General features: G+C 32.8%; 3 protein-coding genes and 1 long non-coding RNA gene across 5 annotated transcripts in view; 1 reads left to right on the top strand and 3 right to left on the bottom strand.

Moving 5' to 3' along the window:
* Positions 1–17,097, bottom strand: part of LOC103498275 (protein PHLOEM PROTEIN 2-LIKE A9-like) — a 20,609-nt gene extending 3,512 nt beyond the window's left edge. The window contains exons 1-3 of one of the 2 annotated variants that reach the window (XR_007816284.1): positions 16,930–17,097; positions 5,047–16,132; positions 1–4,068 (exon numbers count right to left, since the gene is read on the bottom strand). The exon at positions 1–4,068 is cut by the window's left edge and continues 1,999 nt beyond it. Coding sequence is in view for 1 of the 2 variants with exons in the window: in XM_008460831.2 (XP_008459053.1) it covers positions 13,439–13,889; positions 16,047–16,132; positions 16,930–17,010 (618 nt within the window). In the remaining variant the exon portion in view is untranslated. Of the gene's footprint in view, positions 4,069–5,046; positions 16,133–16,929 lie in introns of those variants that run through there. The other variant, XM_008460831.2, reaches the window with a different exon arrangement.
* Positions 17,098–40,948: 23,851 nt separating this feature from the next.
* LOC103498278 (protein PHLOEM PROTEIN 2-LIKE A9-like) lies at positions 40,949–42,723 on the top strand. Its single transcript, XM_008460832.3, has 3 exons — positions 40,949–41,284; positions 41,421–41,503; positions 42,139–42,723. Exons 1-3 carry the CDS (start codon positions 41,222–41,224, stop codon positions 42,524–42,526), a joined length of 534 nt encoding a protein of 177 aa, XP_008459054.1. The 5' UTR covers positions 40,949–41,221; the 3' UTR covers positions 42,527–42,723.
* A 5,047-nt stretch (positions 42,724–47,770) lies between these two features.
* Positions 47,771–49,111, bottom strand: LOC107991643 (uncharacterized). The gene is made up of 2 exons (XR_001763863.2): positions 48,444–49,111; positions 47,771–48,342 (listed from the first exon to the last, which is right to left on the bottom strand). It is a non-coding gene; the product is annotated as an uncharacterized LOC107991643 (long non-coding RNA).
* Positions 49,112–50,409: 1,298 nt separating this feature from the next.
* LOC103498279 (uncharacterized protein C12B10.15c) lies at positions 50,410–53,780 on the bottom strand. The gene is made up of 4 exons (XM_008460833.3): positions 53,362–53,780; positions 53,175–53,267; positions 51,200–51,378; positions 50,410–50,614 (listed from the first exon to the last, which is right to left on the bottom strand). The coding sequence occupies exons 1-4, from the start codon at positions 53,528–53,530 to the stop codon at positions 50,549–50,551; spliced, it is 507 nt and encodes a 168-aa protein (XP_008459055.1). The 5' UTR covers positions 53,531–53,780; the 3' UTR covers positions 50,410–50,548.
* Positions 53,781–64,643: the final 10,863 nt, after the last annotated feature.

A 64,643-nucleotide genomic window follows, 5' to 3' on the forward strand; every position in this document is an offset into this window, starting at 1 on the left:
AAACGGGCATCTCTATTAGAAACAATCGACACTTGCACTCATGTAGTCTCACTATTTCAGACATGTAAAACTATGCCCACTTACTAGCAGTATAGGTGGATTTACCCTGAATGAGTGTGCTGATTTGGTAAGCCTGTCAACCACAACCCAAATCACTGTAAAACCCCTCAGAGTTCTAGGCAGTCCTATAATGAAATCCATGGACACGTTTTCCCACTTTCATTCCGGTACGCTCAAGAGTTGTAATAAACCTGCTGGTTTCTACCTTGGTGCCTTAACCTGTTGACACACCAAGCATTTACTAACAAATTCTGTCACCTCTCTCTTCATATTACGCCACCAGTAAACTCGTTTCAGGTTCTAATACATCTTCGTACTACCCGGGTGCATGGAAAATGGGGAACTGTGAGTCTCCGATAATAATTCTGTTTTAACCGCACTATCTGATGGCACACAGAGGTGCCTCTCAAACAAAAGTCCACCATCAGATAATATGGAGAACTCAACAGCTTGCCCTGCCTCTGCTAGGCCACGCTTCTCAACCAAATAAGGATCGTTACTCTGAGCATCAATGATCTTCTGCCTCAAAGTCGGCTGCACCGTCAACTGGGCTAACTGCATAGTGACTGCCCCTACTGACACTACAATCTCAGCCCTCTCAAAATCTCGATGCAATGGGGCCTGTCGGGTAATAAGTGCTGTTGAATGTGATACCTTTCTACTAAGAGCATCAGCTACCACATTCGCCTTGCCTGGATGATATAATATCTCACAATCATAATCCTTCACTAATGAAAGTCATCTTCGCTGTCTCATATTCAATTCCTTCTGAGTAAAGAAATATTTCAAGCTCTTGTGATCCGTGAAGATGTGTATCTTTTCACCATACAAGTAATGCCTCTATATCTTCAGTGCAAAAACTATCGTTGCCAACATAAATCATGTGTAGGGTAATTCTGCTCATCACTCTTCAACTAACGAGAAGCATAAGCGACTACCTTACCTTGCTGCATCAAAACACAACCCAAACCTTTCCTAGAAGCATCACTGTAAATCACAAAACTCCCTGAACCATCAGGTACAGTAAGAACCGGTGCAGTAACTAACTTCTGTTTAAGGTTTTGGAAACTGTCCTCACATGCCTTACTCCAAACAGAAGGAGCTCCCTTCCTGGTCAACTGACAGGTAAGAGGAGTAGCTATACGAGAAAATTTCTCTACAAACCGTCGATAATAACCTGCTAAACCTAGAAAGCTACGAACCTCACTGACCATGGAAGGTCGGGGCCAACTGATGACTGCCTCTATCTTAGCTGGATCAACAGAAACTCCAGCCTTAGAAACCACATGGCCTAGAAAGGATACCTGCTTCAACCAAAACTCACATTTCGAGAACTTTGCATACAATTTATTATCTCAAAGGGTTTGTAGAACCATTCGTAAATGCTCCTCATGCTCGGCCTCTGTCTTAAAAAATATCAAAATATCATCAATAAACACAATCACAAAAGTGTCTAGGAACTCCCTAAACACTCTGTTCATCAAATCCATAAACATTGTCGGAGCATTCGTCAAACCAAAAGACATCACAATAAACTCATAGTGTCCATATCTGGAACGAAAGACTGTCTTCGGTACATCCCTATCCTTAATCCTCAACTGATGATATCCCGACCGAAGGTCTATCTTAGAGAACACTGTAGCTACCTGTAACTCGTCAAACAGATCGTCGATCCTAGGCAAGGGATATATGTTCTTAACGGTTACCTTATTCAACTCCCTATAGTCAATACATAGGCGCATCGATCCATCCTTCTTCTTAACAAATAAAACTGGTGCACCCCATGGTGACACACTCGGTCGAATGAAGCCTTTATCAAGCAACTCCTGTAACTACACTTTCAGCGCTTTCAATTCTGCTGGGGCCATTCTGTATGGAGCTCTGGATATAGGAACCATACCCGGCACCAGCTCTATGGCAAACTCAATCTCTCTGTGAGAAGGTAACCCTGGAAGTTCTTCAGGAAAGACATCCGGATAGTCCCTCACCACTAGTTCTGATGTCAGGGACACATCAACCTCTCTAGTATCCACCACACTCACTAAGATACTTCAAGTACTTTGACTAAGCAGTTTGCTGGCCCTCATAGCTAAGATTACCTAAGGTAACGACCTTGATCCTTCTCCATTAAATTTAAAACTGGCCATCGAGGGAGGGTTAAATGCTACCTCCTTACGGGAACAATCTATGTTAGCATGGTTAGCAGCTAGCCAATCCATACCCAGAATTACATCAAAGTCGAGCATGTCAAGGACTAACAACGTTACTTCAATCACATGACCTTCTATCTCAATCTGGCATGGTTTCACCTTTTCTTTCGACAACATACACTCCTCAGAAGGAGTAGATACTGATAAAACATGGTGTAGGGGCTCTACCTCTAAGCGGGCATGCAACACAAATGCATAAGAGATAAAGGAATGTGACGAACCCGAATCAAACAAAACTAAGGCATAATGCCTCAAAACTGGAAGCGTACCTATCACCACCGTGCCTGCTCTCTCAGCCTCAGTCTTATTGGTAGCAAAGACTTTACCCTGATGTGGAGCACCTGCTCTCTGATTCTGTGCATTCTCGGTAAGTCTCATCGGGCATCTGTCAACTGTATGCCCCTCTTGCCTACACTTGAAGCAAATCCTGGTCCCAAATAAACAACGACCCAGATGGTGCTTCCCTCAAGTGGTACACAATGGCTTCCCTCTGGCAGCTTCCCCTACCTCAAAAGGTTTCTGCTGGAAGCGGCGAAACTCACCACCTGATCTGAAGTTTCGCTGTGGCACTGAAATAGGCTACTACTCAGCCTTCCTTTTCTGTTCTGAGGTCGAACCTCTACCTGCAACCTTGGACGAGTTAGCCCTCTCCTGTAAACTGAGATCTACTGCCAGGCGCAGTGCATCTGCATGAGTGGCGGGTCGGAAGGCTCAAACCAAACCCTGGATGTCTAGCCTGAGGCCTCTAACAAACTTATCAGCTCTGGCCCCCTCGGTCGCTATCATCTCGGGAGCGAAGCGGGATAACATGTCAAAATCCGCATCATACTGCTCCACTGTCCTGTCGTTCTGCTCCAAGTTCAGGAACTCCTGCCGCTTGGCATCTCTCAAACTGGCAGAGAAGAATTTCGCATAAACTCTCATTGAACTGTTCCCATGTGATTTGACCCACGTCACCCCCTAGCATCCTCTCTGTCGTCTCCCACCAGGCAGTACCTCTGTCTGTCAACATGAAAATGACGCACTGAACTTTCTGATCCTCAGATCACTTCATATACCGAAATATGGTCTCCAAAGAAGATAACCACATCTGAGCCCTGGTGGGGTCCTCCAAAGACCCATCGAATGTCGTGGGGTTATACTTCCTGAAATCCCTCAAGTGCTTGGCCTCTGCCGACAACTGATCCGGCACGATCTGGGGTACAACTGGAGCTGGAGCTGGCGGGGTAGGCTGCTGCTGCTCTCGCATCTGTATAATCAAATCCCTGAACCTCTACTCCATAGCAGCGAGGTCCACATGAGTAATTGGCGCAGCCGTGTCAGTGGCTTGGGCTACAGGCTGCACTTCAGGTTGAACACGTCTTGCTCTCCTTCCTCGGCCTCCTCGGCTATGTGGAATAAATGTGGTTTTGGGGAAAGCTTTCATGAACGAATTCTTATTAATCTGTAACGACCCAACTTTCCGGACTAAGTTGAGGTCACTATGTAGTACTAAGACTTCGACAATAAAACACGCAAGCTCATAAAAGACCGGTTATGATTCATTAAAAACGTTTAAAATATCACAAAAGCAGTTTCGCGCCCTATTTTAAATCACATTCAGGAGTGTTCCAAAATATAGTGCTCAAATCATCAAACACAAACCGCAAACCAAATATTCTAACCATGACTCGATCTGACAATGAAAATAACGAGTAACAAAATACATCAGCAGAAGCATAAGAAAACCAGACGTGTCCATATGGCCTTCACGCATCCTTCTTGCCCCTCGTCGGTCTGCCCCTCGTTGTACCCTTACCTGAAAGGTTAAAGAGAAAAAGGTAAGTATAAGATATACTCAGTAAGGGACCCACTACTGGGCCCGTCAAGGGATAACAGTTAACTTCCCATTCAGGGGTACCCTACATAAATAGTCTACTGGTTCCGTAGAATGCACACATCAGTCTCATGATCCCGAAGGATACACATATCAGTCTAGTGATCCCGAAAGATACACATATCAGTCTAGTGATCCCGAAGGATGCACATATCAGTCTAGTGATCCCAAAGGATACACGTATCAGTAAGGTACACTACCCCAAAGATGAAGCTAACCATTACCCCACAGCCTATACTAAACCATCTACAACAGTCACACCCCGATAATGTTCAAATTGACAGTTCAGTCATAGGCTTAGCCAGTCAGACAATATAGGTTTAAACAACTATCTCCTTAGTTGCTATATGCATATCCAATTCACACATCATTGTGACATTTCTTTAAATCCAATCAACTAGTCAAATCCTCACTTTGTAAAGTCACCTGACGATACTTTGACTCAGTTCAAACCCTAGTGTATCCCCAGGTAATCTATGTTATGCATAATGTCCACATTATGCATGACAATCATATTCAGTTTACAGCACGGTTGAACGGCGTATACTCAATGTACACGAGAGGTTCTCGAACTACTAGTCCTTCCACGACATAACTCCATAACCAATATCCCGACAACAGACTTCCACTTACATAACATTAAGACCTTATAGTCCATCGACATACCATTCCAGTTCACAACGTAGCCCACCAACATAACTATAATACATAGAACATTCGGACATCGGTGTCTATTCGTAAACAACTCATTACATATGATAGCACATAAGCTACAACTAATGATCACGTTACCTTTAATCAGTCAAGAGCATATAAGTGATATGTATTAGTCAATCATGCATCAATTCATTCAATACAGTTACTAACGTATAATCCCATGTGGGTTACTACGTTTCCAACCTCGATCCGAGGTCCAGTAGTAAGAAGTCCCTTATCTGAGATGTAGCTAAAATCTTGTTCAAGTCCGCTTCCAAACGAATCCACCTAAACACGAACATACGGGTTTAACAATGACATCATCGAAATCCACATTACAAACGTTCCAAGTAACTTCTACCGACTTACCCAATAAAGGAGAGTTGGTTCCAACTACACTTGTCGTAACACTCCTGAACTCGAGCGTCACTTCGCTAGCACCTTCAGGAGATCAACAGTTAACCCAACCAATCAGTTCAACATTTTAATCCCACATTTAGGCTCTTACTTAATATTGAAAACATTAGAAAATTCCTCACGTTGTCCTTACCAAGACTCACCGACTCAGCACGAATGGACACGACTTAAGTGGCTCGGTGGATCAAGAGATTGGCTTGGAAAATCGACTTGGCTTGGGAGGCAGCTCTTGTAGCTCGGCTCTGCTCGGCTCAATTCTGTTATCGGCTCGTGGCTCGGCTCTCGGCTCGCGGTCTGGTTTGGCTCCCTTCTCGGCTCGTGGCTTGACTTGGCTAGCTCACGGCTCTTTTCGGCTCAGGTACGGATGACGACTCGACTAGCTCTGCTCAACTCAGCCGACTTTGAGCCGATTTGGTTTCCACACGGCAGCGAACACACGGTGGCGACGGCAGAGGAGATTTGCCCGATTACCTACGTCGATGCAAGATGCACGACGGTCGACACTCCACAATCGAGGCAGAGACGACCGATGGTTGGCCGTGCGCGTGGAACCAAGAAGAAGAATGGTTGGAGACGGCTGCCGCTGGATGTCTTCCCGTCGGTGATGTGCAGTTGACGGCGTACGAGGCAGAGACGGAGACGATGACGGGGCGGCTACCCCAGAGACGGAGACGGAGTCGGAGACGAGGACGGAGACGGGACGAGTGCGTGAAGAGAAATGGATGAAGGGGGAAAAATGGTGTCGTCGGCTGCGAGAGAAGGAACGAAAGAGAAAAAATAAGACAAGTGGGGGAGGGAAAATTAGGGTTTTGATTTTATTTAAAAAAATATATTATATATATATATATAAATTAACTAATAATAATAATAATAATATAATTAATAGTAATAATAATATAATTTATATTATATTATTATTATATTAATTTATACTGTATTATATTTAAAAAAAATCATACCCTTCAATTTCTTTTTCTTTTCTCTTCTAAACCAACCAAAATTAACACCGAAGAATTTTAAAACCCGAACATTAACCTAAAATGATAAAATTTACCTCGAAATTTTGGGGCGTTACATAATCCTTACAAAAGGATGTTGTGTTTTACGAGTAATCTTTCCTAAATAACGTGTTTTCTTGTGAGTGATTATAGGAAAAATGTACCTTTTGATTATTTGAAAGTGCCTGATTATCAATGTTTATTAGTTTGTTATGATTGTTATTGTGTTTATAAACTTGATATGTGTCTGATGTAGTCTATTATTGATTGGCTTGAGGGCATTTGTTCATTGATACTTATTCCGTAACATTGTTATTACTCTAGCGCGATGTAAGAAAAGTAATTAGGAAACTAACCTTTCAGTTAAAAATGATGGAATGACGTAAGAAGAGATATATTGTAAGACGTGAATGAAAATTCCAAGTAACTCGCATGATGCTTGTCGATTTGTGGATCCCAAAATCTTGGCAAGGGGAGAATCCCAAGTTTGAGAAAGACTGAATGCAATGAGAAGTTGGTGGGAATCCAAGGTAATTCGCATGATGCTGGTTAAGGGTGAATCCCAGGGTCAGGCAAAGGAAGAATCTCATATCTCAGTGTTGAACTTAAATTGTGAGAGGATCTAAGTGAGTGGTGTCGATGGCATTGTTGTACAGATGTTAAGGTGCTTATGGATGGATGCGATAAGATTTATACAATGCGGTTTGACCCTATTATTATTATTGATTCTACTTTACTCTCCAGAAAGAGTTTCTAAAACTTGTCCCTCGCTAAGCCTGTTTGACTTACGTTTTAAGTTTTTTCCCTTCCCAGAATGTAAGACATTAAAGCTAAGTAGAGGATTGATTCCGAGCGTTGTAGCTTGATCATGGAGAGAAGATAGAGTTACCTTGTAGTCTTACATGGCGTGCTGGCCATGACATCTCATCATACGTTTGAGGAGCCGATTTGTAAGTGCATCACTTCTTAATGCCCCAAACTCAGTTCGGTAGGAAGGCGAGTGTACGCTTAGGCTGGTGAGGCCAAGCCAGAGATCAAAAATGGCGAAGAACTGAGAAAGGAAAAGAAAGCCTAAAAGATTGTTTTTAGAGTTAGGGGTGCTGGGTGGCCAAGGTAAAGAAGGGAAGGAGGATCTTGCACCTCTGGGTGCCCCGCCTCAAGGAAGCAATTGAAGCGGCAAAGAAAGAAAAGGAGACCCTAGAAGATGTTTTTAAGATTGATTATAGATGAAAAGAGAGAAAATGACTTAGATCGGAGTCTTATACTTTTAAATACCATGGTAGGAAGAAGAAGGACAAGGGACAATATAAGACTATGTTTCGTTTTATGCAAAGTAAGGTAAGGGTTGAAATATGTAATATATGAACTTTGTAAGTGTTAAGTGAATAAAGAGGAGAAGTTCATTTATTTCGGCTGTTTTCTTGTTATCTATTTAAGTTATTACCTAAGAGTTAAAGTTAAGTTGTTCTAGGCGACATAGTAAAGTCAAAGGTTGTAAATTATTTTTCTGCTGTGTATGTCCTTTTGCTTATCACTTACAAGTATTAAAATAAGAGCTTGGCGACGAAGATAAGCTGAAGAGTTGTTTTTACCTGCAGAAAGTGGTGAAGGTCTCTAAGGCTCTATGGAAGAGCCTTGCGAAAGAGACAAGTGTAAGAGTTGTTCTGGTTAGTGGGCATCCAAACCATTATCTCACGGAGAGAAACGTAATGGATGTCTAGGTGACACGCCCTCATTAGGTTATGAGGAATGGTCTTTGGGACAAAGCGTCATAGGTGGTACCAGAGCATAAGTTTCATGGAACAAAAGTTGCCAAGGTTGGAATCAAGATGAAGTGGTCTGATGGCAAGTAAGTTGATTTTGCTTAGTCATAGAAAAGGGAGAGAGCTTTTGGTAGTCTGACCTAGGTAGTCAGACACTTGACTTGATGAGCAAGCTATTTACCAAGGGTAGTATTGCGTACAAATTGTTGCTATGACAGATGCTAAGTATACGAGAGCTGATCTTTACTTCGTGACTCCTCAATTATGCGAGAACTATCTCCGACTGCATGATTTGTTGAGAGATACACTATGCTAAGGTTATGGAAAAGACAGACTAAGTTACAGTCTGCTACCAAGCCCATAATGAATGTAGAAGCACATTCCATCGATCGAGATGTGAGAAGGGAAAAAGATGAGGCACAACTTGAGAAAGCCACACAGATAATGGGTAAGGTGGGTAATGCGAGACCCATAAGTTAGTCAAAATTGCTAACGTTTTCTTTGATCCTTTTATTCTTTTACTATAGGAATTCATCATTTTACAAAACTCGTATTCCTCCGAGTTATCAATAGGTAAGTGGTTTGGCTTTGAAAGGTTGAAGATTTGAGAGCTAGGTAACTGTGACGAGGAGTGGGTTCTCTTACAAGTTGTCTCCAAATTTTGAAGGTCTCGAAAATTCTATGAGGGTATGAACGAGACTTATATGATTTTTCTTGTGTTCTCAATTCTCTTTATACATACGATTTACAAATGAATAGAATGCCTTATTCATGTTGTGTGATCTTGAATAGGATGCCTCGTCTTTGTTGTGTGATCTAGGATGAGATGCTCTATTCATGCTGAGTGATCTTGAATAGGATGTCTCATCCTTGCTATATGATTTGGGATGAGATGATCTATTAATGTTGTGTGATCTTGAATAGGATGGCTCGTCCTTGCTGTATGATCTGGGATGAGATGCTCTATTCATGCTATGTAATCTTGAATAAAATGTCCTATTCATGTTGTGTGATCTTGAATAGGATGCTCGTACTTCCTGTTTGATCTGGTATGGGATGCCCATTGCTTACTATGTGATTTGGCATTGGAAGATAGGTTATGCGTAGTGAAATTGATGGAATCCCTCTAATTCGCCGAGACTACTCCGCATGGCTACAACTTGACAATAGAGTGTGGTAAACGCTTGAGCCGAGGGAGAGGAGTACAAAGACATGGTAAGACGTGTGAAATGATTCCACGAGTTGATAATACGACGCACTAGGGACATACAACGCCATAAGGCTTAGAGTGAGGAAGGAAGAGACGATTTCCTTTATGTTGCACAAATTATTGAGAATAGGCCAAATTAGCAATGACTCTACACGAACATAAGTAGTTTTTCACACTGATCACCAAGTTTCACGAGGAAGTTTGGCGTTGGGCAAAGGAAAGAAAATGATGGAGCCGAATTTTGAGGAAGAAATTCTCAAAAGGAGGGACTAGTTGTGAGGCCCTAGTTCGAAAAAAGGAAGTTATGTCGAAAGAGCTCTTTGCTAGAAAGTTATCCATGAGATATTTCGCATGGAAAAGATGCAAAAAGAAATGCTTAAGTTATATCGCTAGAAGGCAAATGATGCAATGAGAGTGGTTGGCAAAGAAGAAACTTGTGTTGGACGCCAAGACTTATGCGCTCCGCATAATAATGGGAGAAGAAGTGTGTACGTCTAAGGAAATGGAGACAAGGAACTGTCTCGTAAGAATGACTTGACCATTGGTTGAGGAAAATAAATGTCTGTTGCTTCCCAAGAAGATAAGAGGATCAAATGATTAAAGAGTTTGGTTTCCAAGGAGATAAAGTGTGTGTCTCGAAAGGATGTCCAATCGCTACTGACGGTTAACCTACATGTCGAGTTTTGGGTTGGCTATATGACACGGTGACTTAAGTGAGGTGACAAGTGGGTGGAAGGGAAGTGACCCTTGGGTCTGGGACATCGACATAAATAGGACCGAAGTCCAACAGAAAAAGGTTGTTCGAATGTATTAGATTTTTAAAACTAGGAAGTCAAGGAGAAACTCGAATGCTGAAAGATCGGTCAAGAGAACCACTTGGCGAAAGGAATCAAATAGTAGAAGAAGAAGGAGTAGAGGCTAAATAATTTTATGAGTGATCCCTATTAATTTTGAATGTGGTGAGTGATAAATAAGTTTTCAATATGATTTTCTGAATTATTAATTATGAATAATTGTATGTGATTTTGATTGTTAACAAGATCCCTACGCGACTTCAAAGCTGATAATTATAGGTAAATGCTTTCGATGTTGAAAAAATTTATTTTGGGGCAATCTTTCATGAATGAATTCTTGTTAATCCTTACCGAAGGATGATATGTTTTACAAGTAGTCTCTCCTAAATAACGTGTTGTGTTATATGTTAAATTCTCTTGTGGATTATTCGAAAGTGTCTGATTATCGATTTTTATTATTTTCTTATGGTTGTTATTGTGTCTATAAACTTGATATGTGTTTGATGTATTCTATTGTTAATTGACTTGAGGATTATTTGGTCGTTGATACTTATTCCATAACATTGTCATTACTATGGCACGATGTAAGGAAAGTAGATAAGCAACTAACCTTTCAGATAAAAATGATGGAATAACGTAAGAAGGTGAGATATATTGTAAGACGCTGATGGAAATCTCAAGTAACTCATATGATACTGGTCAATTTGTGGATCCCAAAATCTCGACGAGGGAAGAATCCTAGGTTTTGAGAAACATTGAATGCGATGAGATGTTGGTGGGAATCCCAGGTAATTTGCGTGATGCTGGTTAAGGGTGAGTCCTAGGGTCAGGAAAGGGGAAAATCCAAAATCTCAGTGTTGAACTTAAATTGTGAGAGGATCTAAGTGCATGGCATCGGTGGCATTGTTGTATTGATGTTTGAGATGCTTGTGGTTGGATGAGATAAGGTTTATACGATGTAGTTTGACCCTATTATTATTATTAATTATGTTGTACTATCCAAAAAGGGTTTCTACAACTCATCACTCACTAAGTCTGTTTGACTTACGTTTTAAGTTTTTCCCCTTTCTAGGTTGTTAGGCATTAAAGCTAAGCGAAGGATTGATCCCGGGCATTGTAGGCTACTCAAGGAGGGAAGGTAAAGTTACCTTGCAGTCTTACATGGCGTGCTAGCCATGACATCTCATCATGCTTTAAAGGAGCTTGTTAGTAAGCACATCGCTCCTTAACGCCTCAAACTCAGTTCAACAGGAAGACGAGTGCACATATAGGCTGGTGAGGCCAAGCCAGAGATCAAAAGAGTCAATGAATTGACGAAGGGAAAAGAAGCCTTAAAGATTGTTTTCCAAGTTAAGGGTGCTAGGTGTCACAATTGTAGCCTTTCAAACAGGATTGTACGATACTTGTTCTTCTCTGTCAATAAGTCAGCCGTATAAAATACAAAAGTCGCGGACAAACTCGCGATATGATATGGCCTCCCTTCACGTTCTTGCGAATTTTTTTTTATAAAATGTGTGAGAGAGAGAGAGGAAATCATTGAAAACATCATAAAAGAAAGCATTAAAGACTGTCAATTGCAAAGAAAAGCTAAGCTGACAAGGAGTGCGACAAGACTTGGGTCAGGATTCAACTACTATACCTCCCCTATAGTACATTTTGAACAATTTTAGCCTTGGCAAGCTTGCATATGAAAATGCCGAAATGTCATACTCTAGCTCAGTGACATGACAATGTGAGTAATAGACTAAACTACGTACAAGACATAAAGACAAAGTAATTTGTGGTATTTGGGCATGCTGCCATATGTAAACAACGCCTTCGACAAGCATGCCCGTGACACTGAGAGACCTAGGTAAAGAAGAGAAGGTGACCTTACGCCTTTGGGTGCCCCGCCTCAAGGAACAATTGAAGCGGCGAAGAAAGAAAAGGAAACCCTAAAGATGTCCTTGAGATTGATTGTAGATGAAAAAAGGCGAAAGGACTAAGATCAGAGTCTTATACTCTTAAATATCATGCTAGGAAGAAGGACTAGACAAGAATATCATACTAGGTTTCGTTTATGCAAAGTAAGGTGAGGGTTGAAATTTGTAATGTATGAACCCTATAAGTGTTAAACTAATAAAGAGGAGAAGTTCAGTTATTTCAGCTGTCTTGTTGTTATTTATTGAAGTTATCGCCTAAGAGTTAAAGTGAAGTTGTGCTAGGCAACAAAGTAAAGTCAAAGAAATAAGAGCTAGGCGACGAAGCTAAGTTGAAGAGTTCTTTCTCACTGCAGAAAGTTGTGAAGATCTTTAAGGCTCCATAGAAGAGCTTTGCGGAAGAGACGAGTGTAAGCTAGAGTTGTTCTGCTTACTAGTCGTTTAGAGCGTTATCTCGTGGAGAGAAATGTAATGGATATGTCTAGGCAGCAAGTCCTCATCAGGTTGTGAAGAGTGGCCTTTGGGGCATGGGGCGTGACACTGGGCACGAAGGACGACAAGACGGCTTGGATGTGCTTTGACGGTGGTGGTTCCATGGCATGAAAGAGTGAGTGATTTAGAAGAGAGGGTTTGGGAAGTTTAGGGTGAGATGAGACGAAAGGGAAGAAGAATGAGTAAAGTGAGGAGAGAGTTAATTTTACAAAAATAAATAATAAAAAAAATTAAGGACTGCGGATGTTTCATGTCACTTTTTAAAATGTGGATGTTTAATGTCGATTTTAAACCGACATTAATCCTTCCACTTTGATGTTGGTTCAAAACGGACAATAAACATCCACATTTTAAAAAGTGACATTAAAAATCAATTTTCAGTTTTTCCAACCGACATCAAAGGCCATATTTCTTCTATTTGAAAAAAAGAAAATTCCCTTACCAATTTTGGACACCAATTGTAGTTTACCAATTAAAAGGAACAAATTGTTTCCCTCACATAAGAAAGAATGATTAGGGCTTTAGAAAATGGGAGCAGAAATATGTACGTTATTGGAAAGATAAATTGTTTTCCTCGTAAGAGATAGAATAAAGAAGGAGAATAGGAGAGGAGGAGAAGAATAGAAGCAGAGGAAGAAGATTGGAGAAACCTAACAGAAACAAATAGAAGAGAAGGATGGCGGAGAAGAAAGATAATAGTGGAATAATTAAAAATTTAAAATAGAAAATAGCAACCGAATTAAAAACTTGCTATATTTGTAAAATTGGAAAAGTTTGAACTATTATCGCTAAATCATATTATCACAGTGTCAACCCAATTCTATTTTTTATATACGATAGAACATAAATTTAAGAATTAAAATTAAATATAAAACACCCACATGACAGAATTTTATTACATGATATGCATGGATTACAGAATTTGAAGAATTTACATGCATGTTTGATGTACGACAAGATCATGTGCCCTTCCATAATCATTTAAATATATGTGAGTGGTCACCTATTGTGTTGTGATGGGTATTGCAGTATCATTATGTATTACCATCTCAACCAATGCATAATGGATCCTCAACCCTCCCTTCCACCTATTGGTCCAAACTTCATAGAGACCAAAGTAGAGATTTAGATCATCATCAGGTTGGGTGAGAGGGACTTGAACAATCAAATCATCCCCAGGAGTAGGAATAAAGGAAATTTTTACATCAGTACTTGTAGTAGGTATGGTTGTAAGATTCATTTTCTTCAAATGGAAATGTCCTTTTTTACCAATCTTAGCCATTATGTAAACGCTACAATCATCCCATCCAAAAGCATCGGGACTTAGTGAGACACCGAAAGAAGCTTTGTAGGTTTTTCCAGGCACAAGATCTTTCTTGATTGAACCTGTTACTTCTAACCAACATACTTGTTTTAACTCAGCAAAATAATTCTCATCTTTATCATAGTTGTTCCTATACAAATCCACCGAATCAATAAAATTCAAATTAATAAACTATGTTCTTTTAAAACAAATGGGTTCGTCCTTTGACGTACCCTCCTCATCAACATTATCATTAATGTCATACATTATCTTTGTCTATTATTTTTATAGACTTACTATTTATTTGATATCAAACAAGTAAATGATAATTTCTTAATTAAACACTACGATTAAAGTTGTCTCTATAAAGATAAAGTTCCTAAATATTGATTCTCTTTTTTTGTTCATTGATTGATTTTTTTTTCCACATCAAAAAATTTAATTAGGCTCACAAAGAAAATCAAATGTAGAGAGAGAAATACAATCTCTTAAATACCATTATCATGGATGCTCTGCTATAAAATATGCATTAACAAGAGTGAGCACAAAGGAGGGATTGGTAAAGTATATTTGTCTTTCTTATGTTCTATTATTAAAAAGATATCTTTATGGTTTCCATGTCTTAGCAATAGGTGCATTTGGTTCCTTAAACTTTTAAAATGGACTTTTTTTTTTTTTTTTTTTATCTCTAAATTTTGAAAAATAGGCTTAGGAAGTATGGTGAATAGTTTTTTTTTTTGTTTTTTTTTTTAAATTATATTATAATGCTGTTGTAGAAATTATAAAATGTAACAAACAATAAAAATAAGAATAAAAGACAGAAACCCCTCTTTTCTCACTTCTCTCTCACACTTCCCCCTCACCGACAGCCTTCACCTCAAACCTCCTTTTCCGGCAGTTTTCCCCTGCCTGGCGTCCGCGTCATTTTTACCCCTCTTTTTTCTTCTTCCATTTTTGTACAAGATAACACCAATTTAACACCAAAAACCAATCAAAATCAAACAAAATAACTCTTACATAACAAAAATACCTCTCGATCACATACGCATGAAATAACGATCAAAAACAATTTTGTACTATCTTGTACCTTAATCTAAACGATTTTATACTCTTGTATCAAGTCTAAACGATTGTATAGACTCATATCAAGTCTAAACAATCTTATAACTTAGTCTAAACGATCTTATACCAAATCTAAAGGATCTTGGTACACAATATATTGTTCCCTTGTACCCAGCCTAAAAGATCTTATATCCTTTTACCTAGTATAAGTGATCTTGTACCCAGTCTAAACGATTTTGCACTAAATCTAAACGATCTTAATACACAATCTTGTACCCTTGCACACAGTCTAAATAACCTTGTAACCCTTGTACCCAATGTCCAAACGATTTTGTACCGAATCTAAACGATTTATTAATGATAGTGATCTATCTCTATCTATTTTGGATAGACAACTGATCGTTTAAATATTGGTACACAATCATTTAGATCTTGTACCAAGAAAAAAAATGAGAAATGAAGAAGAAGAAAGAAATTCTGGCAGAGAAAATAAAAAAATTGTAAACAAGAAGAAGTGAGAATATGAAAAATGAGAACTAATAATATGAAGAAATGAATTGATAATATGAATAGGAGAAGAATAAATCGCAAAGAAGAAGTGAGAATATGAAAAATGAGAACTGATAATATGAAGAAATTAATTAATAGTATGAATAGGAGAAGAATAAATCGCAAAGAAGAAGAAAAAGAAATGAAGTGGAAGAATGGTCCCACAATATTAAAAGCAATAAATGACAAATTTGAAATTTATGAAAAAAATAATTGTGGCTTCATCGACTTCAATTTTTTATTACACAAATCATAAATATTTTTTGGTTTCGTTATTTTTATGTAAATTAATCTTATTTTTTTATTATGGATTACATTTTATAATTTCAACTTCAATAATAAAATATAATAAAAAAAAAGTTACTCTCTAAATGTAGTAAACAAAATAGAATAACATTTCAATATCTTATTTAACGAAACCGCCTAAAAAGTTATATTTTGAAAATTCAATTAGCAAAGGTACCCATTACAGAAAACATTGGAACCAAAAGAGTATATTTTGTTTACTATAATTATTATTTTGGTGTTTAAAATATATATGGTATGGTATTAGAAGTTAATTTTTCCCCTTATGTATGGAAAGTATGTGCCTAAATTGGTTAAATTATGGTAAGTTGAGAAATTAAAGTTGAATTTATGTTGTAAGAAAAGGAATTAATAGCTAATTAAGTATCAAAATGAGAAAGTTGAAGCTTACGGGTCTCGACCAGGAATGGTCCAATATCGTCTATCGTTACCCCATGTAATATTTAGAGCCCTTGGATAAACTTTGAATTTGTTATCCTGAAACATTCTCCCAATTCTCAATTCAAATCTTATCTTACAAATATGATAAAAACTATATTTAATTATTCAAGATTCAATCATTCAAAATTTTAAATTCTCACATTTTTCTTCATAACTCAAAGACTACTAACCTTATAATTTTAATTCATTTAGAATATCTTTGTGTTTGCATCTCAAACAACCCTTTCTGCAAGAAAAGACTAATTTTTTTTTTTTTTCTTTTAACTAAAACCCTAATTTTACTTGAGCACTTTTGAAAGAAATAATTAGTTAAGGCCTCTAAGTTTTATTTATTTACTTTTACCTCTCTATAATAAGAGTTAAACCAAACATTACTAACTTCTAAGGACACAAAATTTTACTCATTTACAAACCCTCTAATAAGCATATCAAACACAACTATATTTGAACCGAATTATAGATATTTTCTTCTAATGCCTAATTAGTGTATAATATTAGGAGTTTATAACCACATAAAACCTATGAACAAAACTAAACCATTTGAAAACTTTTAAATTTACAAAAAGAAAAAAAAAATGATTTGAGAATTGTGAGCTGTTGTGAATTTAAAAACGCTCAAAAATAATAATATGTATTAATTTAATGAACTACTCATCTGTTACCAACAATCTTATATATATCAGAAAGTTAAGCTTAATGAAAAAAATTGTATAGAGATTTAGAGATATGGTTTCATATTAATTAATTAGTATTAGGACATAGTTGTGACCAATTAATAATATAAATACAAAAATGAGTATATATAAATCATAAATGAGATTTTGGAAGCTTACACTACAAGTTTCTACAGAAGCATTAGCCCGAAAGTGAGGATCGGAAGGTATTCTGGTTCGTCTCCAACGTAGAAAAGACATCAATCAACTTAGTTTTTGGTAATTGTAGCTAATAATTGAAGCTTTTCTTCTTCCCCTTTTACTTTGTTGAATATATATATATATATATATATATATATATATATATATATATATATATATATATATGTATGTATGGTACTAATTAACAGCCGCAACTAAAAGCCTTTTCTTTTATAGCTAGAGGAAGAAAGATGGAAGGAAAGCACTTGTGTGAATATATTCCAATTTTGTAGAATTTGGTATCAAAAACCAAATTGAAAGAGTTGGACCTCAACCGAAGAATCAATTCATTATTTGAGATAAAGCTTTTGTGTCATGTAACGTCAAGAAAAAACAAGAATCAAATTCTCTTGAAATTTCTTGCATACTATATTTCCATTTGGATTGTGTTTCTCTCTTCGTTTTGGTCTCTTTTGCCTTCCTTTCCTCTTTTTATCCTTTTGGAATAGCATATAGTTCTTTTAGATTATTGAATGGACGAATCTAAAGAATAGTGATGCTTTCCACTTTATAAAATAAAACTCGACCTTCTCTTTATTTTGTTCCGTCACTTGTTAAAATATTGGTCTTTAATGTCGGTCAAATATGAATGTTTTAAGGATACGATCACGGACAAAATTGTTGACATCGAAAAGCGTGATTTTGAACGTGTTTTATGATGGAAATAACAAAATGTGTAATTCTTCTGAATTATAACAAAATACGCAGATGTATCCAATTGTCTCAAATACTAAAATGTTCTTATTTATTATCCATGCTGTGCAATTAATCCAATATCTGTATATATGAAACTGTACTTAATTGCTTTGTGTAGTGAATGATTTTTCTAATGATGTGTTCAAAAATTTAAAAGCTCTTTTTTTCTAGATTTCATGTTGTTTGTATATTGTGATATACTTTAATATTACATGAAGCATGCTCTCTTAAGCAGTTTTTATGTTTCAAGTTAAAGTTCAAATTTTATAATTGAATGTTGTGTTGAGGTAAACCATTAATCTTATTTCTATTAAGAAGCTAGTTAATTATGAGTAAATAATGAGTTAAGGTAACCATGGTGTGAGCAAACCACATGGTGGTAAGAAGCTGACTAATGCAGTTGTGTTAGCAGCCTGAGCAACGAGAAATGAACGAGGGAACACTCAAGAGATATTGATGATGATGCGACCATCACAATGGTCTATACGTGAACTGAATGGTTCTTGTTCTTTGTGGAAAGGAATGAGTAGAGACTAGTATATGTTTTATGTGCCTTATTAAAATGAGGCCTTGAAACCCACTTATGTTTATGAAAATGAATGTGTTGGTTGAATTGTCTTTCCAAAAAGGATTTCTAAAAACATCACTTACTAAGCATTCGACTTACAATTTAAGTTTCCCTTCCCCAGGTAATGAGGCGTTAAGGCTAAGTTAAAAAGGTTAATGCAAGTTGTTATGTGTTGAGGTGAGCAAGCAAGGCGATTGTGTTGGGAAGATGAGCAAGACATTCTAAGTTCATTTCATATAGTTGATGTATTAAGAAAATATGTTTTAGGTTTTATGTATTTTAGAACGCATGTGTTAAGTTCATAAAAGAGAAGTTTTGTTACTATTCCACTGCATTGTGTTTCCTCAAGTGTTTAGTAGTTTAAAAAGACTAAGGTTGAACTAGGCGATTTAAGTCAAACTTCAAAGACTTAAGTGAGGATTTGGCGTTTTGTCTTAGAAGCACCAAAGCTTCTCAAGTCACATCACATACCGCATAGTGAGGTTTAAGGATGTGTGTGGGACATCCAATGCAATGAAAAAAGCTAAAATCGAAGCTAATTACAAGCATAACAAGCCAAAACAAATTCAATGGCAATTTTGTAATTTTGCTGAAATTAGGCTCTCCGGAGCTCCAAATTTTAAAAGCGTATCAGAGGCACATTTTCTACTGTATTTTGCTTCCAAAACGACTCTATGGCTTATAAAAGCCTAAATCACTTCGTAAACTCATAATAATCCTCTTTTTTTAGTTTATAAGCAACATTTCTCCCAAATTAGTGTAAAAAACTCTCTTAATTACACAATAAAATTCTCTTTGATTTGCTTCAACAATGTCTACCTTTCTCCATTAAATCTCTTTTGCATTTTCAATTTTCATGATGGGTTAAGGTAACTCTTGGAAAAATTAGGTGATTTTACTTATTCTATGAGATTCTTTATATAACTTTGCATTCATGATTGATTTTGGGTTTTTTTTTTCTTTTCTTTGTTTTTAATAAAAGATTCTTTAAAAGTAAGCTTGATCATTCTTTAGCATCACTTAGCATTCTATTAAATTTATCCTTGACTTTTAATTTGAAAATGTCCCAAAGAATATTTTTAAAGATAGTGGCTATCCCGCTTTGAAAAGTTTTAATTTAAAACTCTTAATCTTATTGCAATTCAATTTTTGATTTTGTTGAAACCACTAAGATGAATACTTCATTTCATGAACTTGTATGAATGTTTTTCTTTTATATTGTTCATTACATTAGGATATTTGGTTTTAAAAAGACCCAATTGATGGATCAAGATCGATTTGAATGCAAATAACTTTTTGTTTCAATGATTAGAATAAAAGTGAATCATCCAATTCCGTATTCTTTTTAATTGAGAGAAACACTTGTTTTTTAATTCTTGAATTTCTTGCTTCATTTTTGCAATTCAATTCCTAATTTTATAAAGTGATTGAAATTTTTTCCAATTCTTTTCATGTTCCTTTTCTTCGTGACAATCAAGCACCCTCCCTTTACTATTACTTTCTTTTAGATTCTTGAAATCACTTTTTCAATTTCTTGATTGAAGTGCTTATCAAGATTTCCCTTGGAACATGACCACAACTTCCAATATACTACTCATAATTTTGTTAAGATAGTTGGGTAAATTTTCTTGAGAAGGTTTTAGGTAGAAATTCCTTGTACCCAATTCTTTTGTATAATTATATTTTGTCTATTGCATAGATCCTTATTGTAATTGAATTGATTCTTTATGTGATATTTTCAATTCTTTAAATGACCCTACTTAAAAATATTTTTTTTCAAATCGTCGTTGATTCTGATTTCTTTCGCATAGGCATCAAAATCTTAATTTCAAAAGCTGCAAGACCCAGATCGCAGTTTTCCCTGTGTGATGAGATTCACGATAAAAAAATATTTATAGGAGAGATGCAACACGACGAGCTGTTAGGCGTTTAAGCTTACTTCACCAAGAAGTAGTAGTGTAGCCTATGACATTTGGTCGACGATTGATTTGACCTTACCGTCCAATCCAAATCTAAGATAAAGATTTGACAGAGACACGTGGTGTTTGTGATTAGGTCATTCTTGCCGTCAAAAAAAGTCATCGTTCTACATGTAAAATGTCACCAGAGAGGCCCAAAATTAGATGAAGTTTGACCATTTTGAAATTTCTTTTACACCGTGTTGAGTTAAGATATACAATTAAGAAATTTTTCAAGACTCCAGAAATTTTTGGATGCTTGAATACCAGCAAGAAGTTGTAAGAAGATTCTTAGCTTAGGACCTAAGCAAAGAAGTTGGCCGATTGTTAAGAGTGAGTATTCATTTTTATAAAGTATTTTCAACGGAAAAAGGATTTCTAAAATGAGTTTGAATCCTTAAACATAATTTATATTGAAACCATGAACTATATGATTTCTCTTATGTTTGTCAATCCTTCAAATGTATATGACTTAAAAATGAATTGGACTTATTATGAATTGGAATTATGTGATGAAGTGATGTATTCTAGAGAATGCATGAGATTTGATAAAGTTTGAATATCAAGAATGAATGAGAATTTCTAATCTATCTATGTACGTAATCCAATCGTTTTTAAGATGAGGCATGGAACATCAGTTTGTTGGTCTTCAAATTAATTTCTCAAACATCAAAACTAAAATGCTCCTTCACTAAATTAATGTCAATACCAAACTTCTTTTTACTCTCCCTTCTCACACTCTGTTTTTCTTCCTCCTCTCCCTTAAAATCTCTTGCGCATATTCTAGTTTTAACATCTTTCAAGCTTTAGTTTTACGAGTTTTTCTTCACATTTGACAAAAATTTGAGTTTTTTTCTCTCCATTTGAAGCCTACTCCAAAATCCAAGGTTTTTTTATTTTCTCATTTTAATTGCTCGTCTATGAGGTTTATTTATGATTGTTGCTTGGATTTTCTTGTGCATATTTCATTTGTATGATTGAACTTCATATATGTGAAAGATTGAATTTGAATATCTCGTTGTTAGGATTTTTTCTGAATGCATGTTGGGAGTAAGTGTTTATGAGTTTTGTTAGGTTGTGTTTTGTGAGATTAGGTTTGTCTTCCTGTTGGCTAGAGTTTTTCCTATAGGTTCAAATTCCATATTTATGGCTCCTAAAAAAAGTAAGGGAAAGGGTGATGCTTTGAGTAGTGGGCAAGTGTGTGGGTTGACCTATAACCGTCATAAGTTTTCTCAAGGGAAACCTTCGATATATTCACTATGACATTCTCGAATAGGGCGATTGTACCTGAATGGGGTTTGAGTTTATATGCCTGTTTCTACACCCACATCACCACTGGTATACAAGGACATGAGTGGCAGTGTTCGTCTAGTAGCCTTTGAAGGCTGTTGTACGCTTTGTTAGATAAATTCTATTAGAATAATGGATGAAGATAGTGATTCTTGTACAATTTGGGGTCGTTTGGCTTCCTTGAGCCCTAAGTTCATAAATCGTCTGTTTCGTCTTCCTAATTTTGGATCATGATATGTATATATGTTTTATTAGAAGGGAGGTGGATCTCATTCAAGTCACCAAAACCCTGTGTGGACTAGGTGCCAATTGGGTGTTTAGAGGTGGGTTTCAGTTAGCATAAAAGGGACACACCTTACTATCTCTAGCCACATTTCACATGTTTTCTTGTGTGCTAGGTTGATGCATGTCACCAACCTCCCAGACGTTATAAAGGAGAGGACGTTGTTGCTCTTATGATCTATCTAGTGGGTCCTCTATTGATGTGGGAAGGTCATTTTCCATTTTATTAGCCATATGTTTTGGGCCTTGATCGACTCATGGTAGTCTTGGGCACCCATCCTTGATCACCAAGCTCTGCAAACGTGCTAGGGGTGGAATTTGGTCTAGATGAGAAAATGCTTCCTTCTAAGAATGTCCTGAATAGGTCATCCATCTCAGCTTCAAAGATCACATAGAGATTGAGTAGCTTAGGAATCCTATTGGGAAGAGTCATTAAGACTAAAACGAGACCAAGAGGAGCCCCTATTAGCAGTGGTAGGACACCTCTTTGAAGATAACAGCTAGCTACAGAGCATTGTTCATTAAAATAGTGCTTGTAATAGGGCCACTTCTTGGTTAGTTAGGCATTTGGAGAGACAAATGTGATTTCAGAATCGTTATTTTCCATGAGGCTTAAACTGATTGGAGCTTTTGAAATTTCTCATACGAGTCCCAGTCCACTTGAGTCAAACAATAATGAGCAGCCTAATGAAGTGTCCTTGTTAGATTTTTTGTCTTTGACCATTTTTTGCCCGATTTTGATTTTCTTATGAAGGGTTGGTGCTTTTGTTTTCTTTTGGAAAGTGACAATGTGTCTTTTAAGTTGCAGGAGAGGTGCTTTATGATTATTTTTCCTTGTGTGTCTTTATTTTTGGCTTAGGATCCTTAAGCACCGTGCTTAGATAATGTTGTGTGCTTTCTCTTTGTTGCTTACCTTGTAGGGTCTCCCAATAACTTGCCTATGATGCACTCTTAGAATCATGCATGTGTGAGGCAATATATGAAGAAAACAAGTATGATTTTGAAGTACATTTTAAAATGTCTCTTCCATCTCATATGCACACTTGAGTCCTTTGCCTGACTGTATCCTAAGTCTTGCATGGTTAGATTAGCTTTATCTAATGTATATGTCTGTTGTCACTCACCAAAATGCCTTCTTAACATCAATTTAGTACTGATCCATGCATTAGGACACAACCAACCAATTTTTCCAGTTGTTTAAAAAAAATATAATAAATGAACTCCCTTTATGATCAGTTAGAGTTGTCTGATGTTAAAAGTAACAATATATATATACACACACATATATATACATATATAAAAGAAGAAAAAAAATGAAGTTGGTATGTCCAATTACATGAAATGAAGTTGTGTGTCCAATTACATGTCATTGTCACTTTGGGTTAAGAAGTTGCATTTCCATCATACTATTGGTAAACTAGGAGAAAAAAAATTGAGAGTCCTTAAAATCTATTTTGACTTTTGTTTAGGTTAATTAAAAGGGTTTTGGACTCATTTATGCATGAATACATCTGGAAAAAGATATTTAAATATGCATCAATTGGTTGTTTGCTTTTGGATTGTCTTGATGATTGTGTGAATGGTTCGTGTTGATTTATATATTAAGCATCTCTTTACTACTTATTGCCTTATCAAAATGGTCAAATATTAGATAAATTAACTTTATACACTAATGTGGTGACATTGGGGTTGAGCTTAAATTTAGTGTACCTCGAAGGTTTCCTTTAATTTGGAGTAATCTTTCTATCTTGATGGCAAAATACACTGTCTCTACCAAAATCTCACAAGGTCGAATTTCTTCACGATTGACAAGCATGCATCTCAAAAATCTCTTCACTAAGTCCATTGTAGAATTGATCCATGGTAGCTTCCTCTTCTGCAAATATGTTCATCTCCTCAAGTAGTAATAACAATTCTCAAAGTAATTGTTCACACTTTTGCTCCCTTGAGTCGAAGCTCGTAATTTGTGGAAATTCTTGGGGACAAAACGCTTTGTCATCAAAAACTTGATTTCTTTCCACGAATACATTGCATGACTTTCTCTTCTTCTACTTTTTTAGGATAAATGAATTCCACAAAGTTTCTCTTTTCACAGTAGGGATAGTGATCAAATATATAGCATCAATTTCTTCCACCCAAAGAAGATATGCATATGAACTTGAAATACTTTCAAAGAAGAAGAGAGGATGGTTTTGGTGAACATGATAATCACTCCTTAAACTTTAGGCTTGCGTAGACATGACTTATAAAGTTGATCAACTGCTTATAACTCATGAAAATTTAATTAGTTGCATGCTTGACATGCTTGCCTGCATGATAATCAGCTACTAAAATCCTTCTCAATCGTTCTTCTACTTCACACGGAACGTCACTCACCTTCAATTCTTTTCTCTCTCCAATTGATATCTCCAGCCCCAATTAATTGTTTTTCCTCTTCAAATTCAGCTCCTCCAACTTCTTTTTAATCTTCTTTTCAATTCTCTTTTTCGCCACATGAGGTTTTTTCTTCTTTTGCAAGCCAAAATATCCACCAATTCAATCATCACGTTTTCCTCCTCCAATCCAATCGCTACTAGAAATCTTCTTCTTGTTTTTTTCCTTCTTCAAAATTACATCTCAAATAAAAATAAAACTAAATTTAAAGATTAAAAATTTGAAATACTCACGGAATATATCCGATCTAGAGCGCTTAGGCTTTGATACTAAACAATATGAAAATCTTAGCATTTGAAAAATTAGGAACCTAAAGCCCCCAATCTATTTGAAAACAATTCAACTAAACCGATTATATTTGTATTACCTTTTCATCCAAGATCAAGAGATAAGACTCTAACATTTTATATTTGGATTAACTTTCCATCCATGACCAAGAAATAAGACTCTAACGTTTGAACATATTTCACAAGCAAGATGAGATCGGAGTTACTTGAATACAAAGGTTGGTTCAACACAAAGGAAAATTTCATTCCAAATTCACAACATGCCAAAAGTTGTTCTATACAACCTAAATAGTCAAGGTTTAAATGGCAGCCTCCAATAAAAATTGGAATGCAATATAGTAAAAGACAATATTACCCTTACTTAATGTTCTAGAAAGGATAAAAATTGGAAGTATTGAAATTAGGTCAAAGTTATTTAAAAAGAAAAATTATTGTAAATGACAAAACTATTAAAAATATTTTATAAAATATATCAAAATAATTTAAATTCTATCAATGATATACATTGATAGGTACAGATAGTCTTCGATGAATGTCGTCTAAATGGATTATTGAACATGAATAGAAATAACTTTGGGAATGTGCACCTTACCCAGGGTTTCATCAAGTAGATAGAAAAGCACCAGTTTGGATTCCTTTTCAACTAAAATAACCCCATGACTATTCCAATAAAAGAAAGATTAAAAAGGAAATTGCATAATACGAACCTTCCTCCCCAAATGATGGGAAATTGCAAAAAATAGATTAAGAAAAGAGGTTTAAATGAATTTTGGGACAAGTTTTCAAAAGAAAGACTTTTAGGACAATTTAGGTGTGAATGGACAAAAATGCCCTTCTTTTCCTTTCCCTCTTCCACGTTTGCTTTCCCTTCTCTCCACGATCAATTCCTTCTCTTTCGCGTATAGTTCTCTTTCCCTTCTCTTTTCTTTCGCGTAGAACACCTTAACCTACTCCGCCCATCGTCGCTTGGCCTTCGTCGCTTGCCCTTCGTCGGTCGTTATCCAGTGCATTTCGTCGCTCCTCTTCCAACCATTCAATCAACTTCGAGCGTTTTCTCTTATTTAGGTGAGTTTCATGTCTAACCGATTTTCAATTTATCTGCTGTAAGTAAATGTTTGGTTGGGGTATTTGGTGCTATTTTCATCCGTAATTGTGGTTTTTTGAATTGGACTTATTTGTCGCAAATTAGTTTAGTCAAAGTTTGGTTTTAGGTTCTTAGAAAGTTCAATGGGTAGTGAAAAATGAATTGAACTAGAGGATGAGGATTTAGTTGGATCAAATAGAGGAGGAGTAAGCAATAGGAATAGAAGGAATGAAGTTTTTTTTTATCTCCCACGTATTTTTTTTATCTCGCACGTATCTTGCACATTCCAAACTTTCACTATGTATTTCAAAATCAACTTGGTACACCTCCTAATCCATTTAGAGCTATTCTTTGCATGTTTAGTAACTCTCTTAGGCCCTTATGCTTTATCTCGCACGTATCTCGCACGTATCTCGCACGTATATTGCACGTTCCAAACTTTCACTATTTATTTCAAAATCAACTTGGTACACCTTCTAATCCATTTAGAGTTATTCTTTGCATGTTTAGTAACTCTCTTAGGCCCTCATGCTTTATCTCGCACGTATCTCGAACACGTCTCACACGTATCTCGCACGTTCCAAACTTTCACTATTTATTTCAAAATCAACTTGGTACACCTCCTAATCCATTTAGAGCTATTCTTTGCATGTTTAGTAACTCTCTTAGGCTCGCACACATCTTGCAGTTATTTTTGTTATTTCTTTACACGCACGCATCTTGTAGGTTCTTAAGTTCAAATCAATTTTTGAAGATACAAAACTACTTAAGGTAGTTTAAGGATGCCACATGTTCGGATTTTAGTGCGTTATGGTGGTGCATGGGATGAGGGACGAAGAAAATATGAAGGAGGAGTGTTAAAAGGCATTGTTGTCCCTAAAGAAATAACGCACAAAGATTTACAGTATGAATTATATGACCTTGCAGAAGTTGACCCTACAAAGTTCGACATAAAGATAAGATGTATATATGAGATCAAAGGGGAAAAGGAAGATCCTCCATTTGAGTTAAGCAATGACCGTGATTTGAAGTTTTATATTCTTAGTGAAAATCCATTGGAGGTCCCCCTATACCTATCATTTGAGCCTACAAGCAACCGAAGCATGAAAGTGTTAAACAAAGATTACAATTCAGTATTTGGGAGCAACCAAGTTCAAAATTTAAACATTCATCCTCCAATTGGAATGGATACATTAGATGAGAATGAAGTTGATATTGGTGAAGTTCAGGTTGGCTTGTGTGATAACATGATAGGGACCAATTCGGCTATATGGGAATCATATGAGTCATATCATTCAAAAGATGATACTTTTACATGGGAGTCAGTTGAGATGTACAATGAATTGTTTGACATCCCAGAACAAAGAGATGCTTCTACAAAAGATTGCAAAGGAAAAGGTAAAGTTGACTACAGGTCATCTAGTCGGAAGTTGAAGACAAAAGGAAGTGGGTGGTCCGAAGAAAGCTCTACAACTGAAGAGTTGGATGTAGGACAAATCTTTTTTTGCAAGAGAGATTTGTCAATGAGATTAAGTGTGTTGGTAATGAAAAAAAAATCAGTTTGTAGTAAAAAAATCTACAAAAGAGGTTCTTATTGTTAGATGCATCGACAAGAAGTGTGGTTGGAGATTGCGAGCAGTTAGACTGAAGGATTCAAATATATTCAAGATTAAAAAGTATGTGAAAGTTCATTCATGTTCTCTTGAGTTTTTGAATCGTGACCATAGGCAAGCAAAATCTTGGGTTGTTGGAGAATTAATAAAGTCCAAATTCAAGGGACCCGATCGCATATACAAACCTCTGGCACTTTGTGAATTGGCTCCATTGGATCAAACTGTACAAATTGTAAATGAAGAATCTCAACTGGTATGTATACACAAGAAATTTGTAGTCGTTTGAATTAATAGTTTGTTACTTGTTTAATACGATTACATTGCAGGAAACAACAAAAAAACAAGTTGAGATTCAAAAAAATGATGAAGCAGTTACTTTGGTTGAAAAAGAACCAGTAACTGTGCCTGATAAAGATGAACAAGAAAAACCAATAAAAAGAAGAAAGCTATGTAAAATAGAAAATAAAAAGGTGCAAGATGAAGATGAACAAGGTAATCCACCCACAACATCTACTCAGATCATATCAGAATCTACAAAACCTGTCCTAGATGTGGAAATCAGAGAAGTAGATACATATAATTCGATGTGGCAAGTGGATCCAAAATTATGGAAGGAATACTTACAATGGAAAAGATCAAGAAAAACAACCCATGAACAAAGGAAAGTAGTCTCCACAACCAGAAAGAAAGACTTTTTCAGACAGCTTGAAGAAAACACATGGGTACATGGAGACGTAAGTACTCTTCCCAAACGATCGCTTCTATTAACTAAACGATCGCTTCTATTAACTAAACAATCGTTAAGTTAATATTGATCATTTAGTTAATATTACACGATCGCTTATACTCTCCTTTCATTCACTAAACGATTGTTTATTTTTTTCTTTGTAGACATTGGATTTGCTATTATCCCACTTGCAGAATAAAATGTTGCATCTCAAGCACCTTTGCAAGCGTTCTTTTAGAATATTACATTCCTCGTTTCTAGTAAGTTGTTATTCTTTAATTTTTTTTTTTTTTTGTATAGAAGTTAAACTGCATCATTATATTCTGACTAAATTTATTGACTTGTTCTTCAAGCTTGGAATCAATAAACCAGACTGCATTGTTTGGAACCATATTTTCGATACTCATCTGGTGACACCAGATAATAAGAAAGCCGAATGGACAGACCCAACAGCACACCTAACTATATGGACAGAAAAAGATGTGGAATACTATTTCAACACAGCTGTTGGTGATTACGACCAAATACCAGGGTGGGAAGATGTCAAGTACGTGATTAGCTGCATCAACATAAAAGAACACTGGTTGGCTATTGTAGCTGATATGAGAAAATGCAAGATCTACGTGTTCGACTCAATGCCAAATTATGTTGAGCAGAAACTTGTTGATGAAGTTCTTCAAATGCCTACACGATGCATCGCTTCACTCGCAATTGCAATTGGAGTCAACCTCCATTCAGATCATTTCACATATGGCCCTTGGCCAATACGCAGATCGAAGGCCACATTACAAAAAAGGGTGTTCATTGGATTGTGGAATTTTCTGTTCTAAATTTGTTGAATGCATTGTAACTGGTAGTGACATTGGTTGTCTAACTGTGCCAAACATAAACATGAAACTGTTTAGACAACAATATGTGCTGGAACTTTGGGCCAATAAATATTTTTGCTAAATAAAAAAATATATATTTCGTTCTTGTACTTTTGAGTTAATATTTATATTCGTTTATATTATTTTTTTATGTAATTTTTATAGAGAGAATAACATATTATAATTTTAAACTTTATTATAAAATAAATACTTTGTGATATTTTTAATTAAACGTGGCCAAAATTGAGAAAGAGAGTTAATATTTGTATTCGTTTAGATACATATCACAAAATATTCGTGTAGAGAAATACTCATCGCGTCCATATGTTTAAGCGATCGTTTAGTAAAGTCTAAACTATCTTCTTAATAAACGTCAAAATATTAAGCGATCGTTTAGTAAAGTCTAAACGATCTTCTTAATAAACGATGTTTAAGCGATTTCCTAAACGTTCAAGTGAAGAGTATTAAGCGATCGTTTATATGTATGACACTAATGTAAAAGATCGTGCACATATCTTTACACGATCGTTTAGTAAAGTCTTAACGATCTTCTTAAAATCATAAAAAAAATATTAAGCGATCGTTTAGCTACAAGTAGTTTTGCAACATAGAGAATAATCGATACTACTAATTGAAATGCCAATTGATACTAATTGAAATGCAACATAGAGAATAATGGAAAAGCCAAATGATACTTGTGATTTATGTAAATATTTCAATACATAGGAGTGTTGGTCCATAATTGAAATGCTAATTGTTTTCTAAAGTAGGACATGTTTTCTTGACATAATGTATCTAAACCAACACCAGCAGCTATGTACTCAAAATACTTAATTATGAATACGCCACAATCACTATTATTTCGTTGAAGTGAAATTGAGTCAACAATGACAACTGGCCAAGGTTCCTTGTATGTCGATGATCTACCTCTCCTATCAAAGAAGCCAGTACTATCTAACAACTTTGGCAGCAACTCTCGAATAGGCAGTAATATGTTTGTTATCTCTTCGGCAGTTGTAAGTGACGGAAGCGAATCCCATACCTTCACTTGACAACTTACCAAATCCAAGCATAATAGAACCCAATGGTTTCCATGGACATTGAATGGAGAGTAAACGTAACCAATACTTGCCCAAGGATCTTGGAAGTCCTCTTTTGACCCGACAACATAGTCAACCAACCTATACTCTTCGTCCCAGTCAAACGGGCGATCCTCTTTAATACATTCTTTGTATAGGGGCCACTTCGCAACTAAAATGTGTTGCAAAGAAAAACATACAAACGCAAATATCAGACCAAAAGACAAATATCAAACGCAAATACATACATAAAGTAACGTGACGATTCCAAACCATAAAGATTGTGTCTGCAGTTGTGAAGTTCTGAGAAGAAGGTATCCCGGCTGCCTTAATCTTCAAGCGAATGAAAAGAAAAAGTGCATCCAAATGCTAATAGAAACAAAAGTAAGCAGTAAATGTATAGAACCATAACAATGAAAAAATTATAATGGCATAAATGATAAGATAATCCCTTACCTCATCCGCCAACCACCGGCGACACATAAATAAGTCTCTGAATAAAAACTTCGATTTTTTCCCATGAAAGGTTTCGCGCACCTCATCGTCTATACGCTTGTCTGTAATCCAAGCTCGAAGTCTATCTAAATTGACGTCAAGTATTTTGTGCATAGGAACATAAACAATTGGTTCAGACTAAGAGGTGCTGGTGGTTGATGTCACAGACCGTTTAGGTAGAGTTGTGAATGAGGTTGATAGGTAAACACTTGCACTCTTCCTATGGGCGGGCCGAACGTGTGGTCATTGAGTGAGAAATGGTTCTATCTCTGTGACGTCGTCATCGTCAACGACATCTATTGGCTCCTCTAAACCAATATCAACCTTCTTCTCCAACACATCTTCGTCGCCCTATGGAAGCTCATAATGCATTAGTGTGGATAATGATAGAAATTAAACATCAATATTAGCAAGAACATGGAACTAAACCTTCTTTTTAAGTTCAATGTGTTCATCCTCCTTTGGCATCCTCAACCAATTAGGGGTACCGCCTGTGTCAACATCTTCGGTCTTAGCATTATCCACTTCTTTACTCTCTAATGTATGATCTACTAAGCCTTCAAACACCTTGCGGTCCCCTTCGTCATCTTATGGAACCTCAAAATGAATTAGCGAGAACATGCAACTTAACGTATGAGTAATTTCCAAATATGAAACAACTAACGTCAATACACTTAACAGTTTCATTCCTAACCTTTCTTTGAAGTCCAATGTGCTTCAATATGGTTGACATCATGTCCTTCAATTTGTCAATATCTGATTTTATACTATTAAGCTGCCCTTCAACAACCGCTACTCGATCTTGGAGATTCCGAATAACCTTTTTCATCTTAGTCTTGGACTTCTGTTTCTTACTCTTTTTGAAGTCATCTTCATCATTAACAACTTCTCTTACTCTTTTTGAACCACCATTCTTCGACTAAATAATGGTAGATGAGCGGAAGTTTTCAAAAAGTTCACCTGAAGCAATTTTCAACTGCTCCTCTTCAGGTGCCATCTCAATGACCGCCTTAATTATAAACTGCAAATAGAAAAAGGCAAATGTATTTAGGACAAAGAAATAAGCACAAAATCATTCGATCCTTAAGTAAGTTACTATTGCTTGCTACTTACCATTGGCGAGTCAAACACCTGGCTTATAGTTTGGGACTTTGGTGATTGTTGGCACACCCACCTCAGCATTCGTGGTATGGCATGATCGTTTACTTCATCTACACCACATCCAATGATGGTTGGTATAGACTCATATGCCCAAACTTATTCGACATTTGACAAACAAGTTTAGGAAGTACCACAAGATATATATAGATATATAAACAAGTGGTTTCATAATCATTTGAAAACAACTAAACGATCGTTTAAAATAACTAAACGATCGTTTAATTTTAAATGTATGCATAAGTTTTGAAGTAAGAAGTAAGAAGTCACATACCTGTAATGCATGCGGAAATTCATTGATAGTATATTTTTTGTCTGTGTTAATTTCTTCTTTCCCTTGGCATATTGCTTGTCCAAGGCTCTTTTCAAGGCACTTAGCATGCGTACAAAAACAATCCGACCCAAATCATAATTATTAAATGTATTCCAATCATCAGCAATCTTGAAAAAACCAATGTCGACTTTGGTTCGCCTATCTTTTCCCAACAAAGATATCTCTATAAAGTAGACTAAAGCTAATTTCACAATATCATCGTCATCACCCTCGTATTCCAAAAATATATCCTCTAAGTCGCTAACATAAATACACTCCTTGTCTTTGAAAAACTTCTCCAACAGTCGACTATTCCCAACCAATTGAATATAGTCCTCTTTAGAACCCCATAGTCCAGTTATGATGTTAAACTCTCTCCTACCGAAAGTACTAACAACGCTTCCTAGTAAGAAACTTATAGAATCCTTTCTTTCATCTTCCACCTCCCTTAACAGTAAGTAGTGGATGAGTGGCCCATTAAAGACACTATTTAGGTCCAAAAAGTGCCCAAACTTTGTTTTCTTAAATAAGGCTAATTGATCGGGTTTGAGTTTGGCCTTAATATTACGTGTTGTCTTTTCTAAATGGGACAAACAACTTACTAGGGAATAAAAATGATGGAAAGAATTAATCTTGTACAAGGGTCCGTCGGTCGATGTCGATGTCATGATTGAAGCCTGAAGAAAAAGGAACAAATTCCAGCAAATAAGTCGATTCCAAAACCAAACATTTACAGCAAATATATTGAAAATGGGTTACAGATAAAACTCACTGAAATAAGAGAAAACGCTCAAAGTTGATTCTTAGGTTCGAAAAGGAGAAGCGACGAAATGCACTGGAGAATCGACGACAGACGAACAGTCAGAGTATTTTCGAAGAGCAGAGCGGGAAATTTCAAAAGCCAATGAAAAGAGATGTTTTTTTTTTTTACTTCAGGTGTTGTACGCAAAAGAGAAGGAAAAGCGAACGTGGGTAGGCGAAAAATTCAATAGAGAGGGATAGAAATTTAATGAAGGGCATTTTTGTCCATTCACACCCAAATTGTCCTAAAAGTCTTTCTTTTGAAAACTTGTCCCAAAATTCATTTAAACCTCTTTTTTTAACCTATTTTTGGCAATTTCCCCCAAATGATCAATTTAACTCATAACACTCAGAGGCCCAACTTCTTTCCATTTAATTTTGATTCCCTCTTTACTATTGACATATATATATATATATATATATATATATATATATATATATATATATATTCGGTTTTCACTTTTTCTCCAATCTACAAAAAACTTTAGGATCAGATTAAAATGAGAGTTGATTTTAATCCTTTTCAAAAATCAGTAAAATTACATGTTTAATCATTCAAAATCCATTAGATATTCTTTTTACTATTTAAGTTGACGATAAATTATTAAAAATTCTTTTTTTTATTAATTTTGAAAACCATAAAAATGATTTTAACTATTTTAATAAAAATCACTCTTAAGTTATTCGTAGATTATTATTAATAAAGGAATAATTCCAAACACAACCATTAAATTCAACATAATTAAGTATATAACAAAACTTTTAAAAATTGAAAATATAACTAATCTGTCAAAATCTATCAATGATAAACTATGTTGTAAATATTGGTCTATTACAGTTAAAAAGAGTATGATATATAGAAGTCTATCATTAATAGGTTTTACCATATTTATAATATTTCTAAAATATTATTTTACATATTTAATAATTATTCCTTATTATGAATATTCAATATTAAAGTCAAATATTATTAGATGTCCATAACCTCCTTAGGTTACAAATTCATCCAATAACCTCCCCATCAATATCCATAACTTTCTTGTCCCCTATTTATGTTTGATTTTGTAACAATTATTCTCACAACCCTATAAATAGAGGTTGTAGAGATCATTTGTATACACACCAACATTGAGTTCAATTGTCTTCTCTTCTCCCTCTCTTCTCTATTTTTATCTTTGTTTGTTTCATTATCTTTTATTTCATAACACGTTATCAGCACGAGTCTCTACTAATTTGAAGGTTTTGTAGCAATTGATTTTGATTCTTGTTAAATACCGGTTAAAATTATTTTCATAGTTTTTGAGGTATTTAGAATTTCGTCCAAATATGATGAGTATTTTGATTTTGATGATTTTGTCATATATGTATGTATTTGGTGTATTCATCATTGATCTTCTCATCACCATCATTCATATTTCTTGATAACTAAGTATGCAATATATGTTAATTGTGAAATTGTTTGCTAAGATACATTTGTTATTAGTTTTATAATTTGATTTGATTGAATCAAAAAACTTTATTCATATTTTCATATGTTCGACAAAAATTGCATGTATTTTATCCTCATACTTTGGTAGAATGACTAAATAAAAAAAAAAATTTGTGATTGCATAGATTTAATGAAAAACTATCCTTAATTTGGTTTCAAGTTATGTATGACATTTCATGGTAAAATTTTGTGATATTAAATTTTAGGTGCATGAGATATGTATATCATGACATATGTGTTGAATAAGTATATATTCAAAACTTAAATGACATTTCATGGTAAAATTTTGTGATATTAAATTTTAGGTGCATGAGATATGTATATCATGACATATGTGTTGAATAAGTATATATTCAAAACTTAAATTCTATTTGTGTGTGTGTGTGTGTGATATTAAATTTTAGGTGCATGAGATATGTATATCATGACATATGTGTTGAATAAGTATATATTTAGGTGCATGAGATATGTATATCATGACATATGTGTTGAATAAGTATATATTCAAAACTTAAATTTTAGGTGGGTGGGTGGGTGTGTGTGTGTGTGCGCGCGCGTGTGTGTGTGTGCGTGTGTGCGTGTGCGCGTGCGTGCGTGCGTGCGTGCGTGTGTTTACTGTTTAGACCATAAATAGTTTTCATATTTGTTGAAGAATAAAATTTATGTTTGAGAAACTTAAACAACAACCTTGTTTTGAGTGATCCAAAAATAGAAAAGATATCGAATAATCAAGTATTTCTTGACTTTAATTTTTTGGTTAAAACTTATAGATTTGTCAAATATGTTATATCATTTTAGATTTATGTTATAAATGTTCTAATGTTATTTAGATTAAGGTGGTAAATCATGCCTTATATTCAAATATAATTCTTATATTTGAAATATTTGATTGAGATGTTTTTCTAATTAATTTATATGAAAGTTTAAATTAGAATATTTATTTTCCTAATTGGATTTCATTTTACTTGACAAATGTTGTGGTAATATTTATCTTCTATATATATACGTTAAGTTTATATAATGTTAATGTTGTTTTTCAAATATGAGAATAAATTTTCAATGTTGTCCTTGAAACTTATTTGATTGTTGAATATTTAAATTATTCTCATGTGAACTTTATGAGTCTTAAAAATCTTATATGTAGTGATTATATATATTTGATTAAATTCTCTTATGACAAAGTTTATGAAAGTTATGTATAATAGTTAATTACTTCTTAAACTCAATGTTGATTTAATGCACTTGAAGTTGCATAAATCAATTAGTGCTCATTGTTTTTGTCGTGCACCAGTAGTTGTACATATCAAAACATCTTTGCTCTTACAATAACAATTTGATAGAGAAAGTTTGAAACATTATATTATATATTAAGCATATGTTTCTATACAAAAAAAAAAAAAAAGTGGTAAATTTTGATCAAATAATTTAATAGCATTCCCTGAAGTGAATGTTACAATATTTAGTAAGATCGAAATTATGTTAATAGAGAATAAGGGTTTATTTGATTAGAACCATATGAGAATTTTATTTTCCAAATATGTTTGGAAAAGATACAATAATCTTGTACTTGTCGTACATTAAGAGTCTATTTGAAAAATTAAAATTCTTAACGATAAAAAGGAGAGCGATGTATGAAAGCAAACTTTGATAAATTATTTGTATCTCTCGAAGAGATCATAGTTTTATTTTAACCTTATAAATATGATATTATCCGGATATCACATATTACTTACAATCTCTTGAAGTGATGATTATTCTTTTTGCCCATTTATATAAGTATGAAATATTTAGATTTTCTTTTAATCTCTTGGAGAGAATAAGAATAATCTCTTGATATTTATGTGTTGCATATAGTACATCTATACATATTATACTTAAAACTAAATAATACACCTTCAAGATTTGATAGTCTTGATAGTCTTGATATACCTTACTATCTTTGTAAATCTATCAAAGAGAAGTTTAGTAAATTGAAAAGGTATATGTTGTAATCGATATCATATCTAGAGAGATTGACTATAAGAATAATATATAATATGCATATATTATATATAATCTTCTGCGGGTAGTGCATATAGAAAATTTGCCTACTTTTACTTCTCAATTATATTACACACACATTCGTGTAATTGATATATATGCAACAACGAACCTGAAGTTCATTGATCCAAACATAATTTTATTTAACATGAGAGTGATTTTGGGTCAATAATGAAATTAATGTATGATTGAAAATATACATTGACATCCATTGAAGAACTAGAAGATTCTTTCATGTAATAAATTGTCAAGGAGTCTCTTGTTCTCAAGAGGTTAATCATCAAACTCTCAGTAGAGAATTTTGAAATTGAAACTCTCACGCTTTTGAAAAGAGATTCATGGTTTATTAATTCTTGTTGGCACATCCTATTGTTGGCCACAGATATACTTATTGTTTTGATTTAAAAATGTTAATGAGTTTGCATCCCAAACATTTGATAATTGATTGAGATAAGTAAACGAACATATTGTAGCATATGTTTGAATAGAAAAACTTCTAAATTTGTATGAGATCATGTTTAAGATGATGAAACAATTAAACCCCGGATGGATGATATATTTACTATACAATTTGCTAGTTCTCATTAATGAGACATTTTTTCCAACATTAGGGGGAGAAATTAAGAAAATGTTGAAAAAATAAATTGAATGAAATGTATAAGTATTGTCTCATTTTGATCATCATACAAATTATTTTGAATTAGAAGTTCAAAAGATATCTCATTTGGAATAAAATGATATCAAATCAAATGTAAGAAAGTGATCGAGTTATAATGGTTACAAAGATACCATCTAAGAACGATATCTTAGTGCCACAAGTTGTCAATACTACACGCTTGAAGCGTGATAGACAAATGTGAGTTCCAAAGAGAAATATCCTTAAAGAAGAAATAGTCAATTAATGATCAGTTAAGAATATGGATATTCTAGAAGAAATCCTGAATATGAGTACTCATAAGAATCTTAAAGTAAAAAAAAAAAAAGATGTTAAAGAGATCTCGATAATGACAAGAAATGGAACCATACTTAAATAACTTAGCAACATTTTTGCATACAATGTTGCACACGATATTATTTGTGAAAATAAGTAATATGTACTTAGACATATTGAACAATGTTGCGACAATACAAAAAGGATCGGCTTATGTGAAAAGAAACAATCCAATCAAAATAAACTTATATGTTTCAAATTGTGAGAACTAGTTAGACATTTAGAGAATGTCGAACATGATGAATACAAGTAAAGTGTTTGTAAGAAAAACAAATAGAAAGTGGGACAAGTTCCACACAAAGAATTGGTATTGGTTATATGAGAGATACATATTCTCCTATGGTGGATACAATACCATGAGATATCTAACATATCTTAGTGTGTATGCAAAGCTTAACATACACCTTATGGATGTAGTCATTATACATTGGTATAAACTTATTAATAATTATATCCCTGAAGGATTAAAGGTTATGAAATTATATGATTCAGTAATAAGAGAGTTATAAAATATTCCAGACGAATATCATAATCTCTCATTACATTTTTGTTGATAAGAGGGTATAAACATAACCCCTATTTGTCCAATTTGATGATTTGAGTAGAAACTCCTGAAGAGATTTCAAAAACAATAGAATTTCTCTAAAAAGAATTTGAGATTATATGTTTTGTCTTAACTTGCAAATAAAGCATAAAGCAAATGAAATTGGACTAGTTATATCATTGAACTTTCCTAGGGTGATTCATTCACTTGGCCATGTGGAAAAAAAAAGGTTTTATATAATTTCGTATTAGAAAGATAACGAAGAACTTGAGGTCGTGAAGAACCATAATTTTGAGAAATAAGTGCACTTGTATCTTTACTAGTTTATCCACTATCTGTTATAATATTTTTAGTAATTTTGTTACATAAAAATAATATTTCTCCAAAAAATATTGAAATAGAATTAAACTATGTTATGTTTAACTTAAGAATTATTAGCTTACAATAATTTATTCTAATAGATCTAATTGTGATCTAATTGATTATGAAGATACATGTTATTTATCTAACCCATGTGAACTAGATCTTACACGAGTTACTCAATACATATAGAAGAATTTTTTCTATATTATGGGAGCTTATGAAGCAGATCAGAACAACTACTTTAAATCATGCAGCGATATTGATGATGTATGTACAAAACTAGCCAATAGTGTTCTTATGTGAAGACAAAGCATCAACTGATGACATCAATATTCAACAAAATTCTTCAAAAGACAACATGATAGACTTATTTATAAAGGCAATTACCAACTCTGTCATTTGAAAAGCTTAAGCACAACATTGAAATGTGACAACTCGGAGAATTCAAGTGATGTACTCATGAGAGGGAGTAAAAATACTGCATTCTTTTCTTGACTATGGTTTTTCCAATTGGGTCTTCCTAGTAATGTTTTTAATGAGGCAATTATTAAAGTATATAAAATGATGTACTCTTTTTCCTTCACTAAGATTTTTTCCCACTCGGTTTTTTCCTAGTAAGGTTTTAACGAGGCATTTATTTTATATAATATAGACATCTAAAGGGGGAGTATTATGAATATTCAATATTAAAGTCAAATATTATTAGATGTCCATAACCTCCTTAGGTTACAAATTCATCCAATAACCTCCTCATCAATATCCATAACTTTCTTGTCCCCTATTTATGTTTGATTTTGTAACAATTATTCTCACAACCCTATAAATAGAGGTTGTAGAGATCATTTGTATACACACCAACATTGAGTTCAATTGTCTTCTCTTCTCCCTCTCTTCTCTATTCTTCTCTTTGTTTGTTTCATTATCTTTTATTTCATAACATTCCTAACATTACTATAATTTTTTATTAATAAAAGCTAAATAGGCCTAAAATACGGATAGAAAAAAAAACTAACTTCATCACAAAACTATGCAACTCTTATATAAATAAAGTTGAAAATTCATGATAAATTAGTCTATATACTTACTATTTATGCAATTATGTGATAGTAGTAATTAATACTATACCAGCTAAGCCGATCTTAGAAAAGTCTATTGATATGGTCTCTGTTCCTTGAAATCGAAGTCGAAGGTTCGATATTCACTTTACAGTTGTTGAACTAGAAAAATATTAAAAGATATTTTAAGGTACAACTTCTTTAAAAAAAAATTATAAATGACCTAAAATTGAGAAGATTCATCTCGTTTGAAAATAATGATTGAAACCCTCTACCATTGTATGAACTTGAACTAATATGACAACTTAAAAAGATTTGGTAAATGAGTCAGCTTCCCTCTGCATACAATTCTGTTGAGGGCTACCATCATTATATTATTCTAAAAGTACTTCTCTTGAATATGCTTTCAATATATAGTTAGTTTATAGATTGAAACATATTGTAACTACGTGTCCCCTGTAGAGAACCTCATTGTATTTGACCACTTCTCCATATAAAAGGAATTGTTGTGGAACAACATAACTTTTGTAATGAATTATATCAAAAAAAAATAAAAGAAGAAGAAGAAGAAGAAGAAAGAAAAGAAAAGATACAAGGAAAATTAGTTGTGAAGGGAAGAAAAAGTTGAACAAAACGCAAAAACATTTACATCCCGTGTATTAAAAAACTCATAAAACCACTATTGTTTTTCATAAATTTTAGATTTGCCTTGTTGCTTTTGAATTTTCTGGGATGAGTATTGAATTTCTAAGTATCTTCAAATTATGACTTCTCCTTCTTTATATTCTCACTTCTTCTTATTTAAGATTTCCTCATTTTCTCTTCCAGAATTTCTTCTTTCTTTGTCATCTCTCTGTTTTTTTTTTTTTTCTTTCTTCACTACACGATGGTGTATCAAAATCTAAACAATTAGTCGTTGTATCTCAAATGCAAGAGACAGATCACTGTCTATCTCCAATAGATAAGTGATAGTTTTAAACAACCGTTTACTAATACCTAAACGATCATGTACTAATATATCTAAATGATCTTGATACACCGATACAAGATCGTGTACTAAGATTGTTTAGATTTGGTATAAGATCTTGTACCAAAGATCGTTTAGATATTGGTATAAGATGTTTTCATTTAGATTCGGTATAAGATTGTTTAAATGTTGTACAATATCATGTACCAAGATCTGAACGATCGTGTACCAATATATGAACAATCACGTACCAAGCATGCTTGTTTGGTCGATTAATCGCGAAATATTTTTTGTTATTTTACGTTGTGGGCTTCTGGGTTTTTTCCGTTTTCAAAATCGTTCAACATGGTGTAAATATTTTCGCATTTTGTTTTATATTTTAAAAAATTCTTCTATTTTTAAATTTTCTTTGCTATATTTAAAAGTGTCTAACTTTAAGCCGTTCTCGTATTACGATACAGTTATCATTTATATCGAATTTTACTAATCATGGATAGACATTTGACAATTGACTATCCACACGCATCCTTTTGGTGTCACACAATACACAATACGCTAGTTGTTGCCACCTCAATCTATATATGTACATATATTGGACCAAAATCACACATCAATATTGACTTTCTTTAAACTTTAAAATATTTACATTAATTTTTTTTATCTATTGCACTAAGCAAATTCCTACCAATGACTTATCTTTAAAAAAAGAAAAAAGAAATGAAACACATGTAAATTAAAAGTAAAAAGAAAATTATGGATTCCAAGAAAGAATTTATTCTTTGTGTGGTCGTATTAAATACACAACACAAAGGAAGCTTCATAGATATATATACAGAGAGAGAGAGAGAGAGAGAGAGAGAGAAAAAGCTAATTAAACCCTTCTTTTTATAAAGTAAAAGGAAGTTTCTTTCTTAGCACTACGCGTATTTTTCAATTTTTACCTTTTTCATGTCGGTTGTTCTCTTATCCACTTTATTTCTTCGTCCTATAAAACCCTTCATTTTTCATTGATTTTTCTCAACTACTCATCATTTTGATATTCATTTTAAATTTACAAATAAAAATTCAAGTTCTTTGAACTTCTTTTGAGAGCCTTTAGAAATCAAATAATGACAACCACTTGCCCTCACAGAGAAGCAGATGAAACTGCCAAGGAAAAGAATGTCATCAAGGTTTGATTTTTCAACTTTTATTATAAAAATAAATAAATAAATAAAATATTTTGTTTCAAACTCAAGATTTTTTTACAAACTTCTTTTTTTTTTTTTTTCACATTGTTATAACATTATTTGATCTTTCGTTCTAAAGGGAATCACCAAAGTTTATCCAAGAGGATTTAATATTACATGGGGCAATGATGATCGCTATTGGAATATCACCAACCCCAATGTGTAAGTTTCATGATCTCTCACAAGTGTTAAGAACATGAATGAGTAAAATTGTTGTCTTTATTTTTTTATACTTTTGAATAGAACGCACCTAGCAATTAATTAATATGAAATAAGAACACAGACAATCTTGTGTTTGAGTTTCCTACAATTTTTTTTTCTGTTACTACGTTTTAAGCTGACACTGAAGAAGAATGTCATAAATATGAACAAGAAAAAAACATATCAAATACAGCTATAAATTCTGGAAGAGTATGGAGTTCTAGAATCCAGTGTAAGAATTAGTTTTGTTTTTTGTTTGTTTTTTTTGTTATGGTAACCTCGATAAAGCATGAAATTAATATTTTCTTTAATTATGGATCGCAAACTCTCAAGATCGAACACTGATTCTTAGTACTACTAATCCCAACTTTTAAGTCATTTGGCTAAACACTTCCTTAAAATTTATTATTATACAAGTTTCATTTAGTATGCAATAAACGTAATTAGGTTTGATGATTTCTTTTAATAAATTAGACGAGGTATCTGCAAACTATCCAAATACACACAAGAAAAGAAAAATCTATATAAAGAATAACATATAAAAGATCAATGTATATAATATGTGATAATAAGTTGTACAATTCTTTTCTTTTCAGGCCAGGAAGTTTATACATGGCAGAGTTGAAGCAAGTTTCATGGCTAGAAGTGACATGTTCAACTGATAATGTAGAAGTTGGGGAAACGTATAGAGTGGGTTTCAATATAACAATGAGACCAGATGCATTTGGGTGGGATGGGATTGATGTTTATGTAATGGCTAAAGTTGGGAAGAAAGGGAAATTCACATCCATGAAAGTTTCCCTTGGAGAGATAGGACCAAACGAAACACCTATCACAATCCCAAAGGAGCCATTAGAAATCTTTGTTGCTCATTCAACACCCAAAGAGTGCAGAACTATTCATCTTGGTTTGTATGAAGTTTGGAGTTCAAAGTGGAAGGGGGGTTTGCAAATCCACGATGCATTCATTTACAAGGTTGTTTAATTAAAACTTTTAGCCATAAACGCCGCATTAGATTTCATTTCATTTTATTTAATTTTTATACATGTATAAGTATACTTTTTGAAGTTTTTAAATATGTCCTATGAGTTGATGCTTGTAAAAATTAAAGGATGTTTTGATTATTATCCATTCTTCTTTTGTAACTATCTATATATTGAAAAGTATTTTGATTGTTTTGATATCGTTAGAGCACTATGGATAACGAATATCCATTGTGCTTAAACTGAATTATATATTCTAATCTCATTAGACATTCATAAATATAATTAAAAAACTTTAAACAATTTAAAATTGAAATGTCCTTTATCTTAGGATATTCTAATCCTATTAGGGAAACGTACAATATTTTTAATCTCACTAGAAATATATAAAGATAAACTAAAATTAAAATAACTTCATCTTTATCTAAGAAAGATCCTAATTAGGCAACCATATACGCATTCTTTCTAATCTCGGTACAAATATATATAAAGATAAACTATAATATTAAATTATCTTTATCTAAGCATGCAACCATTAATGGTCTAATAAATCCCCCATTTTAGGGATACTACTAGGTAAAATAGTTGTGGACATAGGGTGTAAGAAAAAATTCACTCATACTCGCTTTTTAGGGTAAGTATATAGGTTGTTTTCTTAAGTGCTGACTCTAGGGTCAATGGGGATCTACCCTCTCATTGGTCCAAAAAAGATTTTTTATTTATACGTTGGACCTTAAACCAATTGCTCATTAGAGGATAAGTTGAAACTTAAGCAACAAGAAGTAATCTCAGACTAAAATGGTAAATTGATCCAGCTGAGATTACGAATAATTTGTGAAGAGTTGACTTACTCATTATGGTTATATCAGGTGGACACATATATATTCAGTGAGAGGAGTACAATAACTATGGGTTATATAGTGAACAATCTTGTTAGTTAACGAATGTTGATTAGCTCATTTAAAATAGTTTATAGCCAGTTAATCTTGAATAATTGGAGCTAATGATCTATTGAGTCATTAGGTCCCTTTACAAGCTCATTACGAGACTAAACTTAGAACAAAGTGATCGGGTAATTCGAACGCTTCAAATTGGTTGTATCGTTAATAATATATCCAATATAATTAACATATCATTAAGAGAGAATTGATGTTTAAATAAGATTTGACTATCAAAAATTCGAATAGGGATTTGAATTAGGTTAATCAGATTAGTATTATTAAGAGGAATTTTCATAAATGTAACAAAACACCAAACTATTCACAGCCCGTGTAACAAAACTCATGAAGTTAGCTATTTTTTAAATATTCCAGATCTGACTTTCCATCTTTCTTCTCATCCTCGCTGCCATTTCTTTCATCGTCTTTCTCCTTCTTCTTTTTTTTTTTCGTTGTGATTTCTTTCCATGTCTTCCTCATTTTTCTTTTATTTTTTTAGGTCATTTAAATTTGGGTAACCAAATCTAAACCACCGTGTACAAAAAATAGCAAAATCTAAAAGATCGTGTATAAAGAATCTTCTTTTTCCTCTTCTTTTTTTACGTCGTTTAAACTTGAGTAACCAAATCTTAACGTCCATATTCATGTGATTAATATATCATGTATCATAAATATTATAAACATATTAGTCATCATCATCAATCATAATATCAATCATCATCATCAATTATAATATCAGTCATCATCATCAACATAATATCAATAATCATCTATAGCATCGCATTATGCATCTTAGCTACCATCAGTGCATAATTGTAAATACATGTTGTCTCTTAAATTTAGTTCGAAGGTCCAGTAATTTCCCAATTAAAGTAGATCCTAAACAGAAAAGGAAAGTCAATAACTTAATTAATAAAATTTACCAATGACTAGTATATAAAATTTCCCAATTTAACTTATCCAAAATTTAAGGTTGAAACCAATTCAACCCTAATTGGAAAAAAAAAATCCAAGATTAAATCATAAAAAAAATATTAGCCAATAGAACCTTTAAAGAAATCCCAATTAGATTCAAAATTAAATTAACAATTTTTGCCAACAAATTACTAATCTAACTACCTTAACTTACCAAATTTAACCAAATGGAGTTTGAAAAATCATCTAAACCTTGATGAGAAAATTCATCACTTAAATATTCAAGTTTTACCAAAGGGACCAGTCATAACTAAAACTAGTAGGGTAGCAGCGGCAGAAGGTTATTTTAGTGAAGAAGATGAATAAACTTTTTCTTTTTCCTTTTTTTTCAACTTAAGCATTCCAATGCTATTTATAAAATCAAATAATAACAATAATATTTATCATTATTATTTCCTTTTCCTTTTAATATATATATATATATATGAAAACTTTCGTAAATGTAACAAAATACCAAACTATTTGCGGCCCGTGTAACAAAGCTCATAAAGTTAGTCATTTTTTAAATATTACATATTTGCCCTTCCATCTTGCTTTCTTTTCTTTCTCGTGATTTCTTCCTCGCGATGAAATCATCTTCCTCCTACAATTTCTTTCATCTTCCTCCTACGATTTCTTTCATCTTCCTCCTACGATTTCTTTCATCGTTTTTCTTTTTTCCTCTTCTTTTTTTCTGCGATTTCTTTCCATCATCTTTCTTATTTTTCAATTCTTTATTTACGTCGTTTAATCTGTCTTCCATATTTTCCTATTCTTTTTTTGATTTCTTTCCATCGTCTTTCTACTTTTCCTGTTCTTTTTTTCGCTGTGATTTCTTTCCATCATCTTTCTTCTTTTCCTCTTTTTCTACGTCGTTTACATTTGGTTAACCAAATCTAGATGACAGTGTAAAAAAAATAGCAAAATCTAAAAGATCATGTATAAAGAATCTTGAAAAAAAAAATCATTTAGATTGGAGTAGCCAAATGTAAACTATCGTGTAAAAAAGTAAACAATCATGTAAAAAAAATAAAAGTTTGTGTATTAAAAATCTTGAAAAAAAATCATTTAGATTAGAGTAGCCAAATGTAAACGATTATGTAAAAAGATAAAAGATTGTATATAAAGAATCTTGAAAAAAAAATCATTTAGATTGGGGTAGCCAAATATAAACAATCGTTTAAAAAAAGTAAACGATTGTGTAAAAAAAAATAAAAGATCGTGTATAAAGAATCTTGTAAAAGGTTTAGAGAAATCTAAACGATCGTGTACCAAAAAAATTAAAAAAATCGTGTACCAAATTTTGAAAAAAAAAATCATTTAGATTTAGGTTTCCAAATCTAAACGATCAAATCTAAAAGATTGTGTAACCAATGTAACCAAACTAAACAATCGTGTAAAAAAAATAAAAGATCGTGTGTAAAGAATCTTGAAAAAAAAAATCATTTGGATTGGAGTAGCCAAATGTAAACGATCGTGTAAAAAAAATAAATCATCCTTTAGAAAATCTACACGATCGTGTACCAAAAGAATTAAAAATAAATCATGTACCAAATTTAAAAAAAAAATCATTTAAATTTGGGTCCACAAATCTAAACGATCGTATAACCAAATTAAACGTAACTAAATTAAACGATCGTGTAATAAAATTAAACGATGAAATTGAAAAGATAAATTGTAGTCATATCTAAACGATCGCTTACCAAACAATAACCAAATCTAAATGATCGCAAATATATTACACGTGAGTTATTGACGGTGTGGTTGACGGACATTTTTTGATATTTTACACGATGGGCCTATGAGCTTTTTCTATTTCCAGAATTTTTCTATAAATTATAAATACTTTACCGCTTTTTTATATTAGAAAAAAGACCCAAATAAATAAAGTGGGATTTACTAACATAATTGATGTAAAATGTACTATTATTTACATACGAAGCCAAATTTATAAAGGGTGAAGAAAGAGAATATGGTGCTTCACTACAAAATTTTCCTTATAAGGTGAGGTGGTTCATGCAATTTACTATTTAGTATGTATAAACTTGTACATATTCTCAATTTACGGATGAATTAACCTCACAAGTAAACCTTAACTAATAGACGATGAACTATCAGTGTTAATCAATGGTGAATAATTATTAGAAAATGAATTCATAATTAATAGATTTTTGGGAAAAAAATACTTTTTCTATCCATGAGTTTCAAATTAAACAATTTAGCCTTTGAATTTTTTGGAATCCGTCTATCAATAGAATTATTAAAATTAAATAACAAAAAACTGGACAAAATGGATGATGGGGCAAGATGAGTAGGAAAAAAAAATGGTTTTATATTAATTTCTCTCTCCTCTCCCTTCAAATTTTTTGTTCTCTCTTCTCTCTTGCAATCTCTTTCTCCTCCTTCATTACTGTTCTCCCTATTCGACTCAATGGGCTGCCTACTAGTAAGTGAATAGAAACCCCACCGAAAATAATACCATAAATGAAGCTCATCTGCTGCTTACACCAAATTTAAAACTTGTATAAAAAAAGTAGGTTAAACACAACACAACTGCTGTATTTTCTTATACTCTCCCCCATTGTCAGATTGAAATTTTTTTAACTTTTTTATTGAATTGATTTTTTATATAAGTAATGAAGTGCTTGAAGGCATCAACAACTACACTTTTCTGTTTTAGGGGATATATCTAGATATATTTACTATAGTAATCCATAAAAAGTATGTAATACCTAAAACCATCAAACGAACATACATGTGCTAGACCCCGTAAGTCAGAATGCATAATATCAAAGGATTCAACAGCACAAGACAGAGATTTAGTAAATGAACGATTATGGGCTTTTTCCAGTTGGCAAGAATCACAAAATTCTATTTCACTGTTTTCAAAAACTGTCAGATTACAATTCTTTAGTACTAAATTCAAAACTTTAGAAGAAAGGTGTCCTAATCTCATATGCCACACAACTTTAGATATAGCAAGATTAGTATTAACAAGATTTTTTCCTCCAAACAATACAAAAGTTGATATACCCTTGTTTTTGTGTACAAGTTGCTGCTCACTATCCATTTCTACTCCAATCTTTACTCCAACACTTTTAAGGTGGTAAAGTCAATTTCTAAACGTTCCTCTCAACCTTGTTTTCTCTATAGCTTTGTCCTTAATAAAACAACAATAACCATGGAACTCAAAATAAATATAATAGTTTGTGCAGTTTTGAAACACTAATCAAATTCTTTGCTATATCAGGAACACATAATATATGTTTAAGGACCAGACTTTTGTCACCATCAGTCAAACGGGTATTGCCAACATAAGAAACATGTAAACGATTTTCATTTCCTACTGTGTAACTTTTTCAATACCTGAATATTTAGTTGGATTCATCAAATTTGAACAATATCCAATAACATGATTAGTAGCTCCACTGTCTATGTACCAATTGGGATCAATAACTGTATGAGGAGTGGAAAACGGAGTTGCATTATGAGTCAACACAAATGTTGCTGGATTTGGATTAACAGACCCATTCGAACTCTGTCTATTTTTATCTTGAACGCTAGAGGACTAGAAAATTCCTTGTTAAATCTGTTGTAACATACTAAATCAGAAGGGTCATACTTACCACATACTTGGCATGTTGGTTTATTACCACATCCTCGTCCATTGTTGGGATTTTCACGATGTCCATTGCAATAGTGTCGATTGTTACCATGAAAATTTTGGTATCATTTGAGGGAGATCTTTGAGCCACATTAACAACATGGCTCTATATAATACTTCATGTGTTTTTCTGGGTATTTTCATGCTCCAATCTTTTCTCAAAATAAGGAGTTATGACTGCATGTCCAGCCAAGAGATGTCTGGCTTCCCTTGGATCACGGCAATGATTGGGTTGTAGACTTCATCAACGCCCAACAATACCTGTGAAATAAGAGCCCTTTTAGGAACAAGACTACCAGCTTGTCCCAAATTACCGGCGTTAGTTTTCATAACACATAAATATTCTTCCATTTTCGTATTACCTTTCTTTGTCATCTGAAACAATTTGACGAAGGAAATCTTCTTCAGCTCGAGATTGAACACCAAAGAAGTCTTGCGTTCTTTCTATAAGTCCTTAGAATTTGTAAATCCCATCAATTGAATGGCTACATTAGGCGTCATGGAATTGTAAAGCCATCCGAGCAGCAGAAAATCAGTAGTCACCCACTATTTAAACAAAGGATTCATGGTCTGAAGGATGGACGAACTTGAAGCTTTGACAGTTGCGTTTGCTCCTTCTTCAGTCATGGTAGTGTTTGAGCTAGACGCCGACAAGACCAATTTTGATGGGCATGGCGTTTCTCCGGTGAGATGTCTCTCAAGCTTGTAGCCTTTGAGGGTTGGGAGAGCAAGGGTTTTCCTCGATAGGTAGTTGTTTTTATCAAGCTTGACAGTAGTCAGATGATTTAAAACTTGGTTTAGGAGAGAATTCGAAAAACCTGGTGTAGATAAACTTGGAGCAGTGACGGCATCAACCATGGTGCTCGGATACCACGATGAAATTTAGGGTTAAGTCTATTTTTGGATGATATTTTCCCTTGATTTTCTTTATTTCATGTAATGACCAATGATCAAATTATATACACTTGAAATCCCTAAATTTTGTGACGAAAAGAATGAAATAAATAAAATAATTCTTCACACAATAAATGTCAAGAGACAAGTGGCACTTTATCACTAGAGAATAAGAAACAAACTTGTGATCGGAAGTTATTTCTTCCTACATCGTTGGCTTCCTTACTAAGTTAATTTTTTTTCCTTTGTTCTTAAAAGTGACTTTATTATATCATATATATTTATAAAATACATAGTACTAGAAGCTATTTCAAGATAATTACCCAACATGATTTACAATTAATAAATATAAATGAATTTTTTAACATTAACACTAAATCTTTCGAATATAAAGGGATTTTGTCAAAAATAGAAAATTTTTGACAAAGTATTTACACTTCACATAACAAAATTACTAAAAGACAAAATTCATTACACTTGATTTTTTGTAAAATGTAAATATTTTGTCAAATGTTATATTTTTGATAATTTTTCAAAAATAAATTTAAAATAATAAATATAGCATACAGAAACACGTATGTCATACGTGAATCATTACTAGTAATGATTAAGTGTATAAAAAAAATATAAATTTGTAAATATAATAAAATATATCTAATGATGGTCCTCCTAATGATCTAGTCTATCATTGATAAGCTTTGTGACATATATCCACATGTTGATCTTTTACAATATCTTAATATTTACAAATATTTTAAATTTGATTGTTATATTTTCAATTCTCGGTTGTTGTAAACCTTTTAACAAAAGAGAAGTAGTGTTGGACTGATTTTATGTCATATTTGTAAAATATTTTCTATTATTTTATCTTTGATATTACTTGGGACATGATTGTCATTTGAACAACTGCACCTTCTAAAATTAAACTAAAGATAAATACCACCTTCACTAATTTCTTTCTCATCTACTTTTTTACCGATATTTTAAATTTGAAATCAAATTTTGAAAGTTGAAATATGTAGTTCTTTTAATTTTTTTTATTAATTGTTCTTGCTTTTAAAATTTCATCAAGAATATTCAAATCGTTTCGTAAAAAAATATGAAAACGTTTGTAAATAAATAATGGAGGAAAATGCGAGAAAAAAAAAATCGAAAACCATATATATCAAAACATAATTGAATTGAAAAGATTATGAAAAGATTCTAAATGTGTTTTCTTCTTTAAAAATTGAAAAGATTATCAAATCATAATTTATTAAATCGATAAACTCAAAACATGTTTTCTTCTTTAAAAGATTATAAAGAAAAAAGTTTCGACCTTTGATAGGTCATAGGGACGGGAAAGACTTCCAATGTAAATCATGTTTATAGTATTACTACAACAGTATGAAATTGAAAAAAAAAAAAAAAAAAAGTCTTTGGGTGACATCATGGTTTAAAATGCCAAGCCAAACCCATTGAATAAATTGGTAAGGTAGATAATAATATGACCAAATACAAATCGAAGTAGAATGGAACCATTCTAAGTCTATTGAAGTTTTCTTCTCAGAACACATTGTGATCCTAAACCTAATCAACTCAAGTTGTTGAGAGCAGCAGATGCAGATGCCAAATCTTCTGCTGTTACAGGTTTGTGCAACTGCAACCATAAACAAAAGTCCATGAGGTAAGAAACTTGGGAAAATAAATTTACGAAACAAGTTGCAAATATAGCAATCAGATCCAAAGAATTTGTAAATATAACATAATCTAAAAGAATTGACATGTCAAATTAAATTCGATTCTCAAAATCTATCATTGATAAACTAATATTATTAATAAGAGTCTATTATTGGATATTAGTAGTAGAAGTCTATTGGTAATAGATTTTATTATATTTACAATTCTTTAGGAATGTTAGTATATACTTTAACATATTAGATTTTATTATATTAGATTTTAACTAATGGTCAATAGCCCAAGAAGTTATAAGATTTTAATATAAATCTTATTTCATATTAGGCCAAAATTGGAGAGGAGGATGCACAAACTCTGGAGTTACATAACAAACCTAATATATTTAATTAAAAGAAACCCTCCACTTTTTCCATCTCGTAGTAGTTAATTTAAAGCTTGTATGAAACTATTCTCAAACCTCATAGCAGTTTTAGTACTTGGATATAGAAAAATGCAAACAAGACATGATATTGTTAATTATTTTGATGTGTGTTGATCAGAATCATACTGCTTGTGCAACGGTCAGCCAGTGGAAAGTACGTTGGAACGTATCATCTTGTGACGGCAGGGTGTCATGGTTCCAATATGTAATGTTATCAAATTTGGCCTTCACCTGCCAAGGGCTTGAGTCATCACACTGATCCGAAGATTTACTCTTTCCAAGACTCTTCTTCCCTAGCACATAGCCTGAAGAACAACATTTACAGAAAAACATAGATCCTTTAGTTCAAATTGGTTAAATGAAGTGTGGAACAAATTTATGTCAATATTAGTTCTGGATGCCTTAGTGCAAAAGTTCAAATTAGATAGAAAAGGTGGAAACAGAGCATTTTTTTTAACAGAAAGCATTTACATTTACTCTAAGAAGGATTGGAGATCTGATATCCTCATGTCCATTCAAACAAGGCCCTTAATATATATATATATATATACACTTTCCGATTGGCTAGATTTACAAAACAAAAAGGGATAGTTAGAAAACTGCTCTTATATAGCAGCCTAAAAACTAAACGAAACAGGAAAATGAATAGCTTATTCCTTCTCATTTCCTTTTTCTAGAATCATCAAAATAACCGATGGTTTTTTTCATAGCAAATCTTTAATCTCCCAACAAGAAAACAAACATATCTTATTTACAGTAAACAAGAAGGTTCAAGTAACTTATTTGCATGCATTCTTCTTCAAATTTTTCATAAATATAAACCAAGAATGGGAGCAGGGAACTTGCCCATGTGGCATGTATGTGTCGATCTTTAGTTAAAGAGATCACCAACTGAAGTTTATGCAAGTAACCATTATCAAAAAAAAAAAAAAAAAAAAAAAAACCCGGAAGGAGCTATTGTGCATGTACTCATGAAATGACTAGGCCCTACGCTGTTGACAATCCCATAAGCAGAAAGTAGACATGGAGCAGTAAAAAAAAAATTTAAATAATGATATTAGTAATAAAGAACAAGAAACAAATAAAGATTTCTTATTCATAGACTATTTACAGTTGAAATACTCTGTTTATCTTCAACCAGTGTACCACCCTAGCGTATTTTATTCACAAAACATATTCAGAATGCATGTTAAAATTCTTTCAAAATATCCAGGCATATTACAAGTGAAATAAGAACATCAACCATAAAATAGGCTAAGAATTGTAGGAAAGCTCTTCACCAATTGTCTCAGTGAATCCCATTCAACCCACATGAGAAACAGTTGCAGATAGACAGAGAACAAGAACAACCAGTACCATAATATTCAATCTCTACTTATTTGAATACTTACAAGAATCGCCTTAGCCAATTGAAGTGGGTTTTGAAACTACTTTTCTTTTAGACAACAACACATGAAATAAAACAGATAAATGAAAAAATACACAATTTTAAGTAAATTTTGGTTATGCCTGGAATTGGAATAAATTTCATATCAAAAACTAAACTGTCAGCAAGCTTTTGATGAGCTCTACTCTATTGGTTTGATGGAAAAGCCTTGTTTAAGAAAAGACAAAACCCTGTGACCCTATGAATATGTAATCACCGTTCTACATAGAGAGCAGAAACATTCTATTTTAAGATAAAAATATTCAATCCCAATTTCCAACTAAGACATCCAACAAAACTAGAAAAACCAATTATCACAGTAATAACACTTTTCAATAATAGAAATGTTCATAGCTAGCCCAAAATATATCTTTAAAAGACAGAAACTCAACTAATATGGAAACTTCAAGTTCATGATTTAATCAGTTAACAATAACATCTTCTTTGTTTCTTATTGTTTCCATTTTGTAAGAAATTAAGGTAGAAAACTCTTTTTAATATTATAAAGTAATATCATGCCAAAGAATATAGAAAACTGAAACCAATAATTTATGTAAGCAATAGATAGGTGATTAAGTGATTGAAGTAATGAACGATACAAAATACAAGTGAGTAATATCAACAAAGAAGATAGAATTTTCAATGAAGTGAAAGCTGAAAGTAATTTCATATTACCTGAGTAACCCTCCGGAAGGGAAATGGTAGCTCCTTGCAACTTTCTTCCTCTAAAATAAGCTTCCTCGACATTCAAACCATCAACCTCAATTCCTATAATAGGCAAGAAACTACTGAGTAAAGAACAAAAAAAGTACGCTAAATATATAAAGTGGAGTAGAAGAAACGGCGAAAATTAGGGCATTACCAGTGGATTTGGGTTTAAAATAATGAGAAACAGGGCAAGGACCATCGAATTTGATGGTACAGGGAAGCTGATGGATTTTACCACTGAGATCTAAAGCTTTAGGGTCACTCCCAAAATCAAAATCAAAATCGACGGTTGCTTCCCCTTTCCTCCCGTTTTGAGCATTCATTTGATTGATTGTAAAGCAAATCTAAAAGTGAAAAACCCTAAACAAACCGACGTTGGTGCTTGGGATTTCTGAGAAGGAAATTCAATCGACCGTTTGTATTGTCATTCAGATTCTATGTTTCCCGCTCTTTTGAACACTGAGAAATGAGAATCGATCGTCGACCAACACTTTCCCGCTCCAAATTGGTTTTTTTTTTTTTTTTTTCTTCTTCTTCTTTACCATTTTATCCTTTCGGCTTTTGGGATTTGTTCTAACTTTCTTTTATATAATTGTTAGGCTTTTAACGCTTTATTTTCATAAATATAATAAAATACTAAAATATTTATGGATTGTATAACAAAATTAAAAATCCATCAAACCAACCATTTTTGTTAAAATATTTTAAGTTTATTCTTGTCGTTTTTAAATTTCGTGCAACTCCAATTTCTTCTTTCTTTCTTTCCATCTTCTTCCTTCTCTTCTTCTCTGGCAATTTTTCTTTTATATTTTTTTGAAATCATAATCATTGTTCTATAATTATTATTTATTCTTTCTCATTATATTTTTGTTATTATTATCTTTGTTTTCAATCAATCATCAATCTTGTATTATTTTTTTTCAAAAATGTTATTTAGTTGAAGATCGTATATCAAATATAAAAAATCTCGGTACACGATCTTGAACAAAAATTGTTTAGATCTTTGTACACGATCGTGTACCAAAATTGTATCTAAACGATATGATATTGGTACAAGATTGTGTAATAAATATAAAAAATTTTGGTCACAATCTTGAACAAGATTGTGTACAAGATCATTTAGATTTGGTACACGATCATTTAGACATTGGTATACTAAATCTAAACGATATTGATATAAGATCATGAACCAAATATAAAAAATCTTAGTACACGATTTTTGAACGAAAATCGTTTAGATCTTGGTATACGATCATTTAGATATGGGTACACAATCGTGTACCAAATCTAAACAATATTGGTACAAGATAGTGTATCACATATAAAAGATCTTGGTATACGATCTTGAACCAATATCGTTTAGATTTGGTAGGTGATCGTGTATCATTTCCTATACGATCACATATCATAATCGTTTAGAAGAAAATTATACGTGCATGTGGTCGATTAATCGCGTATTGACTGGGGCATTTTTTGTATTTCTCATTTGTGAGCCTATGGGCTTTTTTCATTTTTGAAAGTGTTCTATATAATATAAATATTTTGTCGATTTGTTATATTTAAAAAAAAAAAACCTTTTTTAGTAAAATTCAACTTAAGACTTGAAAAGTATTAACAATAAAACTATCAGTTTGTTACAATCAGTTACATAGTCTATCTGTTAATTAGTTAGAAAGCTTCACCATTCGATCATCCCGACCACCAACCTAGTCTCCACACCACTTACGAGATTGAACAACTATTCATCATGGAGTACAATGATGATGCTTGTAGTCTTTGGAAAGAACCAGATTGGTTTCATAATCGGTGCAATCAACAAACCTTTAGATGGTACTATCCTCTCTACTTGGAAGTGTAACAATGGTGTAATAGCTTCTTGGATCATTAACTCCATTTTAAAAGAAATTGTCGTCGGCCTTATCTATAATGGAAGTGTAAAAGAAATATGGGATGAATTAAAGGAGAGATACCGACAATCTAACAACCCTCACATATATCAATCGCGAAAGGATTTGGTAACCACTACACAGGGAAGGAGTTGAAACATACTATGCAAAAGTTACCACCATATGGCAAGAACTTGTTGAATATCGGCCTATGGATGAATGTATCTGTGAAAAGTCAAAGAATATGATTCATTTTTTACATGTTGAGTTTGTAATGATATTTCTTATGGGATTGAATGGAACCTACTCCCAAATTCGAGCCTAAATCTTGCTCATCGATCGCTTGTTGCCAATAAATTAAATGTTCTCCCTTATCATCCAAGAAGAAATACGAAGATCTATTGGATTGTTCCCTTCCATTGAGAGCATTACCTAATGGCTAACACTAAGAGAAGATTTTCTTCTGAAAGATCCAAGAAGAAAGACATGCGTCTAATATGTTCTAATTGTGGTTACAAAGCCCACGTTGCTAACAAGTGCTATAAGTTACATGGATATCCACATGGTCACAAAATAGTAAATAACAACTCGGTAAATCAACAGAAACAGAGTAACTCTGTTCAAACCAGAAGTGGGAAGATAGTAGAAGCTCCTAAAGGCAATCAATCTGCATTCTTTGCAATCCTCAATAGTGATCGGTATTCACAATTCCTAAATATACTCCAAACACACCTCAACACTTTCTAAAATGGTGAGAGTTCCAAAACAGAAACTATGCTCATATAGAAGGTACTTGTCTCTTTACCTCACTCATTAATTCTTCAGTTTGGATCATTGATTCTGGTGCTCCCTCACATATATGCCATGAAAAGTCCATGTTCAATAACCTTTATAGCATTCAAAACATATCAGTGATTTTGTCCATTAAAACTTGTCTAAACATTGAATACATAAGTGACATCTCTATAGCAAAGGAAGTGATACTGAAAGATGTCTTTTATATTCCTAACTTCAAATACAATCTATTATCAGTTAATGTCCCTCTCAAGGATAAAAGATATTCTTTATCCTTTTCTAACTCTGATTGTTATTCCAGGACAAGTCACTTTCAAAAATGATTAGGAAGGTTGAACTATCTAGTGGACTCTACTTACTCAGAATAAAAGATGAAAATAGTAAAAACCACACAATTCAACATATTGCATTGATATGTAAAGCCTCAACATCCACATGGCACAACCACATGGGACATCTTTCTGTCAGTAGAATAAAAGAACTATCAAAATTGATAGAAATTTCTAATTTTTTAAACTGTAAAGAAGTATGTCATATTTATCTCTTAGCTAAACAGAGACGTCTTTCATTTCATGCTATGAACAATGTTGTTGAACATACTTTTGATCTTGTGCACTGTGATATATGGGTTCCTTTCAAAACTCAAACACATGCTGGTCATTCTTATTTTGCTACTATTGTTGATGATAAGTCGAGATACACCTGGATCTATCTTTTGAAAAATAAAAATGACATTCTACAATTCATTCCTCAATTTTTCAAACTTATTGAAACCCAATTCTCAAAGATAATCAAAGCATTTCGTTCTAACAATGCCTCTGAGTTGAACTTCAGAGATTTCTTTGCCAAAATTTGAACCACCCACCAGTTCTCATGTGCCTATACTCAACAGGACTCAATTATTGAAAGAAAACATCAGCACCTTCTCAATGTAGCAAGAGCCTTGATGTTCCAATCCAATGTTCCCCTCACCTTCAGAGAAGAATGTATGTCTACTTAATCAATAGGACACCTATGGTCCTGCCCTCAAATAGCACCCCTTTTGCTACTTTGTTTAGCAAAGATGCAGATTACAGAATTATAAAAACATTTGGTTGCTTTGCTTACGCCTCTACACCTCCAACAAACAGATCCAAGTTTGATCCAAGAGCACAACCTTGCACCTTCATGGGATTCCCCCCAAGTATGAAGGGATACAAATTGTATGACATAACTAAAAAGAAATTTGGTTTCCAAGGATGTCTTATTCTTTGAAGAACTGTTTTCATTTCATTCTATCAAAGAAGATGACAATCCCACCTCACATGACTTCTTTGAGCAATTTGTCATACCATGTCTCTTATTTGACTACCTAGAAAGCAAAGACACCATCACAGATCATACTGCTGGAAATCACATATCAGAAAATGCTCATGAAGATAGCCACGATGATGATAATTTAAATTCTCACACTAAAACTTTAGAAGAAACCAATAACCCTACCCAAGAAACCATCCCATAGCACCAAGAAGGTCATCTCGGTAACATTGTTCACCCTCCTACTTAAAAAACTTCCATTGCAACCTCACTTCTCAAAGCAAATCCTCCTTTCCCCTTACCTGGATACCTTTCATATAACGTCTATACCCAAAACCACAAAAACTACTTACTAAATGTTGCCTCCGTGTATGAAAAAATAAAAGTCATGGAAAGAACCAACACATGGACCGCTGTATCCCTCTTAAAAGATCATCACACTGTTGATAGTAAATGGGTGTACAAACTAAAATGTAACCCAGATGACACAGTTACAAATACAAGGCAAGACTTGTAACAAAAGGCTACAACCAACAAAAGGGGATAGATTTTTCAGGTACTTTCTCATTAGTTTCCAAAATTGTCACTATCAAGACTTTTCTAGCCCTTGTTATATCCTACGGTTGGTTCTTTACTCAAATCAACATAAAAAATGTCTTCTTAAATGGAGATTTGTTTGAAGTACACATGTCCTAACCATTGGGCTATCAAACCTCACAAGTGCCAGGAAAAGGAGAAAAGCTAACTTGCAAAATCAACAAATCCATATATGGCCTTAAGCAAGTTTCAAGATAGTGGCTTCTAAAGTTTGCACTAGCACCATCCTCACATGGCTTTCACCAATCAAAATCTGACTATTCACTATTTACCCAAGGCAATAGAAGCAACTTTGTAGCTTTGTTAATATATGTAGATGACCTATTACTATTATCAACTCAATCAAAGACACCCTCAAGGTACATTTTAAACTCACAGATTTATGACAAGCAAAATATTTTCTAAGCTTAGAGTTATCACAGTCCCAACAGGGACTCATGCTCTCCTAAAGAAAATACTGCCTTAAAAAATATTTGAAAATACAGGTTTCCTTGATGCCAAACCAGCTACAGCGCCAATGGATCCTAATATGAAACTGTCGAAAAATAAAAGAAAGCCTCTTACTAAAGAAAACATCAATTGCTATAAAAGACTAATACGAAGATTAATATATCTCTAGATATTCATACTAGACATTTGTTTTGTCGTTCATCCAAAAACCTACAAAAATACACTTAGATGTTGCTCACCACTTATTAAAATACCTAACAAGTTCTCCAAGACAAGGTGTTCTAATAAGACCTATTGCTTCTTTTCACCTAAAGGCCTTTGTTGATGCTGATTGGGAATCATGTCTTGACACTAGAAGATCCATCACTAGGTTCTGCATCTTCCTAGAAGATTCCATAATCTCTTGGAAATCCAAAAAGCAAGTAACTATCTCAGGATCTTATGTACAAGTCGAGTATAAAGCCTTAGCATTAGTCACTAATAAATTAATATGGATCACGCAGCTACTCACTAACCTTCATGTGAAAACTTTATTGCAAGCAACTGTGTTTTATGATAATCAAGCAGCAACTACAATTGCTACGAATCTAACGTTTCATGGAAGAACAAAATATATAGAAATTGATTGCCAATTCATCGAGGACAAGATAGTTGATGATTTTCTCAAAGTCCAACCCATTAAATCCAGCCTACAACTAGGAGATATATTTACTAAAGCACTACCTTCGTCTACTTTATCCAAACTTGAGAGGCTATTAACAATAAAACTGTCAATTTATTGACATCAGTTACATAGTTAATTAGTTAGAAACTAGTTACCAAGTTCCTCTATATAAAGAATTTGGGTTCTATAAATACAATCATAAGAAAATAAACAAAATTTCTTTTTATAAAGATTTGATCTCTTTTAAAAAGAATTGCTATAATGTTCGGTAAAAAAAATATAAAAACATCCTCTTTTAGAAATAATAACGAAAATACATTTTTAATCCACTTATTTATTTAATTTTTATTTTTATAATTTATAATTTAAAATTATTGTTTAATATGATAAAATTTGTTTGTTATACATCAATTTTTAAATATTAAGGAAAATAGTTTATTTTAAAAAGAATCAATATTATATACTTTATTTAAAAGAAAATGAATTTAACTCAATAAAAATAGAAAATATATTTAATTAGATGAAAAATAGATCGATATACAAAATAAAATATAAAATTAAAAAAAAGTTAAATATTAATTACAAATTTTAACTAATTTTAGGATAATCTAAAAACGAGTAAGATTCTACTTTTAAATACACGTTAAAACGGTTCTAACATATTTAATTTAAATTTGCCTTAACAAATGCAAATAGTAGTTAAGATTTTTTTCGAATGACTTTTTAACGCAGCCAAAGCAAGTCAAATATAGCCTTAGTTACATTTGCAAAATATTAGTTACACTTGGAGCTTATTATTAAAGCAGAAGTTTGGAAATAGTTGAAATAATTCATTTTAACGTTCACATTTGTGACAACTAGCAGTACACATTTTAAAATTTCATTAAAATAGTTTTTTTAGGTATATTTTAGAGATAAATCATTAAAATTTATTTTTTCCAACTTATATCTTTTTTTTCTTTTTTTGAGAATTTTTCAATTTATATCTAAAATATAACTATTTCGGATTTTTTAGTAGAATCTCGACTAAGATATGGACCAAGATTCATTACATCTTTTTCTCCAATTCTTACTTAATGTTTCTCATATTGATAAAATTATGTCAATAATAATAATAAGAAAAACTATTGTGAGTGCCAAATTAAGAATAAGATATTTAAAGTGTATCAAACACTTGTCTCATTTTGTAGATATGACACTTTTTAGTGTATGAAGTGCACCAATTGTATCAAATGTATCAAGGATATATATTAAATATATCTAGTATATCATGTATATCATGTATTAGAGTGTATCAAGTGTATATATTTGTATATCATGTATATCGTGTGTATCGAGTGTATATTAGTAATATATCATGTATATCGTGTGCTCAAGTGTATCCGGATGTTTTTGATATTGTATGGGTTGACATTTTTTTCATTTTTACAAAAGTATTAAATCTATACTATGAAACTAATTTTTAAAACTAATTTTGTCAAATCTACAAGAAACTCTGATGATAATATGTATGAGAATTTTGGATGAGTTTAGCTCACAAATATTAAAAAAAAATGTTAATATGATTATAGAAACAAAACTTAGCTTGAAGGCATCTACTCATTCCTAGATTATGCACTTGGAATACAAAAATTAGATTACGCACTCCAAGACCAAGTTGTAGTGATTGATATATACAGAACATACATAGATAGATTCAATCCTTGGGTAGTCGATTCGATCGATAAACTGAAGAACCAAAAAATGAAGAAAAACCTAATCTGACAAAATGTCACCGAGGCGGGAGAGGAACACTGGGGATACGTAGCCAATTCGATCCTTGTATGGCTGGTGGATTGCGAATCCTTAAGGTTGGAGTTTGATCCTCTAATATCAAATGGAGATGGTCGAAGTTCTTCCGTTCGATGGCCGACAACGTTCAAAGGGAAGTGGAAAGGCTTTTCGTAAGAGCTTTGGGAAGCAAATAGGGATCGGTCGACGATGTTCGAACGAAGTGGAGAGGCTTTGCGTGAGGTTTTTCGTGAGGGTTTTAGGGAGCAAATGGAGATCGACGTTCGAAGGAAGTGGTGGCGTTCGAAGGGTTCAGGGAGTAAATGATGTTCAGCCGACGACGTTCAAAGGAAGTGATGGCATTCAAGGAGTAGATGACAGCGTTCAAAAGAAAGCATTTCAGGGTTTTTGCATTTGCGTTTCAAGAAAATGGAGATGGAGAGATTTCTTCTTATTTTATTAAAATGTATTTTAATTAATTTAAAATAACTTTTATTTTAATAAATTTGAATAAAAAATATTTTAATAAAATTTTTAATGCTTTTACCTTTTATGACAACAAATAACTGTCATAGATAAGTGAAATCCGAAAACACTCTTTTCTGCCAAAAATACACATTTTGACATTTTATGACATTTTTTTCTTCCCTCTTTTCAATTTGGGATAGAATGAACTCTCATAATATGTCTCTTTTCTTGTGCTGTATGAGGTTTAAATTCAACTAATGTATCACATACTTATGAACAACTATTTTCATATAATAGTTGAGTTGGATTGTCATATGAAGCTTTATTAATGATGTTTTTGTAGATTTTGCATCTCTCTTTTCACCGATAGGACGAAGTCTGTTGCATATAAAATTGACAATGTTTCTTTCTCTTATGTAGTGATGTCATAATATAATATGTTGGCACACTTCTTGTTTCTAAGGCATTAGAAGAGTAATTTTCTTCATTTCTTCTAACTTTACCTAAGTGTTTTAATTGTGTTCTTGCAGCGATGTTATTCTATAATAGTTTGTTTTGGTGTTCCGTTCTAAAAATTTAATTAAAAGAGTTCTAAAAAATAATAATATGAACATTAATTATTATTAAAGAAAGACAAAATGCATTTTTAGTATTTTAAGGAGTAAAGAGTTGATGTCCATTTGACCAACCAAGTTTCCAAATAAATATTTTAGTTCTTGGTGTTTGAAAAATAGTTTTAAATGGTTCCTAAACTTATTTGACCATTAGTTAGGCAAAATGATTTGGTGCTAATTAATTTAATAATATCTTTAGGTCATTAGATATTTCTCATTATTATCCTCTTTTTTCGCCCAATGTACCCGACTAAATGTTTTTAATTTACAGCAATACTTTAGTTTGATTATATTTTTCATAAAACATAGTATTTATTATATTGGTCGATGTCATCTTTTTCCAAATAGCCATCATTGTCACCTCCTATGTCATTGAGAAAGGAAAGTGGTAAAAAGAGCATAACTTAAGTCTGTTGGGTTGATGTCTTAAATTTCACAGTCTTATAGTTTGTAATTGTATTGTATAAAGTACTTTTTATATCTAATAAAATAAAGTGTTTTATTTTATTTGAAATTTAGATGCAGTAACCCACAAAATCAATAAACTAAAATCCAAAGTTATCTTGTATAACCTAAACATTAATGTGGAGACATATAAGTTAGTAGATCATGTATAAGTGATAACCTAAATGATAGATAAATAAGGGTTGAGTGTCTTATCCTGATAGCACTATGAATACTGCTTTGTAGCTATTGCAATTATTGTAAAGTGCTACAAATGATATAATTTCTAATCATTCATGTGGAGAGGTGAGCATTAGAGGTGTTCAAATAACCCAAACAGCCTAGACTAGGCAACCCAAATTATGAGGGTTGGGTTGGATTAGTTTTTCTTTTCATTTGGGTTGGGTTGAATTTTTTTTTATATTTTTTCAAGTTGAGTTGGATTTGAGTTACATTTTTAAAAGTTTGGGTTGACCCAATCCAACCGAAATTTCTAATATTATTAAAATATATGTGTTGTAACTTATAAATATTATAATTCACACATATTGTTATGAAGTTTGTAATAGATATATTAGATTTTGATATTTAACATTTAAGTTTTGTAAAAATTTTAGTTGTTAATGTGTTATAGACAAATTAAAGTATTTTAAGTTAATTAAAAATATACTTAAAAAAATAACCCGACAACCTAACCCTTGAAATATGGGTTGTGTTGAAGATCCCATTTGAATCATTTGAGTTGTCAACTTGACCAACTCGAAAATCCAAAAAATCTCTTTAACCCAACCCAATCCAATCTCCCCATGAACATCCTTAGTTAACATGGGTATTTTGTAAGTTCATATTTCCATCTCTTTTATTTAACTTAATGTTTCTTAAGTTGTGAAAAGCTAAGTTGAGTCCATTTTAAGTCCTTTAAAAAAGGATGAATGATTTTGATAAGAAATTTTAGAATCAAATTTTCAGTGGATGAAGAAATAAGAAATTCAATAAGGGTTGAAAAAGTTAAGAAATGAAATTTAGTTTTAAGATGAAGGGCACTATGGTCTTTTTCATTTATTGTTTTTAAATAGATATTGTTTTTAAATAAATAGATATGTCAAACCCCAACCTGGAGCACCTCTTCACTAGGTCTAAGATGGCGGCGTGAGACCGACCAACATTGTTCTCCTTCTAACGATATCTGTCGACTCTGCTTAACCTAAACTTTGAACTATCTCCTTTAAAAACATACATAGTACGTGAAAAACATTTAAAACTTAAAATATAAAACTTTATAAGATCAACTTCATTACATCCAACCTATGCACAACCTGTTTGAACAAATCTTATATAGACATGAATAATTAATTTGAATTTAGAAGGTCGTTAAGATTTTGGATTCTTTTAATGAGTTTTTTTTTTTTTTTATTGTTGAATACTCATTTAGTTTTTGCGTGAGATTGGTGTTACCCATATTGTTCTGCATGAATAATTAAAGAATAAAAAACTCTGAGGTGTTGTTCAATAGGCTTAAGGTTATTTTGGACAATCTTAGATATGGTCTAAGGTTTTGGATAAGTTTAGTGGGCGAAGTCCCTACATACTCATTCAGTGTAGGCATGAAATTATTAAGACCCAAAATGTTTGGATTAAAATAGGAAAGTCTTTATTTAAAATAATGTATTTTTTAGAAGTAATGTCAAAAATAGGGTAGAAGGTAAACTATGGACAAAAATAGGATAATTTGAGCGGAGTACGACTTTGCTTGAAAGTCATGGACCCGTCCACGACTTCAATGCGTGGACCCTACAATTTCTTCTTTTTTAAAAGATATTAAATATTCAAATCTCTTAATTTCAATTATAAAAAATATCTTTTTTATTAAATATTTTTTCAATTTCCAATTTCCAATTTTAAAAAATACATTTCCTTATTAAATATATTTTCAAATTTTAAATTTCAATCTCCAATTTTTTAAAAATATATATATTAACAAAATATGTTATTAAATATTTAAATCTCCAAATTTTAATTTTCAAAAATATATTTTCTTATTAAATACATTTGCAAATTCCAATTTTCAAATTTAGAAAATATCTTTCCAAATTTCAAATTCCAATCTCTAAAAATATTTTTCCAAATTCCAAATTTCAAATTCTAATGTCCAAGTCTTTTAAGAGATATATATTAACAAAATATGTTATTAAAAAATATATTAAACAAATATTTGGAATCCATCGATATTAACAAAACATCTAACTTTTTTTTAGAATCAAAATGAAAAAGTATGGCAAGAATAATTCTAGAATTATATATTATATTTTTTAATAACATATTTAATAAGATATCTGATTATATTTTTTAAAATTGAAAACTGGAATTTGGAAATATATTTAATAAGAAAAGATATTTTTTAAAATTGAAATTTGGAGATTTAAATATTTAATAACATATTTCGTTAATATGT

The sequence above is a fragment of the Cucumis melo genome, chromosome 12, assembly GCF_025177605.1.
Source record: "Cucumis melo cultivar AY chromosome 12, USDA_Cmelo_AY_1.0, whole genome shotgun sequence".
In the NCBI taxonomy this organism is placed as follows: domain Eukaryota; kingdom Viridiplantae; phylum Streptophyta; class Magnoliopsida; order Cucurbitales; family Cucurbitaceae; genus Cucumis; species Cucumis melo.

Bases quoted from the DNA above. Each gene is read 5' to 3' on its own strand.
- LOC103498278 (XM_008460832.3), top strand. From the start codon at position 41,222: ATGACAACCACTTGCCCTCACAGAGAAGCAGATGAAACTGCCAAGGAA. The intron at 41,285-41,420 runs GTTTGATTTTTC...TTCGTTCTAAAG, and splicing joins AGGAAAAGAATGTCATCAAG to GGAATCACCAAAGTTTATCC. The intron at 41,504-42,138 runs GTAAGTTTCATG...TTTTCTTTTCAG, and splicing joins AATATCACCAACCCCAATGT to GCCAGGAAGTTTATACATGG.
- LOC103498279 (XM_008460833.3), bottom strand. From the start codon at position 53,530: ATGAATGCTCAAAACGGGAGGAAAGGGGAAGCAACCGTCGATTTTGAT. The intron at 53,268-53,361 runs GTAATGCCCTAA...TGCCTATTATAG, and splicing joins TTTTAAACCCAAATCCACTG to GAATTGAGGTTGATGGTTTG. The intron at 51,379-53,174 runs GTAATATGAAAT...GTTGTTCTTCAG, and splicing joins CCTTCCGGAGGGTTACTCAG to GCTATGTGCTAGGGAAGAAG.